This window comes from Neovison vison, chromosome 2 (genome assembly GCF_020171115.1).
Source record: "Neovison vison isolate M4711 chromosome 2, ASM_NN_V1, whole genome shotgun sequence".
Classification (NCBI taxonomy): domain Eukaryota; kingdom Metazoa; phylum Chordata; class Mammalia; order Carnivora; family Mustelidae; genus Neogale; species Neogale vison.
In genome coordinates this window covers 66,208,361-66,280,449 of record NC_058092.1, presented here as the reverse complement: position 1 = coordinate 66,280,449, position 72,089 = coordinate 66,208,361, and the positions used below count along the sequence as shown (strand labels likewise).

The 72,089-nt window shown below is 38.0% G+C and overlaps 2 protein-coding genes across 2 annotated transcripts; both read right to left on the bottom strand.

Annotated features, from left to right (window-relative positions):
- Positions 1–18,771: 18,771 nt before the first annotated feature.
- LOC122900120 (interferon-induced protein 44-like) lies at positions 18,772–35,216 on the bottom strand. The gene is made up of 9 exons (XM_044238531.1): positions 33,466–35,216; positions 32,759–33,225; positions 28,498–28,534; positions 27,504–27,699; positions 25,663–25,812; positions 23,097–23,268; positions 21,951–22,051; positions 19,872–20,046; positions 18,772–18,809 (listed from the first exon to the last, which is right to left on the bottom strand). The coding sequence occupies exons 1-9, from the start codon at positions 33,564–33,566 to the stop codon at positions 18,778–18,780; spliced, it is 1,431 nt and encodes a 476-aa protein (XP_044094466.1). The 5' UTR covers positions 33,567–35,216; the 3' UTR covers positions 18,772–18,777.
- A 1,673-nt stretch (positions 35,217–36,889) lies between these two features.
- IFI44L (interferon induced protein 44 like) lies at positions 36,890–59,117 on the bottom strand. The gene is made up of 10 exons (XM_044238530.1): positions 58,782–59,117; positions 54,046–54,235; positions 50,472–50,959; positions 49,701–49,749; positions 48,770–48,965; positions 48,017–48,169; positions 45,701–45,872; positions 38,209–38,309; positions 37,743–37,915; positions 36,890–37,018 (listed from the first exon to the last, which is right to left on the bottom strand). The coding sequence occupies exons 3-9, from the start codon at positions 50,947–50,949 to the stop codon at positions 37,751–37,753; spliced, it is 1,314 nt and encodes a 437-aa protein (XP_044094465.1). The 5' UTR covers positions 50,950–50,959; positions 54,046–54,235; positions 58,782–59,117; the 3' UTR covers positions 36,890–37,018; positions 37,743–37,750.
- Between the last annotated feature and the right edge of the window lie 12,972 nt (positions 59,118–72,089).

Below are 72,089 nucleotides of genomic sequence, written 5' to 3'. Positions count from 1 at the left end.
GAGGTAAATGTTCTTCCTACTTTCCCAGAGGCTTCTTCTTGGTGCCCTTTGATGAGTCCTTCTCCTTGCTCAGCCTCTAAATATCCCAAGGCTCAGTCCTGAGCCCCCTCTTCTCTTTTCCCTGCTCAGTCACACCTGGGAGCTTTCGTTCAGTCCCGTGGCTTTTCTTCCATCTCTATGCTGAAGACAACACACCAACCCCCCTTCTCAACTTAGATGTGGATTTGTGCATAACTACCTACTCAAAATTCTATGCATTTCTAATAACATCCTATATGCAACATGCCCAAAATAAACTCTTGCCTTCCTCTCTTTAGGAAAAGATTATTCTTTTGCTATTTTTTCCATCTTAGCAAATTGCAGCATCCTTCTTGGAGTTGTTGAAACCAAAACACGGTGTGTCATCCTGTCTTTCTGTTGCTTTCCATTTGTAACCCATCCAGAAATCTTGATGATTCCACACGGAAATAAAACCTGAAATCTACCCACTCTTTCCAGCACCAATGTTACATGTTTACAAATGACTCCCAACTGGGCACCCACGTTCTATTTCATTTAAAAGCCAAAGTAATTTTGAAAAATTAAAAAAAAAAAAAAACATAAATCAGATCAAGTTACTCCCAGGCTTTAAAGTGTCCAAAAGAAATACAGAGTTAAACACAGAACACACGTGCACATACTTAAAATCTTCCCACAACCCTTATGAGAAAATCCAAATTTCTTTCCATCTTCTCACTGTGACTTTACCCTTCTCGTTTTCTTTCTTTTTTCCACACGTCTCATACTTTCACACTCTAGGCCAGACACACTGGGTCCATTGTTGCCCTGAGCATACCTTGGCTCCCCACCAGCTGGATACCACCTCCATCACCTTGAGAACTTCTCACCTACTGTTTGCTCTGCCAGGAACACCTTGAATTTTCTATAATATCCTGCTCATGACTGATTTCTCAGCCAACTGTCACCATCTCAGAAAGGCATTCCAAAATAAGTTTTGTTATGCTGGTCCTGGGGCACAGCCTAAAATATTTATCTGGGCTTTTGCATTAGTCAGCTGGGGCTGCCATAACAAAATACCATAGGATGGGTGGGAGGCTGGAAGGCTGAGATCAGGGTGGCAGCAGGTCAGGTTTCCGTGAGAACCTAAACCTGGCTGGCAGAAGATGGGCTTCCTGCCATGTCCTCACATGGTTGAGAGAGAGTCTAGTGTCACCTCCTCTTCTTACAAAAGCGCCAATTCTGGTGAATCCGGGCTCTATTCTTATGACCTCATTTAACAACAACCTTCTTAAGTACCACATCTTTAATATAGTCACATGGGGAATTAGGGCTTCAATACAGAGTCTAAGGAGACACAATTTATCCATAGTAGCCTTTATGTGTAGACACTCCTGGTCTACACCAAAAAATACTGTCTTTCTACTCTACCAGATTGCCCATCCATGTGGCATAAATATTTTACTGGTGTTTAACGTTGCAGAGCACATATGCATTTTCCATAAAAAGTATTATGTATGTAGAGAGGAGTCAGGTGAGAAATAGCTGCGATGTTGGTTATAAAACACTAACCAGTTATTTTAATTTTAGAACATTCTTGCTTTTGTTCTCTCTTCAGATTCCACTGTTAGAATGAGAGGAAATAAATTTAAGAATGGAATGAGCATAAATATCTCCTTGATTTTCCTCCTTATGCTTAGTAAAACAATGTAAAAGTTAGGAATAATGAGAATCAGAAATTCTTTCTAGCAGTAGCATTAGAGGAGCAGAGCAGATCTGTGCCGGACTCAGAATGCTTTTCTAAAACACACAGCTTGTCTTCTCAGTCTGATTCACTGTTTATCACATTTTTAGAAGCCGTTTGACAACATGTAGTTTTTTCCTTAAATCTGACGATGTGCTAAGGAAAGATACAAATGAAAGATAACCCCTAAAAAATCCGGGCCTAGCTTTGTCCATCACTAAAAGACTAGCCAGTTAAAATGTTGTAGGTCCACACTGTGGAATAATCACAGATAGCAATTAGAAGTAGCAGCAACTTGAACATTTCTCAGAAACCAAACATTCAGTGAAAAAAAAGAAAGTGAAACAAATCAACAAAATAATGCCATTTGTGAACACTAAGAATATACATATGTACAAAACACTACATATGTCACCCCTGTACATATACTTTCAAGAGTAGGTCTCCAATACATGCACGTGAATGCGTATGGGGAACACCTATTTGGAACTCCAAGAAGAAGAGGGGGAAAGTTTAAAAATAGAGGGTTTGGGCGCCTGGGTGGCTTGGTGGGTTAAGCCGCTGACTTCGGCTCAGGTCATGATCTCAGGGTCCTGGGATCGAGTCCCGCATCGGGCTCTCTGCTCGGCAGGGAGCCTGCTTCCTCCTCTCTCTCTGCCTGCCTCTCTGTCTGCTTGTGATTTCTCTCTGTCAAATAAATAAATAAATTCTTTTAAAAAAATTTTTAAAAATAGAGGGTTTGACGACTGGGGATGATGCTGAGCAGAGCATAAGGGGCTCACCTATTTGCACCTGAGGCATAAAGGCAGGGAGGGAGGGACAGAGGAAGAAGAAAAAGAAGGGGTTAGAAAGGAAAAAGAACATGGAAGTATAGGAAAATCATGCTGGTAAATATAATTCTCTTGATCTCGTCATTGCATTGAGTTTTCGGTCCTAAGACCCTCCGGACATTTTTGTGGGATGGTTCTTGAATGTGAACTAAAGTCACAATAGTTCAGAGAGCTAGGATCCAAGAGGCAAGTAGTGCCAGCTCAGACAGAAGCGTTAGACATGTGCGTAAGGAGCTGCAGAATGTCCTTTTCCTTTCCTGGAGCCTCTGAGTCTATCCTGACTTATTTATGCCATCTACTGGTCCTTTCAGTTAATGGCCTTTGCACAACTCTCTCTTGCTGCTGGACTAGGACAAGTCTACCATCATCTGACGGACAGTACTGAGAGTCTTTTCACTCAAATACTCCGTTTCTTGCCAAAGATACCCTCCCTGAAGCAGCCTCTCGCTGTTGTCTTGGTCTGTCCCACTAACCTTTCTCTATGTCAGCGAAATTTCTCAGGCTCCGGGCCTCTGTTGGAAGTACTCTCGGGGGAAAAACAGGAGCCATTTTGATAAAGGAGAGGAAACCATTTCCCAAATTTGCTGTAAACATCAGGTTTGATTTTCTTTTCCAAAACTGGAAACTTGCCTTGGAATGGGATATCCTTATGTCCACCTAAAATTCATTTCTAACATTTTCCCATTTGCATTAAAAAAGATTTGCATAAACACTATTATACTCTACAGGATAGACTTCTGTGTTGTTGTTTTTTTTTTTTTTCACTTTAGTATAAATCTCTGAACTACAACAATCTTACAGCTGGATGCGTACTGTCATATGTCCTTAATATCTTACTGCCATTTGGTCTTTCTTTTTTAATTCTCACATTTATCAGGCTGTTCTCCGGTTCAACTCATAAAAAAAAAGATACATGTCAGTATTTTTACTGTGGTTTCAGCCAGATAGCCCAGTTGCTCAGTTCCCTACTGAGGGTCCCCGGCCCCGCCACCTGAATGTGTGCAGGAATCTAGTGGTCTTACACCTGTTCATAAATAGAAGCCATTCATTAACAAATGTAAGATTTCAACAACAACAAAAACAAAAATCACGTCTCACTCCACAATGCCTTCAGGACAGTACAGCGCAACACTCCGAATGATTTCTCATTCATGTTTCGAGCCTGTTACTCTGAAGAAGGAGAAAAATCAAGCAAGTAATTTCCGGAGCCATCACTGAGAATAACCATGAAACTAACAAGCCATCTTCTCTTCCTTGATGCGGCTATTAAGCAGCTGAACTCAACTCCAGGAACAGACTATCCTGAGTATTTCCCCCGAAATTCCATATGACGGTAATGCCTTCATTACAGAGAAAGAGTATCTCCCAGGATCCTGAATATCAGGGAGGACTTGAGACCCTAAGACGGAGGTCAGAACACTATAGCCATTGGTCAAAGCACCCACCACCTGTGTCTGTACAGCCTGTGAAGAATGGGGATTTTTAAAAATATTTTGTTTATTTTTTTAAGTTTTTATTTAAATTCCAGTTAGTTAATGTACAGTGTAATATCAGTTACAAGTGTACGATCTAGTGATTCAACAGTTTCACACAACACCCGGTGCTCATTGCCGCAAGTGTTCTCCTTAATCCCCATCAACTTTTTTTTTTTAACTTTAAATGGTGTGAAAAAAGAAAGATATCAAAAGGAAGTAGTAACTTTTGAATCAAGAAGATGAGATGAAATTTATTTAAATATCAGTGTCCGTAAATAAAATTGTATTGGAACACAGCCATTCTCATTATTTACTTTTCGTCTCTAGCTATGTTCCTGTGACAACAGCAGAGTGGGCTAGCTGCGTCAGAGACTGGGTGACAGAAAAAACTGAAAATATTGACTAAACCAGCCTCTACGGAAAAAGTTTGCTAACTACTGCCCTAAAGTCACTTTGGTGAGAGGGTGGGGTGCTCTGACGCCTTTGGTGGTTTCTATAGCCTGAGAAACCCAGGTACCCGTTTCCAGAAGGAAAAAAAAAACAAAAAAGAAACATGAGAACCAATGCAGCCAGCCCCTCACGTCTCAAAATTCATTGTTCTTTCATCTTCATACATTTAATCCTTTCTTCATCGGACGCTGGTCTCAAGATTCTTGGGTTTCTTTTATTGTTTCCGTGGTGGGTTAATTCTCCTTGAACTAACTACACACACACAAAAGGGAAGGGCTTGTACTGGAAATTTCCCCCTGTGGTGGTCTCTGGAGGCGAATTCTGAACAAGAGTTGGGAAGCTCCAGGTATTCCCACAGAAAACAAGCTAAGGTTGTTCAGAGGAGGATCCTTACTCATTTTATAACATAAAAGGGCAAAAGCCAACTGGAAAGATGGCCTCACTTCTCCATGGTTCCCTTTTCTTCAGAACCTTGCCAGTGAAGTCAGGAGTCCCTGCGTATCTGTAAACTCCTATTTCACATCATTAGCTTGGTGAGATTACAACAAGCTTTAAGTCTCTTGTATTTAGATTTTGACCTTGGAACTGTTCATCAGCAAGTGCCTCAAGGGACAAAAGTTGCAGAGCAAAACGAGCTTACCACAGCGTTCTTTTTCTTTTTTTTTATTTCTGGTTGCCTTGGTTCCCTTCCAGTGCTCTTATTTTTTTTTTCCAGTGCTTTTAAATAGCCATTTTTATTTATTGACTTTTTATTGTATCCAATGTTTATTGTTTATTTCAAGACAGGAAGTGTGCTCTGATGCAAGCTACTCCCTTAAAACTAGAAGAGGCACTTTTTTTTTTTTAAGTAAATAATAGTCTCAAAACTTCTGCTACTAGGTTTACCAAATGATAAAGCTGTTTCATTCCAAGAAAAAAAAAAAAATGACCTTAGGCTGGAAATCCTGAGAGATGTCTTTACAATATAAAGTATATTTTCACTGAGTGGCAAAGGGATTCACTTTGTGATAGTAGAGATAATACAATTATGTGACACAGAAGACTCCAAACTATGACCTACATGAGAATGGAATTTGGTCCCAAGGAGATCTTTGGCAGGTGAAATGCCACTGAGAGAGGATGAAGCTGTGATGACTACTGTTGTCTGAAATGCCATTGGATACCTTTTTTTGTCCCTTTTATTGTATTTCCATGCAGATACCGAGCTCTATGACAAAGTACTCAGAACCCAATTCTATCTCTCTTCACTATTGCTTGCTGCTTCTCAGTAACCATAGAATCTTTATTTTCCCAAATTATGGAAGTAGAAGTCTTCAGTGTAATGTTAATTTCTTTTTTTTTTCCCCAATTTATTTATTTTCAGAAAAACAGTATTCATTATTTTTTCACCACACCCAGTGCTCCATGCAAGCTGTGCCCTCTATAATACCCCCCACCTGGTACCCCAACCTCCCACCCCCCCGCCACTTCAAACCCCTCAGACTGTTTTTCAGAGTCCATAGTCTCTCATGGTTCACCTCCCCTTCCAATTTACCCAAATTTCTTAAAAGCAGGCCTTACTGTATGATAAGTCACAGGCAATGCAGTGTTTTTTATTGCATTTCCCTGATGACTGCCGGTGTTGTTCATCCTTTGTGATGTCATTGGCCACTTTCGTGAAGTATCTCTTCAAATCCTTTGCCCATTTAAAATTCTTTTATGTTTGTGTAAGAGTTCTTTATATGCTCTGGATGAGGTCTTAGCTTACTTTTTGGCTCTCAGCTCCTTGAGGACATAAATATTTCAAACAGAAAAGGTTTTTAATTTTTCTAGTCCACTTTTGTTTTAATTTTTTTAAAGCTTTTATTTATTAGAGAAAGCACAAGCAGGGGAGCAGCAGCAGAAGAGGGAGAAGCAGGCTCCCCTGTAAGCAGGGAACCCAAGGTGGGACTCAATCCCAGGACCCTGGGATCATGACCTGAACCGAAGACAGACTCTTAACCCGCTTGTGAAGTTTTGCAAGCGCGTTAACACAACACCGGGTGGGGTAGGCGCAAGGCAAGATTTATTAAAGGCACTCTCCAGTGAAGTTTCAGGGCTCAGGAGAAGGGGAACCTGGAAAGTCGCACAGGAAGGAGGCGGGCACCCTCGGGCGAGGTTCCGTGACTCTGGAAAGTGGAGTCGGGAAGTCGCACTGGGAGGGGGTTGGCAGGGGTCTTTTATGGGGCCAAGGTAGGACATGGGTTCACATCCATATATGGTAGGGTATTTGGTGATAGGAGGGTATGGGGTGGGGAGTCCTGATACTTCTGTTTCCTGCATAGGTATTGGGTTACCTATGGAGACGTGACCTGGGCATACATCCTTTTGGCGGGAGAGTCAAGGGTTAAGGAAAGGCGGGCGGGGAGGAGGCTGGAAGACGGTGGCCTGGGCAGTCATTTCTACTGTTCCTCCTGCACTCCCAGAGCCCACCAATCCAACACCGCTGAGCCACCCAGGCGCCCCTGATCTAATCCATTTTTTCCATTTTTCTTTTAGAAATGCGGGTTCTGTGACCTGTTTAGAAAATCTGTGTCTAATCCAGTATCATAAATATTTTCGTTTAAGCTTTCATAAATATTTTTAGCTCTTACATTTAACCTTATGGCCCATTTGGGGTTAACCTTCATACGTGGGGTGGGATAGGATTGGAGTTTCTTTCTTCCCTCTGCATTTATTTATCTATTTGTTCCAGCACTATTTTTGAAAAGGTGATCTTTTCCTGTTGAATGACCTTGGAACTTGGACTGAAAATCCACTGAACATTAAGCGTGAGTGCGTTTTCTGATGCGGTGCTCCAGCTCCAGCCAGGAAGCACCACATTAGAACAGCAGGTCGCCCATTTGAGCCCAGATGGAGCCCTTCATCATGGGTCAGTTTCAGGAAGAACGCTCAGAAATGTCATGGCAGGTGTCACGGGTGACTTATAGAGCCAAGAAGCTACCTGATTCTCCACCTGTTTGCAGGCTCCTGGGAAGAAGAAAGTAAACAACCTTATTTCTTTAGATATTTTAAGCATAGTCTGGCTGTCCTTAATCTTTGATTTCGGTGAGGGGATTGGATCACTCTGGAGCATCCTATAAATTAATAAATGATGACTGAAAAGAGTGCACGGGTTACAATCAGCCCTTGTGAGTCTTTGTCTTATAATACTGCATATTATTCTAAATTTTTGCAATGTATTTATAATAACTGGCATTAAGGGAAAACAACAATAATAAATGTTATGCAGGGAAAATAACAGTTAATGACTTGTCATTTTATGACTGATACTGGCTCTGAATGCAACTGATTCATTCTGTGACTAATGGTAAAAAAGAGAAAGCATGAAATCAGCCACTGAGCAGAGCCTCCTAGCCATCATCCTGATCAGCAACCACCGTTGAAGCTCCCAGGGCCTGCATTCCTGTGATTCTTTCCCAGTGCTAATGTGTTCCCGACCTCTCGGGTCCTTACTCCCGGGATCTGCCTGTTCCTTCCTATCTGCTAAGTCTGTCCCTCTCCTGCCCTCCCCACTGCCCAGGCCTCACTGTGGATTATGAGCTTGTCTCTTCCTGTCTGTGCAGAATTCACCTGCCTGGAGTTATGAAATGATATTCTCGCTTCTCTAGGCAGTCTCGTCATCTGAGCCCACAAATGACACACCGGGACCAATTACAGATCCTTGGCACATCGTTTGGTAGTTTTAAATGATCTATGAAAACAGAATAAACATGAATTGATTTTTATGTCCTACTTTGATTCTACTCAGATGCAAATTGTGATAAAACTGGTTTTGAATAGAAAACTAGGAAAAGGGGAGATAAAAGTCACAGAAAGATGGTCTGTAACCTACAGTTGCCAATGTCTTCCTGTATTTCTCCCACCAATCACTCACCAAAGATACTTGCAAAATCGGGTTGTATCTCTTAGGACCCCATGTGTCAGAGGTGTGTACTTCATAGAGTTTTAGCTGCCTGCCCCATATATGCAAATATTTAAATCATGATATCATAGAATTTCAGAGCTGGAAAAGGGCCTAGAATTAATCTTGTGAAGTCCAAGCTCTTAATTCTACAAATAAACTAAATCGTATAGAAGTTAAGAAATTAACCTCAAATCACAGAACTACTTAATGATAGAGCCAAATGTTGACTCCCTGCTTCCAAAGTCCCATTTTAATGTTACCTCCTCAGAATCTAGAATCTGGAACAGTACTCTGCACTGTAAAGAATCTCATGAATAATAATCTTGAAGGATGGAAGGAATCAATTTACTTGGATACAAATGAGTCCATTCTTGTAACTTACGGTTTACATGATTTTCAGGATAAGCATATTTTCCATGCATAAAAATGTGGCATGCATAGAAAATGTAGCCCAGATGAGTGCTCAATGTTTTAAAAACAAAACATGCCTGGAAAAGAAGCAAAATTAGAACAGTATAGGAGGGAGTCTCAAAGATCCGTAGTCTGAGACTTTGAAGAATATCTCAAGTCTGTGGAGATCACAAAATAGTTGCAAGTTTCTAGAAACTGAGATGTTGGAACAACTAACTAAGCCTTATCTGTTGATATGCATGCCCTTGGCATTGCTATGATTCAGGTAGATGGTATCATTTTAATCCAGACTGGTCCCTGGATAGCCTCAATCCACACCCTGAAAGGAACCACCTCACCATGCCAGGGATTGCCATAACATTGGAAAATACATAGTTTGAAGGTATGTCTGCAGATAGCGACCAATTCTAATACTGGTGTTGATAAATCAGCCCCCATGTCACTTGTGAAGGAAAAACATATGGACCACAACTTTCTTACCCTCTGGGGCCTTGTCTTGAGAAAAGATAGAAATCTTTGTCTTTGGAGAAGAAAGACAGTCTTAACAAAAAATTCAATGTACTAGGGCACCTCGGTGGTTCAGATGCTTGAGCATCTGCCTTCTCCTCAGGTCATAAACTCTGGTTTCTGGGATCGAGCCCCACATTGGGTCCCTGGCTGGCTCAGCGGGGAGTCTGCTTCTCCTTCTCCCTCTCCTCCTGCTTGTGTGCTATCTTTCTCTCAAATCAATAAATAAAATCTTTTTTAAAAGTTCAATGGACTTATTTTTCTAACTACATTATGTCCATGCCAGCAATGGATTCTCTGAAAAAGAGAGCAAAATCTTGACATCCGTTGCCGCTTCAACCTCCCCACACCTCAGGAAGAAAGTTCTTTTCCTGTCGTCTTGAACTAATACTAATAGAAGTTCACCCTGGAGCTGTAGTCCCTGGGCAGTGGATGGAGGTAAACTACCTCAGGTAATGCCCTATGGACACAACTCGCAGTGCACACACTTTGGCATCAAAGAGAGTATTGAATCGGGGGCTTTTTGGTCAAGTGTTAGCCAAAAATATTTTTAATATATGAGGAGAGGAGGATACATATACAGGTCATCATACTGTAAAGCAAAAAATTTTGTTACAGAAGAAATATAACTGAAGTACTATAAAGTACCAGTGGGATATTCCATGTAACTGATAACATGAGAAAGGTTATAAAATGTGGTCCAGTTGAGCTTTGAACAATTTGTTAAATTCCAACAGGAAGAAACATAGAGATGGCACGCCATGCTGCAGTGAAGGCACGAATATTCATCCTGTGTTTAGGAATGGAGAGAAGACCAGAGGCCACAATGTAAGTTGTAGGGACGATAAGAGGTTATGGGATGGCCCGCTTCACATTTGCCTCCAGGTTATGGGATGGCCCGCTTCACATTTGCCTTCCTCAGACAGGCACCTGATTTTACCCACTGTCACAGAAAAGCCCACTTCTGGGCATCTGGCTGTAGTCGGTGAAGTGTCTCCCTTTGGCTCAGGTCGTGGTCTCAGGGTCCTCGGATCAATTCCCCCAGCAGGCTCTCTGCTCAGTGGGGGTCTGCTTTTCCCTCTCACTCTCCCTTTGTGCTCTCTCATTCAAATAAATAAATAAATACTCAAGAAAGAAACAAAGAGAAAGAAAGAAAGGAAAAGAAAAGAAAAGAAAAGAAAAGAAAAGAAAAAAGAAAAGAAAAAAGCCTACTTCCGGGGTGCCTGGGTGGCTCAGTGGGTTAAAGCCTCTGCCTTCGGCTTGGGTCGTGATCCCAGGGTCCTGGCATTGAGCCCCCGCTTCTGGCTTTCTATTCAACAGAGAGCCTGCTTCCTCCTCCTCCTCCTCCTCCTCTCTCTCTCGCTCTCTCTCTGCCTGCCTCTTTGCTTACTTGTGATCTCTGTCAAATAAATAAATAAAAATCTTTAAAAAAAATAAATTAAAAAAAATGCCCACTTTTGCAGGCTGCTTTCTCTCCGCTCCCACCTGAGCAGGTTTGTGTCTGGGTCTGGCCCGTGGGTGGTACCTGCTGGAGATGGGAGGGCAGATGTGCGAGATGTTGGGCTCCTCTCTTGCTCTTGGGCATGACCTCTGGCAGCAAAAGCGTCCTCTTCTGGCTCTAGCTTCCATAGCATAGCTCTACCCAGAGCAGCGTCACTTGTCACAAGGAAGCTTCCACTTCCGTTACCTTCCTCTAAAGAGCTTTGGCCTTTTGGTCCTGGGAACTCTATCTTGTCACATCGTGCTTTCCGCCCTGAGGGTGATAGCAGCTTCCTGCTTTAGCAGAAGGAAATTAGAATACATCACCCCCAAAATATGCCTCTTGGACATAAAAATTATTTTGAGCTAAAAGCAATTAAAAGTGGGAAATGTGAGAAAAGCTTCCCTTATCCTCCCCCTTTTTGCCTGAAGGTAAGCTATAAATGCTCCCTTCACTGGAGACAGACTCCTATTATCCTATTATCCCCGAGATGGCACCAGAGCAATGCGCAGAGGAACCTTGCTCAGTGAGTGCCCTCCCGTATATTTACATCCCACAGCCTGCCATCCTTGGAAGCCTGAAAACTGCTCTCCTTGTCCTGTCATTTCCCTACAAATGTATTGTTCTTCCTTGAAGATGTTACATGAGCTGGAGCTGTAAGCTACAACTTTGGGTGGTGTTTTTGTTTTTCGTGATTTTTTGTTTGGTTGCTTTTGGGGAGTGTTTTGCAGTTGACATACAATGTTATATACATTTCAGGTGTACATCATAGCAATTCAGTATTTCTGTACATTACACAATACTCACCTCAAGTGTAGTCAGCATGTATCACCATGCAATGTGCCTACAGTGTTACTCACTCTATTCCCTCTGCCCTACTTTTCTTTCGTTCTTTTTTTCTTAATGTTTTATTTATTTATTTGACAGAGAAACACAGCAAGAGAGGGAACACAAGCAGGGGGAGTGGGAGAGGGAGAAGCAGGTTTCCCACTGAGCCTAATGCAGGGCTTGATTCCAGGACTCTGGGATCATGACTTGAGCCAAAGACAGACCCTTCACCCACTGAGCCTCCCAGGCGCTCCCTAGGCTATGATTTTCATCTCCACAATCTATCTTTTAACTGGAAGTATTTACCACTTAATCCCCTTTACATATTTTCCCACCCCCTACCCCCAACCCTTCCGACCACTAGTTTGTTCTCTATATTTGAGTCTGATTCTGATTGTTTGGTCATTTGTTTTGTTTATATTTTTTAATTAAAGATTTTTATTTATTTACTTGTCAGAGAGAGAGAGAGAGAGAGAGAGAGAGAGGAGAGAGAGAGAGCATGAACAATCAGGGGAAAGGCAGATAGAGGGAGAAGCAGGCTCCCTGCCAAGCAAGGAGACCCATGTGGGACTCCATCCCAAGTCCCTGGGATCGTGACCTGAGCCGAAGGCAGCTGTTTGACCAATTGAGCCACTCAGGCATCCCTTGTTTATATATTTTTTAAAGATTTATTTATTTATTCCAGAGGTGGAGCAGAGGGAGAGGGAGAAAGAGAATCCTGGAGCAGACTCCATGCTGAGCGTGGAGTTCGAAGACATGGAGCTCAATCCCAGGACCCTAAGAGCATGACTTGAGCCAAAATCAATAGTTGGATGCTTAACCAATTGAGCTACCCAGGCACCCTTGTTTTGTTTTTAGATTCCACGTATAAGTAAAATCATAGGGCATCTGTCTTTCTCTGTATGACTTATTTCAGTTAGCAATACCCTCTAGGTCTCACCACATTGTTGTAAATAGCAAAATTTCATTCTTTTTGTGGTTAAGTAATATTATGTTGTATCTATTTTTTTCCTCCATTTATCCACTGATGGATAATTAGGTTCCTGCCGTATCTTGGCTATTGTAAATAAAGCTGCAATGAATATAGGGGTGTGTATATCTTTTTCTAAGCCACAACTCTGAGTTACTCACTGAGGTTTCTCCCTCATGATGTACACAGTGCAAGTGCTAATAAATGGTTTTTCTCTTGCCAGTCTGACTTCTGTTAAAGAGCCCCAGCTAAAACCACTTCAGATGGGAAGAGGTAAAGTTTCGTCTCCCATACTTGGCTGACCTATTTTGCTTCTCAGTCCTTCATTTGACCTCTCGCCTTTCCATCACTTGCATAGCAAAATTTCTACATTAAATTACATTGCTTAAATGACCTGGAGTTCTTTCTATTTTCTGCTGGAGTCTCATGAATGCAGATAGCCATTAAGACTGACTATTAAAAGGAGTAATGGCTTCAGCTCCGCCCTTCTTTGCCTTTTCCTACTTTAGTTTCCTATACTTCAAAATAGTTTTTTGTTATTGTTCTCAATTGGTATTAAGTGAATTGGGTTCACAACCCATCTACCTTCATGTTTGCTGATCACTTCATTTAGTCTCCCAAAATTTTCTTGGGCATCTATTCTGCTCAGAAACTACACTATTTGGACTCCTGCCCACAAGAAGCTCTGTGCCAAGTAGGCAGTCTTGCAGGGAGATAATTCACATAGTGTCATGATGCTTGAGTGGTATCAACAAAGAGTCAGCGGAATGCCAATGGCAGAGAAAATTCTTTATCGGTAGGTGGTAGATGGGAATGGAGGAGGAATATTGGAGAAGGTCAGGGGAAAATGGATAATGGTTAATGGCAGTTATTTAGTGCCTACTGTGTTTTAGGTGCTTTTCAAAAAAGTACTTTACCTATGCTTTCTCATTTAATCTTCAAAATAATCAGTGTAAGTAAAGTATCCCCATTTACCAGATGAGAAGACAAAGCAAATAGAAATTAAGTAACTTCCCCAAAGTATGAACAAAGCCATGGAGACAAGAAGATGCACAAAACAGTGAAGAAGAGGAAGTCACTCAATTGAGCGCTTGTTTTAGGGCTTCAGATCAAATATGTCCAGATTAGGAAAACCATTCTAAAAAAGGGTTGGACTCAATACTATGTAGCTGAAAGGAATCCACTGTAAATCTCTCTGAAGGCACCATTGGCACAGAAATGGAACATATTTTCATTCTTTTGTAGCAATTTGCTATAGTAACTGGTTTGCAAACTCTCAGTTCATATGCAATAATCCTAAATCAAATAGAAATTAAAATTGAGAGAACATGGCACTTGAGGTATAATGTTTCTCCTGGTCCCCACAACTGTGATTTATCTATACAAATTAATTCCTGTATAAGTGGGCTCAAGACTTCATTATCCAAAAGTAATGTAATTGGGGATCCCGTTTAGGAAAAGCAAAAGGCAAAAGTACCCATTTTGTGTGTTCATTAATCACCATAAGCCTTAAGTATTATATATTCAAATTTCTGTCCTGCAGGTTAGCAAAAATGCTAAAATACAACACATTAATGTTAGCTTAAAATGTAAAGATGTATAAATAATAAGTCTAATATAATGCCAAAAACATTAGAGAATGCAGACCACAGCATTTCCAAAGGACTACCACATCTTCAACACCAGGAGAAAATTATCTTCTATTTAAATGTTGTATACCTTTAAAAAAATCACACACTTGAAAATTTGTTGTGTCAGATTTTTTAAGAATTAGAAACCTTAGCAGTTTTAATTCAAGCTTCCAAATTCAACCTTCAGCCTCCTTTCCACTTTGTAAATTGGCCGGTAGGGGGCAGACGTGACCAAGCCATTTAATATGTTTCTATTTGCTTTTATAAATTTTGAATTTGAGTTACAGTGCACTCTTTGAAGGCAAAGGTATATTAAAACAAACAAACAAACAAACAACAACAAAAATAGACCGCATATCAAACAACCAAAAGCAAAAACTCTGATAATTTGGCTTTTGGTATCTTTCATTTTTCTTATGAGCTTTCAAAGTCCAAGTCTTATCTTTGTTTTCAACTATACTAAAGTTAAATTTACAATACGGAAACATAGTAACTTATCAGTTTGTTGTTATACAAGATTGGCAGTGTCCATCAGCACCTGAGTTTCTGTTACTAAGTGCCTGCACTGATAACCGAGCTGTATATATTATCTAATTTAGCTCTTACATAATATCTATGAATAAACTGTTATCATCATCTGTAAGATAGGGAAATGAGAGAGTTCTTAAAGATCACATAATATGCAGCAAGACCCAGTTTTGTCTAATTCTAATGTTTGTATATGATATCACTTCTCATTTTTCCTGCTTTAATTATGAAATATATAATACATGCAGAAAAGTACATAAAATACAAATGTACAACCTAAAAATAATTATAAAGCAAATATCCATTTCACAACCACCCTGTTCAAAACAAAGGAAACTTTTAATTTCTGCAGAATCTCTAGGTAACCCCTGACTCCTCACAACCCCAAACCCTTGAAAGGTAATTATCATCTTCACTTTTACGATCATCATTTCCTCTCTCTTATTTAGAACTTTTGTGAGATTTATATAAACCTATACATAATGCATAGATTCATTCATGTCTTTATCCTCTTGGCCAATATTATATTTGTAATATTTACACTGATATACATAGTTATAGTTCTTTAATTTTCTTTGTTATATGAAATGAAGTACTCTATATAATATACCACAATTTATTATCTTTTCTACTATTGATGGGCATGTGGGTTGCTTCCAACTGGGCCTATTATGAACAAGGCTAATGCAAAAATTCTTATATGTGTATTTTGATGCACCCTACGAGTATCCTTAAGATATGTAACTGAGAGTCAAAATGCTAGCTCATGGGGTCTCTCTGCATATCGTGAACTTTACTGGAAACAATCCAAAAGTCTGTTTACAGGTGAATGGATAAAGAAATGTAGTATATTCACACAATGAAATACTACTCAGCAATAAAAAGAAAAAACTATTGTTACATACAACCATATGGTTGAATCTCAAAACAACTGAATAAAAGAAGCCAGACACGGAAGAGTATATTCTGCACGACTTCATGTATACAAATTCTAAAAAAGGGAAAAGTAACTTAGAGTGTCAGAGTATAGACCAGTGGTTACCCTAAGGAACAGAACAAGAGATGGAATAAAGAGAATGGATTACAATTTGGGGGGGGAGGGGAATAGAAATATTTGTTATCTTGACTGTCAAGACTATTTTAAGGTGCATTCATATGTCAAAACTCACTGAATGTTACACTTTAAATATATGTACTTTATATGTCGATTAAATCCCAATAAATGTAAAAAAAGAACCAAATTAGAAAATGTAAAAAAAGAACCAAATTATTTTAGTTTGGATCTTTTTCTATTACAAATTATGTAGAACATGTTTCTTATGTACTGGATATTTGAATTCCCTTTTTCTTTAGAGCTCCCTTTTCAAGTCTTCGGTTCATTTTCTTTTATATTTTAGTTTTCTTCTAGACCTATAGGATTTCTTTGTACATCCTTTTATTAGTTCTTCGCTAGTTATATGTTCTCCCAATATTGCTGTATCTTCTTACTACCTTAATGGGATTTGTTGAATATAAAACTTACAGATTTAAAAAAATAAAAATTAAAATTAAAAAAGTTACTGATTTCAATATAGTTGAATTTTCGATCTCTTTTGGTATTAAGCTTTTTTGTATCTTGTTTAAGAAATATGACTTAAAAGTTATATTTACCCCCAAGTTATAGAAGTACCCTTCTATTTTATCTTCCAAAATTCTTTTAGCATTTAGGTGCTTAGTCCACCTAAAGTAGACTTCTGCGTACGATGTGAAGGATTCACTTTTATTTTTCCCCATATGATGGCCAATTGACTAGACCATTTATGAATTGTCTGTTGTTTCTCCATTCATCTACCCTTACCATAGAACAAATGTCCAGACATGCTCGAGTCTGTTTCTGGACTCTCCATTCTGTTCCATTAATTTATTAACCCATCACAGTTAATTTATATTTCTTAATAGATCTCTTTATACCTGCTTTCCCCCTTCGTTTATCAAGAACATCTTGACTGTGTTTGATACTTTACACTGCTCTGTAAATTTTAGGATCATGTCAAGTCCTTCATGATGCTACTTCTCATTTTCAAGCTACATTTACAAATTGAAATACAGTAAGTTCCCACTATGGAATCTTTATTATTATACAAAATTGGAAAGACCCAAAATCAAATGGTTTATTTTTATGTAGCTTTAATTAGAAAAAATTTTAATGCAACAGATATGGAATATATTCTTGACCTATAAGAAAGTATTAGAACAATAACAAGATATATAAGAACAAATTATCTTCACCTATGTACAATAACACAAATCAAACAAATAAACCATCTCAGGAAAGAAGTTAGACCCAAAAGAGTAAATAGTGCATAATGTTATGTTAGGGATAAAAAAGAAAAAGACTAATCTATACAATTAGAAGTCAGAATAGTGGATATCCTATGTAGCTAGAATGGAGCTTAAAGGGAACTTCTAAAACGTTCTGTTTCTTACCTGAGTTCTAGTTTCATGGCTTGAGTCTATCAAAATGTATTGAGCCATACAATTATGAACTGTACACTTTTTATGTGTAGATACTACTTTAATAAAAAGCTTTTTAAAATTGTTAATGATTTTTAGACTTATTAATAAGACTTTATGTTCTTATAAAGAATATATTTATTCTTATATTCTAAGTTAGAAACTAGATAGAAAACTTCCTGAATTCACAAGATACATATTAAGGTGCCTCTCCAGCTCAGTTAATCCACAGTGGCCATGTCCATGATTAAATCCCTCCTTCTAATAACAAATCACTCTTCTTGGGCAAATATTATTTAAGATGGGATGATTATATTTCTCTCTCTTCTGCAGAGAAAGTGATTGTTCTTGGGGAGTAGGCATATGATTTGAACTAAATCAACAGTCCTTTTTTGGATTATTTCACAATGAAACTGGAAAAGAAAAGCCCTCTTCCTTTTTGGGTCACAAGACTGAATGAATGTCAGCTTGGATTCAGATGGCTTAAGATTTATCAAGAATGCTAGCCTGAGAGAATGACAGCAAGAGAAACAAAGAAGGAACCAGAGTGTGTGTGTGTGTGTGCGCGCGCGTGCGTGCACACACATGTGCACATGTGTGAGAAAGAGAATAGCTTTTGAATCTCTAGATTCAATCATTTCTGAGGCAGTTCAGCTCAACCCCGGCCTTTTATATGGTTTGATTATTTTTTTTAATCATGTAATTCAGGTTGAGTTTTATCACTTGTAACTAAAATAGTCATACTTGACAGAAAAATCAGACTATAGTTCTTGTCAGCTTTAATCCCCTCAAACGCTTACCAGTACTGTCACATCTTAAAAGAGGGTTTCAGATACGAAGCAAACCAAAAAATGGCCTTAGTGTAAAGAGTACACCATTAACTGGAGACCCAAAGAGAAGATCAAATAATTTGGAAATAAAAAGGCAAAATTAAGATGATGTGGGTGAAGACCAAATGATGCTGACAAAATAAAGTTTTCCAAAATCACACACCCACACTTAAGTTAAATTCAGACTTTGTAAGAAGAAACTTTGATTTTTCACAGATACAGAACATAAATCCAAAAGAAATTATGTTCATTTTTCCCACCATTAATGGTTTTAAAGATTTTATTTATTTATTTGACAGAGAGAGATCACAAGTAGATGGAGAGGCAGGCAGAGAGAGAGAGAGAGAGAGGGAAGCAGGCTCCCTGCTGAGCAAAGAGCCCAATGCAGGACTCCATCCCAAGACCCTGAGATCATGACCTGAGCCGAAGGCAGCGGCTTAACCCACTGAGCCACCCAGGCACCCTCCACCATTAATGGTTTTAAAGCCCACTGCTTCTAGTTATTTGCAGGCATTGTGATTTTCCATATGTATCTTCAACACAGACATAAATAAAACATTCCCCTTCTGTTTCAGCTACTTCTCTTTTTCCTGTGTTTTCTTATTTTTCAATTTTCAATCTTCTATGATGAGATAAAAATTATTAGTATGTGAAGGGTTCATGTATTTTTTCCTTCTTTTACACACTTGGTGATTCCTCTTCTTTGATCTCTGAGAAAAGAGAAACAAAATATTCTTACTGGATTATTTAGGGAAAAGCAACCAGAAGGAGGAAGAACATTGGCCTACTGGGGGGGTCTAAGCCAACCATCCCTGACTTTGGGAGTGCATGCTCCATGAAGAAGAGAAGACATGAAGAAACCAAGATGGTAGAGTCTGTAGTAGCACGAGAGTTTCTTAGCAGTTTGCAAGTGAGAGAGAATAAAGAAGATATGATATTCTAATTTTATTTCTCACAAACTAAAATAAAATTTGAGTATAAATTGAAACTTCTGTCTTATTTTTTTTTAAAGATTTTATTTATTTATTTGACAGACAGAGACCACAAGTAGGCAGAGAGGCAGGCAGAGAGAGAAGGAGGAAGCAAGCTCCCCGCCGAGCAGAGAGCCCAATGTGGGGCTCAATCCCAGGACCCTGGGATCATGACCATAGCCAAAGGCAGAGGCTTTAACCCACTGAGCCATCGAGGTGCCCCTCTGTCTGATCTTTGACTGAAACCGTGCAGCATGTATTCCTGAGAGAATATGAAAGAGAATACATGTAACGCTAAAATCTGAAGCCATAAATATGAAAGGCACATATGTCTACCTAGCACTCACTACATGGCATTAAGAGAAACTCTGAGGCGGAAGACACATCAAAAAAGTCAAATCAAAAAAGGCAAAAAGCAAAGATCATATCTGATCAGGAACAACGCTGATCCAATCCATTTCTGGGTCCCAAGCAAAGAAGCACATTTTGAGAGAAGAGGGCAAGGATACAACTTGGAGTGTTCACACAGTAGAAATGACAGAAGTGTATCATTTCGAAGTTTCTATCTTTAGACATGGGGGGAAAGAGAAGTAGTGCAAATTCCTAGGATGTACCCTAAGGGTGGGGACATCAGGAAATGTGAGGGAGGAGAAAACACACCCAGCCAGTGAGCTACAGGGTAGGACTCCTCACAAGACGGTGACCTACAGTGACACAGTGAACTTCCACGTACCCAGTAAATCCAAGCAGGAGTAGTCATACAGCTGACACCTTCAAATGTCAATACCATCAAATATCTACCTGTTTCCTCAGGAGGCAAATCCTCTAAGAAGTCATCTGCAGCCCACAGCATCTGTCCCAGTGCAGAGAGGATCAGAACGTCCTTTACAGGGTCCAGCTCCCACTCTGAGGTATAATTACTAACCACCAAGATGTCAGAAAGAGCAAATCCAAGTTCTCTGTGGACTGTCTCTAACTGCAATAGAGAAACAGTGACCAAGACTATTTTAGGTCAATATATACCATGAAAGCAGTAACAAATAGCAGGAGCTTGGCAGTAGTATTCCTTCGGGGAAAATAAAGATAGAGATCTGGTCCCATAAATACTTTCTTAAAGAGCTTCACAAGTCAATCTCCAGTGTCACTACCAACTTTCATCGAGAATACATGTAATAGATTTCATATGAGTTAGAAATGAAAGGTAACTAATAGTTCCATGTAGATTACATGTAGAACTATTACTAATAGTTCCATGTAGATTACTGAAGCATTTTTAATGCTTTATGCAACTTCCCTGTTTCTTATTCAAAGTTATTCTCATGATTAGCCAATTTTACTAGATTAGCTTAGTATGCTATTTTAATTCTTGCTTAGACAAATTTATCTGGGGATTGACACTGCTTGGATTTAAAACAGGGCTCTGTTATTTCTCGTCACTGTCAAAAACACTAGCAAATACTTTACTCTCTGTGTGTTTGTTTCCTCATCTATAAAATGTGGTAATGTCAGTCCTCATCTCACAGGGCTATTGTAAATATTGAATAAGAAAATTTATCACATATTTAGTGCTCAACAAATACTAGCTATCATTACATGTTCCCAACTGGTATTCCCAAATCCAGGTTCCTTTCGACTACAATCCATTCTACATGTAGTGGTAGATTAATTTTTGTGATGAGTCAGTTTGGCTATATCACTACTTTTTATAGCTGCATTATCTACAATAGCCAAATTATGGAAAGAGCCTAAGTGTCCACTGACTGATGAATGGATAAAGAAGATGTGATTCTCATATATATATATATGTGTGTGTATATGAAAAATCTTGCCATTTACAAGATTGCAATTAGAGAGTATTATGCTAAGTGAAATAATTTGGAGAAAGACAAACACCATACAATTTCACTCATATGTGGAATTTAAGAAGCAAAACAAATGAGCAAAGGGTAAAAAGAGAGAGAGAGAAACTAAGAACAGAGAGAACAAACTGAAGGTTACGGGGGATGGGGGGGACAGGCTAAATCCGTGATGGGGATTAAGGAGGGCATGTGCTGTCATGAGCACTGGTGATGCATGGAAATGCTGAATCACTACATTGTACATTTGAAACTAATATTATACCGTATGTTAACTCACTGGAATTTAAATAAAAACTTAAGAGAAAAAAATTGCTATGATTCCCCATAATGTGCCCAATGACGTAAAGTCACCTCATGCAAATATAACTTCTTTATCTCCCCCTACAAGGATTCGGCTCTCCACTAACCTGAATGACTCCATGCTTCCCACTCATACTGCCTCTTCCTACACTACGGTATTGACTTGGGCTACATTCATAGCCTGATTTTTTTTTGTCCCCTTTTGTCTCTTCACCTCCCCAAATCCTCCTCCTCTTCGAAACCTATTTTCCAGGGACCTCCTTCACACAATATTTTCCTCCTCTAAACTTTCGATTTTATTTTGAATCCCTTCATAAGATTTATCATACTCATACTCTGTCAATTTTTTCTATCCCTCTCCCCCACCCTCTCACCTCCACCGATAAAATTATAACCTTTTGAGTGCAGAGAAATTGTTTTAATTACTGTGTATCTAGTTAGCGACTATCACACTGACTCAATTATGAAAAGCAATCAATAAATATTTGTTGAATTGAAGCTATTTGGGTTAAATTATAATGAATGGAATGATCTGTGTCCATGTAAAGATGAATATATATTTAATTTTTAAATTTGAGACGTAAGTCTGAATTACCCAAGAAATTATTCTAAATCTTAAGTTCAATAGGTGACCATTTTTATTTTTATTCACAGCAATATGATGTGATTATAGTGACATATCTCAGAAAATGTGTCTGCAAAGAGGAACATCATTTATTACCTTAGGCTTCACAAGCATACATTTGTATATGTCTCCAAGGTCACCTCTGCTAATCAGGTCCATGCTATCCACATGAGTGAGCAAAACCACATGTGCTACACCTAGGCCAAACAGATACTTGTCACTTTGATCATTAAAGACAGCATCAGTATGTTTCAGTTAACCAGGGATCAATTATGCAACAGGCTATCTGTGGAGCAAGTTCAGAGATTTGGGAAGACTCACCATCCCTTAAAAATGCACCGCTCAAGTACTCATTAATATCATAGGAAATTCCCTTCATTGCTTTTCATGGTAAGAAAGGTGGCTTCAAATGAAACCACCTTTTGGAAGAGATAACTGAAGAGGTAACTAGTGATACTACAATATTGTTGATTGGTCTCCTATCCCGTCCAAACGGTTGTTTTTATGGAGACTACAGAAAAGAGATCTCACAAGCAAGATGGGGGAGAATCCTCCAGAAGTCAAAAGCAAGTGTGAAAGCATCACAAGTAAATTGTTCTATGACAATGCTAGCAAGAACCTCCCTGCACACCTCACTGGCAAGGTTTCAAATTACAGTGAGCAAGTAAATCACTCCATGCTTCTAACTTAATCAAAGCTGTGACAAACTGGCTCTTTTCCCGACAGAATGGGTAATAAAGCCAAGAAAAGCCAGTATGGGGCACCTTAATTCCCCGATCCTGTCTACCTTCCCCTAAGCCTTTATGCTACCCAGCCCTACCTAACATCTTATTTCCCTGCCTTTTTTCTTACTGATATACTGTTTTCCATTTCTAATCATTTAAGGCCCAAGAGGAAATCTAGAACTTTTGGTAAATGAATCTATGTTAGGATACAGTAGTAACAGGTAGTGAAGACTGTGTTAAATTCTTCAAATATATTGATTTGTTTAATCCTTATAATAAATCTCTGAGATAGGTGCTACCCTTTTACTAATTTTCTAGATTAGGAAATCGAGACATAGAGAATTTAGGTTATGGCACAAAGTCATACAGCTGTCGAGTGCTTGATTTGTTTGAACCACACTGATGGGCCACAGAAGATTCACATTTGCAATTTCTCAAATTTTTCATCCTGTTCTAAAACCATTCTACAATATAGTCTAATTAACTGCCCTCAATAGCAGAGTGGAACAAGACTCACCACACTTTATCAACTCCCTTCGAATTTTTTTGATCTTTGCCATCATGTCACGAGAGAGGTGTTCAACAGAGTTGATGTCAAACACAAGTGCCACACAATGGATTCTGTCCTTCAGCAATGGGTTGTCAATATAGTTACTATGAACCGGTGTGATTGGTTTTGTGGAATTAAACTGCAAGGTAAACATAACGCAACATTTTAATTCCATGGATATATTCATGAGCGCGTATTATATATCAGGCAGTGTGCAAGTCTCTGATATTATGAGGCTAACAATCCAGTAGAGAAGACAGTCTGTGCAAGTAGCCAGCACCCCATTCCCTCAGTCACATAAAGTTTCCAAAGAAGTGGACACGTAATCTGGGAGCTGAAAAGTAGGGGAAGTTAGTCTGATAAAAGGAATGAGCACATGGCCAAAAGCATTCTAGATAGAACCAATGTGGGCAAGGTGGAGGTGAGAGCCTTCAGAAAGAAATGTGGTTTCACCACACAGAATGCAAGGGCTGAAAGTGGTTCAAAATGAGATGCATTTACTCTTGAACTAGCAATCCTTCTGCTGGGAATCTGTCACAGGTATGGCAGTAAAAATACTAAATGATGCATGCACAAGTCTATTAACTTCAGGACTACGTGTAGTGGCAGGATTCTAAAGTACCAATAACACAGAGTAGTTGATGACTTCTCTAAAAAGAGGAGAACCACAGACCTGTATTTTCTTATATTGTAAAAAAGGAAAGTACACCATAAATTTTTATATATTTTTTAAGATTTTATTTATTTATTTGACAGACAGAGATCACAAATAGGCAGAGAGGCAGATGGGGGCTGGGAGGAGAAGGATCCCTGCTGCTGAGCAGAGAGCCCGATGTGGGGCTCGATCTCAGGATGCTGGGATCATGACCTGAGCCAAAGGCAGAGGCTTTAACCCACTGAGCCACCCAGGCGCCCCTTATATGGTTATTTATAAGAAAAAGGAAGAAATGTATTTGAAGGGCCAGAGAAAGGAAATAGATTGACTACATCCTATTTTGTAAAGCTGACTTTAGACTATATTTCAGTACACCAAACCTAACTGTATGTGGTTTGAGTAAATGTTAGTTGACTAGGAAGGGTGGGTTAGATGTCTGTCATCAGAGTATTGGTGTACTTGCTATGATCTATGGATTAAATGTTAAGATGTACTAAATTTGATTCCAAGGAATACAGGGAAGGGGAAAGTGGATAGACACAGGTGATGAGCCATGAGTCAAAAATTGATGAAGCTGAGTAAATGGGAATTCATTAAATTGTTTGTCTACTTTTGCATCGTTTAAAATCCCCTAGGGAATTCATTAAATTGTTTGTCTACTTTTGCATCGTTTAAAATCCCCTATAATAAAGCTGTTTTTTTTTAAAAAAAATGAATATTGAAAAATAAACTTTCCCTCTACAAGACAATGCTGTACTAAAGAATGAAAGCCCTTGTATGAGTAGAAAAATAAAACATTTTGTGTTTCTGGATAAGAACACTGGATATGTAAAGATGTAAATCAAATTTTGATATAAAATTTTAATGTAATTCTAATCAAAACAACAACAAATCAAACACAAACAGGCTCACTTAGAAAAGTATATTGTGAAAATAGTGAGAAAATCAAATGCAAGAAATAAATAATGAATATGACTTGTCCAGTGAGGTATCAAGACACAGTAGATTGCTATCGTAGTTACAACAATTAAACGATGTGGTAATAGAAAGAGTATCATAGGGGCACCTGGGTGGCTCAGTGCGGTAAGCTGCTGCCTTCGGCTCGGTTCATGATCTTAGGGTCCTGGGATCGAGTCCTGCATCGGGCTCTCTGCTGAGCGGGGAGCCTGCTTCCCTCTCTCTCTCTCTCTGCCTGCCTCTCTGCCTACTTGTGATCTCTCTCTGTCAAATAAATAAATAAAATCTTAAAAAAAAAGAGTATCATAAAGGAATTGATAAATACATCAACAGAACAAACCAATCCCTGTATTTGGTAGGGAAGAGATGCAAAGGCATTCAAGGAAAGATGCTGGCACGACTGTTCATTTGGAAAAAGGTAAAGTAATGATTAATTAAAAATCTAAATGTCTATACAAAGGACTAGAAAGTTTTTAAAAAATGACAGACTAAAGTAGTTTTCTCTTTAATCCCCCCTTCTCCTGTCTAGAACACAGACAGGGCTCAGTATGAACATCTGGAGAGCATTAAAGATGAAAGCCACACGTCTTAGTCAGCTTGGGCTGCCATAATAAATTACCATATTTGGTGCCATGAAGAACAAAAATTATTTCTAACAGTCCTGGGACTAGAAAGTCCAAGATCAAGGTGCTAGCAGATTTGGCCTCTGATGAGAGCCCTCTTCCTGGTTGGTAGATAGCTACCTTCTCATTGTGTCTTCATGTGGCAGAGAGAAAGATCATCTCTCTTTTTATCTCTTCTTGTAGGACACTAATCCCATTCATGAGAGATTTACCCTCATGACCTAATCACCTCTCAAAGGCCCCACCTCCTAATACCATGACCCATATACCAATATCTAAGTGATTAGCCCAATCATACCTGGTATCTGTCCGAAATGTGGCCTTTTAGGATGTAGACTATGTCATCCATGCACAGTCCTTCTTCCTTCTCACCCAGCCCCATTGAGTCACACAGAATAAATGGCAGGGCATTGCCAGATCCCTGATCCTTAATGGAATACGTCCTGTACTACAGAGGAGAAAAAAAGCAATTTTAAGAGTACATTTTTTTGGGCAGCTGCCTTCGGCTCGGGTCATGATCCCGGCATCCTGGGATCGAGTCCCACATCGGGCTCCTTGCTCAGCAGGGAGCCTGCTTCTCCCTCTGCCTCTGCCTGCCACTCTGTCTGCTTGTGCTCACTCTCGCTCCTCTCTCTCTGACAAATAAATAAATAAAATCTTTAAAAAAAAAAAAAAGAGTACATTTTTTAGTTGCAAATGGAGATAAAGTCTACATGGAATGAAGTCAAATAAACTTTGACAAAGCAGGAAAAAATATACAGTGGAAAAAAAGACAGTCTTTTCAATAAATGGTGCTGGGAAAATTGGACAGCTATATGTAGAAAAATGAACTCAACCATTCTCTTACACCATACAAAAAGATAAACTCAAAATGGATAAAAGACCTCAACGTGAGACAGGAATCCATCAGAATCCTAGAGGAGAACACAGGCAGTAAACTCTTTGATATCAGCCACAGCAACTTCTTTCAAGATATGTCTCCAAAGGCAAAGGAAACAAAAGGGAAAATGAAGTTTTGGGACTTCGTCAAGATCAAAAGCTTCTGCACAAGCAAAGGAAACAGTCAACAAAACAAAAAGGCAACCAATGGAATGGGAGAAGATATTTTCAAATGATAATACAGACAAAAGGCTGATATCCAGGATCTATAAAGAACTTCTCAAACTCAACACACACAAAACAGATAATCATGTCGAAAAATGGGCAGAAGACATGAACAGACACTTCTCCAATCAAGACATACAAATGGCTATCAGACACATGAAAAAATGATCATCATCACTAGTCATCAGGGAGATTCAAATCAAAACCACATTGAGATATCACCTTACACAAGTTAGAATGGCCAAAATTAACAAGACAGTAAACAACACGTGTTGGAGAGGATGTAGAGAAAGGGGAACCCTCTTACATTGTTGGTGGGAATGCAAGTTGGTGCAGCCACTTTGGAAGACAGTGTGGAGATTCTTTAAGAAATTAAAAATAGAGCTTCCCTATGACCCTGCAATTGCACTACTGGGTATTTACCCCAAAGATACAGATGTAGGGAAAAGAAGGGCCATCTGTACCCCAATGTTCATAGCAGCAATGGCCACGGTCACCAAATGGTGGAAAGAACCAAGATGCCCTTCAATGGACAAATGGATAAGGAAGATGTGGTCCATATAAACTATGGAGTATTATGCCTCCATCAGAAAGGATGAATACCCAACTTTTGTATCAACATGGACAGGACTGAAGGAGATTATGCTGAGTGAAATAAGTCAAGCAGAGAAGGTCAACTATCCTATGGTTTCACTTATTTGTGGAGCATAAGAAATAACACGGAGGACATGGGGAGATGGAGAGGAGAAGGTAGTTGAGGGAAATTGGAGGGGGAGATGAACCATGAGAGACTATGGGCTCCGAAAAACAATCTGAGGGTTTTGAAGGGGCAGGGGGTGGGAAGCTGGGTCAGCCTGGTGGTGGGTACTATGGAGGGCATGTATTGCATGGAGTACCGGGTGTGGTGCATAAACAATGAATTCTGGTACACTGAAAAGAAATTTTAAAAATATAAAATTAAAAAAAAAAAAGAATTTTCAAAACTACTTAACTTGAACAAAGAAGCAAAGGCTGAGTGACTTTGAATGGACATACCTTGTCAGATACCCCAGTTGTATCAGAGCCCACCAGAGCCTGGTGTGTTACGTGGCCTCGGAAAACAGACTTTACTGAGTTGAAGAAGCTAGACTTCCCAGCCCCAGTGGGACCCAGGAGTAGAATCCGTATTTGGTGAACGAGGCCTCCATAAGGACTGTAGGTTTTCATGTCATGCAATAATCTCTCATGGAGTCTGTTCACAGAGAGTACATCACAAGAACTTACCATAAGTTTTCCTAGAATTCCTTTTCTTTTCTTATATATTATTTTTTCTTTTTGATTAGCAACTTGCTTTCCTGTTGAAAGGACAAGCAGCTATCCTACTTCAAATCCTACTATAAAAGAAGAAAAAAGCAAAAATAACACAACTAAAGCCAACCAGACATAAAACCTTTCAGATTTAAGCAACCAGTTCATATAAACCTAATAATAAATATGAACTGTGTTATGAAGATAACTTATCAATAATATTATCAATAATAAATTTCAAATAATAAATTTCAAATAATAAATTTCAAAAAGCACAACATAACGTGTGACTTTTGAAGTTTATGTAAGTAGATAATTTCTAACATGTTCTTGAAGTTCATTTAAGTATCCTCTACCTACCAGCCAGCCTTTCCAACGCAATTCCCTCAAGTAGTTGAAACTGTAACTTCAAAAGTCTAAGCAAAAATGTAGACATGCAGCCAAATAATTATTTTCCTTCAAGTATATAAAAACATTAGGTGTGCTTTCCCTTTACCCGGCATTCTTTCTATTTTAACACTGGTATTATCAAATAGTTTTATGATTATAAATATAATTATAGTTTATTCTTGATGATCCAAAAGTTACGTTATAATCTATGTTACCAATTTGACAGAACTTATTATTAAAAAAAAAGTCTAAGATAATAAACAGAATAACAGAACATTATTTTAATTGACTTATTTTATAACATACAATATATAATATTTAAACTAAAAACATGATTTTGACATTGACTTACTGAGTAATCCCTTTCATGGTTCTTTTATCCAATAAATCTAGGGAAATAAAGAAAAATGAAAAGCACAAGTTGTTGAATGATGGTCTAAATGAATGTCAATGCATTCACTAGGGTAAATTACAGAAATAGCTTTTCCATGACAGCAGCACAGTACAACGAAAGCAAGAGGAGAAAATTCTGCAAATCCCCTTAATATCTCTTTCGAAGAATCTAGTGCTAGAGGGAAGGTGGGCACTGTAAGACTAGTTGCCCACAGATCTCTTCTCACCCAATTACTCAGCAGTAGGATGTGGCTTGCCCCAACATGGGAAATGAGAACTGGGGTCCTTTCTGAATCAAAGAAGCAAGGCGTAAAGGCAGGGGAACAGGCCAAGAAAAGACTGGGAATACTTTAAAATAGTTCCTCTCCATAATCCAAGAGGTCTGAAAGGGATAATGTACAGAGATACAAACAAAAAAACCACAGACACCAAATCTTCTCTAAAACCTACTGTCTACGGCTGGAGTTCCTGGAACTTCCAGTCCAATTGATTTTCTTTGTGGCTCCAAAGAGAGTGCAGGACGCCTCCCTCACCCAATCAGAGCACAGCGAGTGGTTCAAGGGAGAGCGGAGGACTTTATGTGAACCAGTGAGACTCAGACCCAGAATTTCACTTCCTGTGAAGAGATACTCTTCAGTGGTAGATTTAAAACTGGACGGACCAGGGGCACCTGGGTGGCTCAGTGGGTTAAGCCTCTGCCTTCGGCTCAGGTCATGATCTCAGGGTCCTGGGATCAAGCCCCACATCGGGCTCTCTGCTCAGCAGGGAGCCTGCTTCCCCGACCCCCACCTCTCTCTGCCTGCCTCACTGCCTACTTGCGATCTCATTCTCTCTCTCTCTCTCTCTCTCTGTCAAATAAATAAAAATAAAATCTTAAAAAAAAAAAAAAAAAGCTGGAGGAATCAGCTGCAGGGTGTCTGGATGGCATAGTGGGTTCCGTGACTGACTGGGTTTCCGCTCAGGTCATGATCTCCCAGTAGTGGGACCGAGCCTGGGTCAGGATCCATGCCCCACGTTGGGCTCCATGCTCCGCATAGCAGCTGCAGTGGATTCTCCCTCTCCTTCCCTCACTCACTCAGCCTCCCTGTCTCTAAAATAAATAAATGATAAATAAAATCTTTAAAAAAAAAAAAACAACTGAAAGGATCAGGTGTAGCGACGCTGGCAATTCTCTACACTACAAAAAAATACTGTGTGAAACATTTAAAAATATGGCTACACATATGGACTGAAAACCTCTTTAAATGACCAAAAGTAAAAATAGTGAAGACTGGGGCACCTGGGTGGCTCAGTGGGTTAAGCCGCTGCCTTCGGCTCAGGTCATGATCTCGGGGTCCTGGGATCGAGTCCCACATCGGGCTCTGTGCTCGGCAGGGCGTCTGCTTCCTCCTTCTCTCTCTGCCTGCCTCTCTGCCTACGTGTAATCTCTCTCTGTCAAATAAATAAATAAAATCTTTAAAAAAAAAATAGTGAAGACTACATACAATGACTATAATAAAACGAGAGAAGAGTTAAGTGTACACAGTTAAGAGACAAAAGCCACTTCTTGGGACTTTTACAAAGCACCTCTTAACTTTAACATCCAAAAGGAAATTCAAAATCAAAACTGTAAATATATAGAAGTTAACCAGAATATAAACATTTTGTATCAACCTTGTGACAAAAGTACACTTTGTTAATAACAAGAAAGAAGGAAAGTTTTGAAAATCGAAAATAGAAACAGAAAAGACTACAGAAACAAACCTTAGAAATATTAGAAGGAATTAACCAAAATACAAGGCAAACTTTATAAGTTAAAAAAGGATAAATTAATATAGTAATTGGCTTAAACTGTAAAATATATTACTAACTAGTTTAATCAAAGTAAACCAGATTCACAAAATATTATGCCACAGTTCACGTGCCAAAATGATTACATATTGTAACAAAAAGTGTTGGGAAAAATTTAGAAGTGACAAAAACTCTCATATACTGCTGTGGTGAGGGCAATTGGTATTGGAAAGCTTTGTCAGTATCCACTGAACCTGAGCACACACCAATCCAATGACCCAGAAATTCTGTATACGTATTCTTTAAACAATACGAATGTGTGAACCAAAACACATATACACGAAGGCCTAGAGATTCTATGGATTTATGAGGCATGTCTTCATGGGAATGTCACGTAAGCTGATTGTCTTGATCTGCTCAGGCTGCCATACAAAATACCATAAACTAGGACAACACAAAATTTACTTCTCACAGTTCTGGAAGCTCAGGAGACCACTGTGAAGCAAGGTAGATTTCATCCTGAGGCCTCTTCCCTTGCCTTGTAGGTGGCCGCCATTTCATTGTGTTCTCTTATGACCTCTTCTTACATATTCAAGGGGAGAAAGTAAGCTCTCAGGTGTCCCTTCTTAAACGAATGTGTCCTATTGAATTAAGACCCCACTCTTAGGACCTCATTTAACCTTAATTACTTCCGTAGAGGTCCCGTCTCCAAGTATAGTCACACTGGGAGTTAAGGCTTCAACATATGAGTCTTGGTTGGGGGCAACATTCAGTCCATAGCACTGACATACAAACGTTCCATAATATAACCACTCTTCAGTACTTAAGGTGACCCACAAAGTTCAAAAAAACAACAGGCAGGTTGTTTTACAACGCTGCCTATTGTTTTATCCAGAAAGCATATGTCTAAAATGCAAAGGAAGACCCTATGAGCCATGCAGAATATTCTTATACCTTTTCTGCCTTCTCCAAGATTTCTGACTGCTTTTAACCTTATCCATGAAATGATTAGTCAAGCCTGATACTGGGAAAGATATCCGAATTGTAGAGGTCTGATTTTATAATCCACTCCCTTGTTTATAGCTCAATCCCTCAAACATAATGTTGAATGTAAGAGGCCAGACACACAAGAGTGCACATTGTGAAAGGATTCCACTTATATAGAATTCAAAAAGAAGAAGTAATTAGTGTCAATGAGCCAAAGTAATAGTTATCTTTGGTTGGTAATAACCACGAAGAATCAGCAAGGAGCTTTTTGAAATGATGATAATAATCTTATGTCTTCATCCTAGTAGTAGCGACATTAGTGTGTCTAGTTTATAAAAGTTTGTCAATTGGTACATTTATCAATTGTGCATTTCTCTGTTTATGTGTTATACCTCAATAAAAGTTTCCTTAACTGATCCAGGATTGTCAACATCATGACATATCCAAGTAAACTGACCAGACATCAACAAAATTTTTTAGATGTTTGAGGCAGCCATGAAGTAAGATCAATCATTCAAAGGGAAACGATAAAAACAAATAAGTAAGTCTGGCCCTAGGTTTTCCACAGCAATATCAGTACTGTGAAAACATTACAAATCCCCAAAGAATTATGTACTCTGGTGATCATTCAAGTATAAAGACCACAGACAACTAGTTTGGAACATGCAAATACTCAAGAGATATTATTTCCAGGGCCCCTTCTTTTAAATGGATAGACATAAATAACTGTTTCAGAGATAAAATGTAAATGGCCAATACACATAAACTTGCTAATAATAGGGAATAAGCAAAGAAGAAAATGGGAAACCATCTTTTGACCATCAAATTGCAAATATTCCAAAGTCTGATAATATCAAATATTGGCAAGTAGATAGGGAAATAGGCATTTCTATAACACTCTTGGGCAAAGTATAAAAGCCTTTGAGATGTGTCTATCAACGTGCAAATGTAAATCTTTCTTAAACAACAAACCCACTTCCAGGAAGTTACTATAAAGAGTATTTTTGTGTACAGTTATATTCACAAATACATTACAAAAGCATTGCTTCTAACAGCAAATATTGGAAACAATGTCCTTTAGCAGAAAAATAAGTATATTCATTTTGGTCTTTTAATATAATGGATACAGTAGGGAATTGCAAGATCTAGTACCAGTCAAGAGAAGGTTGAGGTTTGGTTTCATTCCGAAAGAATCTCAGTCTTTAAGTTTGCTGCCTCTCCCCTATTCCTTCTCCTTCTACCTTCCCTCCCTCTCCCTACCCCATCCCCCACACAAACACACTCCAGAAAATTCTGTATATGCTACTTTTGACCAGGGTTGGGTCTCAGCAAAAGAGGTATGGCCGGGTTTCAGTCTGGGTCACCCAGAGATAAGGACATTCTTTCCTTAAAGAGATGGGTTGCCTCAAATCCTCCAAACATTCAGGAGAGAACTCTATAAGAGCCTATCTGATTAAACCTACCTTCACAACGAAAAACTTCACATTCCTCAAGGGAAATAGGTTGATCTTGAGGCAGTCCAAGTTTTTTAGCTGTATCTAAGCTTACAGTCGCTTTTTTTTCCCTCAGATTTAGGAGGAACCATAAACTATTACTACAGCTTACACTATATTCATAAAGAAAAAAAGATGGTGAGTGTGCTCCTACATCACATTCTGAAATTTCATTCTCTTGAAAGGCAAAAAGGACAACGGGAACTGTGTCATCTCTCTTGTAATTCTCTCTTATATAGGCCCCCCAAACATAACATCCACCATAAATCACCATCAGAGTAGGCCCTTGGCCACAGCATCTCTTAAGACAATTAGATCCAGAGAATTCATGGACACTAGCTTTATAAAGAAGGGTAAACCGTTTTCCTCCAAAGTAATTCTGCAGCTTCTTTTCTTGCATCGCCGTCAAACGAGTCGCCACTGCCATGCTTCTCAATCTGGCAGAAAATCAAACATACTTTCCATTAAATATTGAAAACCAGGTAACACATCCCGGCATGAAGCTTGTATATATATGCCTCTTACGTACTCTACGTTACACTTAAGGTGAGTAATAAGAAGATGAGCAGATAACAGAAAAATTACTCGCTTTTCATTCTAAAAAAAAATTTTTTTTAATTAAAAAAGACTATTATTGGCAAGTGGCTAGGAAAAGTAGAAAGCAGCACGTCATTTACCTGTTTGTAGAACCTCTACACGGACTGAGGCTGAGTGTGGCTGCTCTGTTTGGACGGCTAAGCCGACTCAGAAATCCACACAGAACATTCTTCAGCAGCATCCGGGGCTCAGGCACTCGGAGGAGAGGAAAATGAAACTTAGTAAGGCCCAGCCCACTGGGCAGAGTGCCAGCTTCCTCCCGCCCAGGAGCGGGGAGGGGAGACGGGAACTGCTCCGGTTAATTTTACACACTCGGGTCAAATAAAAACATTAGGAGAATCAAAGAATTGAAGTCAGAGAGACGAAAACCTAACAGCCCACTAGATTTTTAAGCGACTTCTTTAAAGGAAAATTCAATCCGTTTATGTATGTTGAAATACAAAAAAAAAAAAAAAAAAAAAGTGCTGTTAATTCCTACGCCAGGGCGCATGCCTCAAATTCATCCACTTCTCTGTTATCAACTGACTTCCTCTCCGCGGGTCCACTGTTTTCTGCATTGCTTGCGGGCAGGAGGAGTTGGGGGAGACAGATTTCAGAAAAAAAAAAAAAAGAAAGAAAGAAAGAAAAAAGCAAAACACAGATTGCTGACAAGCTGTGCCAGAGGAGCCACGATCCCAAACAGAGAACACTGAGCAAATACAGAACGCTTTTGGAGATCAGCCAGTGTTAAGGGCCATGTCACCACCCTCTGAAAACCTCCCCACGGTCGGGTCCCGCTTCTCCCTGATTCAAACAAGCAAGAGATTCTTTTTCATTTTGCAGACCGTCTCAAGAACTTAGAACGAAGCGGGAGGATCTAACATCGCTTGGCAAACAGCTTTCAGTTCACTAAGGAAGCCAGGAATCTTCATGTTTGACAAATTACTTGTAACATCAGTGGAATAGAAATTTTATTAAAAAAATGGCTTAGCGCCTTAATGATAAGGAAATGAGACATGGAGAAGATCACTTGTTAGTCTCTAGTTAGCTCATATTCTTCTAAGATAGAATTGGCATTTAAGGCAGAGTTTCAAACCAGCCTCCAACCCCCCCTACACACACAAATAATCCATAATTCAGGTAGCCCTTGCTCATAAATTACATCATTTGAATGAACAATCACCTTCCAAAAATTAATATTCCCAGCTCTCTTTTCCTTGAGCTTTTGGAAGACACCAACCCCCAACATGAGCTCAGAGGTGTGACAGGTCCCCTCTAAAGACCTGTGTTGGAGGGCAACTGGGTGGTTGGGTTGGTTACACGTCCAAGTCTTGGTTTCAGCTTGGGTCATGATCTCAGAGTGGTGAGATCAAGCCCCACATAGGACTCCACACCAGGCATGGATCACACTTAAGATTCCCTCTTTTGCCCTCTCCTTCTTCCCCAGTCCCTTCTCCCTGCTTGTGCATGCGTCTTCTCCCTCTCTCAAAAAGAAATTGTTTTAAAACTTCGACCATTATATTTACACACCATTATTTAACATAGCTTGTTCTTCTTCTTTGCCATCTTCACCCCAATTCCTACAATCTCTATCTGCAGTTTTGCTGACACTGTTATTCCTGTCCCGGAGTCTGGAACCAGCTCAAATCCATTGTGTGAGCTGTGTTGGGAAAGCATGTGGGGGACAAGCAGCTGGATATTGGCCATAATCCTAATTCTATTGTCTGGCTGCCCCCAGTGGTCTGCATTTTCTCCAACATCACAAGATTTTGCAAAGACCTACAGGTAGTATGCCAGCTTCCACCTTGCTCAGATTGATATAATTGATTTAAACAGACTCCTGACTATCCAGAACTGATGGTTGCTAGAGAGGAAGTGGGCAGGGGATGTATTAAATGGGTGATGGGGACTAGAAGTGCAGTCGTTGTGATGTGCACTGGTTGTTATATGGAAGTGATCAATCACTAAATCCTACTCTTAAAACTCATAGTACACTATGTGTTAACTGGAATTTAAATGAAAACTTGAAATTACTAAACAAATTAAATTTAAATTTAAATAAATAAATAAGACTCAAGAAATTTGTTTCCAGATTTCATGGGTTACTCAAGAACCAGTAGATTTTAATACCAAATAAATAAAAATCCCCAGAAAAAACAAACAGAAAGATATATAAAATTAGGTAAGTTATTTAATGCAATGATTTGATACATGTATATATTATAAAATAGTTGCCACCATAAGGTTAGTTAACATCCATCATCCATTACCTCAGATAATTACCTTTTCTGTATATGTGATGAGAACATTGAGGGTCTACTCCCCTAGCAATTTTCAAGTACATAATGCTGCATTGTTAGTCACAGTCACCATGTTCTACATTAAATTCCCAGAATATTTTCATCTTGTAACTGGGTATTTTTACCCTTCAACCAACATCACCCCATTCCCCTCATTCCTCAGCCCCTGACAACCACCATTCTACTCTGTTTCTATGAGTTAGGCTTTCCAGGATTTCACATATACGTGAGATTATGGTCTCAAATAGCAAAATTTCCTTCTTTTTATGGCTGAATAATATTCCAGGGTGTGTGTGTATCTGTGTGTGTGTGTGTGTGTGTGTGTGTGTGTGTCTGTGTATATATACACCAAATTTTCTTTTTTTTACGATTTTATTTATTTATTTGACAGAGAGATACAGCAAACAGCGAGAGAGAGAGAACATAAGCAGGGTAAGTGGGAAAGGGAGAGAAGCAGGCTTCCCACTGAGCAAGGAGTCCAATACAGGGCTCAGTCCCAGGACCCTGGGATCATGACCTGAGCCAAAGGCAGACACTTAATGGCTGATCCCAGACGCGCCAGCATACCAAATTTTCTTTCTCCATTCTTCTGCCAATAGACACACTTAAGTTCAAACAGTCACTTTTTAATGCCACAGCCCACCCCACCCACCCACCACACAAAATCTCTAGTATTCTTAGTTTCCCAAAGAAGACAATAATTCTGACTAAAAGTACATTAGATGGCTTTAATATAGATAACTATTGAGCCAAAGCATATTCACTTGAAAAATACTAAGAAATTTGGAAAAGAGAGTTAGGGTTTTAGGCAGAAAACCAAAAACTTATCTTCTGAAATCTTTTTTTCTTTACTAATAGTGCTAATTTCTACAGCTACCCAGAGGAATTTAAAACCATTTGGGGGCATGTGTATAAGATAAACTTCTTTTTTTTAAAAAAAAAAAAAAAAAAAGATTTTATTTATTTATTTGACAGCCAGAGATCACAAGTAGGCAGAGAGGCAGGCATAGAGAGAAGGAAGCAGGCTCCCTGCTGAGCAGAGAGGATCATGACCCAAGCCAAAGGCAGAGGCTTTAACCCACTGAGCCACCCAGGCGCCCCAGATAACCTTCTTCTTGACTTGCACTAGTAACCTTATTTGATCACTCTACTTGGGAGACATGGAAGGATATTTTGAAATTGATTAATGAAAACTTTGGTTTTTTTTACAGAAATAACATGTAAGTCCTTAAGAAATATCTGTTCTTTTTAATTAGCTTAAATTCATATCTTCAGCCAAAGATAAGTAAAACATTCTCCCTCCTTCATGTCCATTTCTTCTCTCCAGCATTTCATTCTTTTCCAGTCTTCCCTTCTACAAGAAGAAAAATGTTCAGTACATGTTATCACCCTGGGAGAGAGGCATAATGGCAGGCATGCTTGCTCACTATAAGACACTGTGCTAAGTTCTGTGAATACAAAGGTATGTAAAATCCAAACACTGCTTCCTAAAGAATTCACAATTTATTTAGGGAAGTGAATATCCAAGTAACCGTTTTTAAATGGTTATTCAATGTATTAGTACTCACATAGAGTTCTAACTAAAGTGCTATAGACAAATAAGTAAGGGGATAGTTCATTTTGCTGGGGAGGTTGAGGAAAGTGTCACAGAAATTAAAATCCCAAATGGCGGTTTGCCTTTCTTGGCCCACCGATGCTCAGGGTTGACCTTTGAGCTTGAAGAAGGACAGATTCTAGAAGAAACCATCAGTTAGACGCTCTCAGGTACTTAAGGCAAAACGTGAATGAAAGCAGAAGTCATAAGGAGGCTGTCACCAGACAATGACTCTCATTGGTCCTGCCAGTCCAGGGTTTGGGCAAGCAACAGAACCAAGACAAATGATGTCACATGCAGAGCTGGAACATTCCTACAATTTTATCTGAGAGCAAAATAAAAAGAATAGAAGCAAAGCACATATCCTGACATAGCTATCAGGTCTAGAGCAAGCTAATGGACATCAGTCATCCAATGAGGTAGAACCGTGGGATTTTCAAAAAGCACCATGCTTTATGAGAGGGACAGAAAGGAGTCAGATCACCTGTTTCCTCAAGGCAAGTCCTCAAAGAAGTCCTCTGCTACCCGTAACATCTGCCTCAGCACAAAGAGGATCTGAGTGTCCTTTATAGGGTCCAGCTCCCACTCTGATGTGTAATTTTCAACCACGAATGTATTATAAATAGGAATATTTAACATTTTGCTGGCATCCATTATCTGTGGAAAAATTAATAAGTATAACTCATATCTGAAAATTGACTGAATTCAAATATAAATCAAGAAAGAAACTGAAAAAGCAAAAAAAAAGTACTCTTTTGAATATAATCATAGTACAAATAATTATTGTTTTAAAGTGGGACATAAACTTGAATTAACAAGGCAATCAATCCATGTCTTCATTTACCTATGAATACATAGTATGAGCGCGTGCACGCACACACAGACACACACACACATGCACACAATATAACAGCATCACAATAATGTCTGGCTAGAAATGTATTTTTTACCCGGCTCTGGAAAGTCATAGGTTTATCCATGTTTGAAAAATTGCCTTGAAGAAATTCACCGCAATTAGTTGCTTTAGTAAGCAAGAGTACACAGGCTGTATCTATATCAAAGAGATAAATCAGTTATTTTGAATCATAAATAGCAATGTTTCAACAAAGAAATTAAGTATGAGTAAAAGCAGCTCTCCTAAAAAAATGAAATATCTTTAGTAAATGTCAATATGAAACCTGAAGTTCTTCTTATTAGAAATGATCTTTTTCTTCCAGCAGAGAGATCTTTTCTAAATGCAACTGAATTCACACTGCATTGCAATCATCTATTATTCCAAATAGTATGTTTTAAGGTGATCAGGGGTGTAGGGGGGAGTGGTTGCTGGACACTGAGGACTGAAAAAGAACCCTAGAAAGTGAGGAAGGTTATATGTGAGGATTGGAAATCTACTAAGGACCTCTTTTCCTCTCCCAGTTGGCTACTAATCAAATCAAAGTTCTGCTTTACTAAGGAATGCTTCTCCAAGAGATAAAATAAACCTGAAATTTCCAAATGCCATTCAAGGATACCCCTGAGAGGCTTCTTTACCAGAGCTCTTAGTATTTTCCCCTTACATGAATCTAGTGTTTGTGATCCCTATTCCTACGTGATTGTTTTACCCTCTTCCTTTTATCCAAGTCCCAGAGGAATAACTAACAATGTTGGCCAATTAAATAAAACCTGGTTTGTGTAGAAGGCAGTTCTCAATTGACAAATATAATTTCTTTTCAACTTCTGCTAAAATGCAATTCTTCTCTTTCAGAATCAATGCAATGTCTTCTTAGAGGCTCTAAATCAGCCCAGTTAGATGAACAAAGCCATGCTGCCCAGCATGGGGTGTGGCCAGATGTCCTTGAGAAAAAGCATTCCAGACCTCAGCACTTTGTAAATCAGCCTTAGCCCAAATCCACCATCGTTTTAGAGCTGTTACATGCTTATACAGACAGTCCCTGACTTCAGATGGTTCAACTTAAGATTTTTTGACCTAACGATGGTGCAAAAGCATTATGAATTTGGAATAAACCATACTTCCAAATTTGGAATTTTGACCTTATCTGGGGCTAGAGATACAGAGTGTGGTACCTCTCAGTCAGCATGTGACCACAGGGTAAACAACTTATAAACTTACAACCATTCTCTTTCTCATTTTCACTACAGCACTCAATAAATGACATGAGATACTCAACACTTTATTATAAAACAGCTTTGCATTACATGATTTTGCCCAGCTACAGGCTAACGTAAGTGTTCCCAGCATGCTTTAGACAGGCTACACTAAGCTGCAATGTTGGTAGGTTAGGCACATTGAATGCCTTTCCAGGGGGTGTCTGGGTGGCTCAGTCAGTTGGGTGTCTGCCTTTGGCTCAGGTCATGAGCCCAGGGTCCTGGGATCAAGCCCCGCATTGGGCTCCTTGCTCCATGGCAAGCCTGCTTCTCCCTATCCCACTGCCCCCTGCTTGTGTTCCCTCTCTCTCTCTCTCTCTGTCTCTCTCTGTCAAATAAATAAATAAAATCTCTAATAAATAAATAAATAAATGCATTCTCAAGTTACACTAAGCCCATTGTAAACTGAAATAGATCTGTGTATGTTTATATACTTACACTGAGTACATCTAATGTACTTACTACAATATTTAGATTATAATATTTAAATACTACAATCTTATAATATTTAGATTCAAAACTTATTCCCATTACACAGAAAACTAAAGTTCAGTGCCCTGAAGTTAACTTTCACAAGATTAAGTTATGACTATTAAAAAATCTAGATTTACTTCGTCATTAAGACAATCCTCTGTACATTACACTGTGGCTTTCTATGTTAAGTGGTATTTCTACTGCTATACTAAAGAAGAGGCTCTAGAGTATAAATGATCAAACAATTCTCTTTTTTAAAAGTCTTTTTACCTTTTGACCACCTTCACCCATCACCTATTTTTCCCACCTCCATTTCCCCACGTCTGGTAACCACTGATCTCTACTCATCTCTATGAGCCTTTTTTTTTTCTTTTAAACATTTCATATACAGGAGAGCTTATATAGGTGTTCATCTTTCTCTGTCTGACTTACTGCACTTATCATAGTGCCCTTGAGGTCCACCAAGGTTGTTGCAAAGGGCAAGATTTCATTCTTTTTTATGACTGAATAATATTCCTGTGTGTGAGAGCATATGTGTGTGTGTGTGTGTGTGTACACCCCATTTTCTTTATCCACTGATCCACTGATGAACAGTTAGGTTGTTCTATATCTTGGCCATTGTAAATAGTGCTGCAATGAACATGGTGGGGGAGTGCATATATTTTTTTGAGTTAGTGTTTTCATTTTCTTCAGATAAGTACCCATATTGTATGGTAGTTTTATTTTTAATTTTTTAAGGAACCTCTGTACTATTTTCATAATGGCCACACCAATTTATGTGCCCACTAATGGTGTGCACGCATTCCCTTTTTCCCATATCTTCACCAGTACTGCTATTTCTCATCTTCTTTTGATAACAGCTGTTCTAGCAGGTGTGATATGATACCTCACTGTGGTTTTATTATGTGTTTCCTCGATGATTAATGATGTTGAGCATCTTTTCAGGTACTTGATGGCCTTCTGTACGTCTTCTTTGGAAAGCTGTTTACTCATTTTCTGCCCATTTTTAATTAGATTGCTTTTATGTTTTGTTTTGTTTTTGATGGTATGGATTCTTACATATTTTATTTTTTTTAAGATTTATTTATTTATTACAGAGAGAGAAAGAGATATGGGGAAGGGGCAAAGAATGGAGGGAGAGAGAATCCCTGAGTATACTCCTTGCTGAGCGCAGAGCCCAACGTGAAGCTCTCTCCCAGGACCCTGAGATCATGACCTGAGCCAAAATCATCAGACGCTCAACTGACTGAGCCACCCAAGCACCCCTTTAAATATTTTAGATACCTATATCTTATCAGTTATATGATCCGCAAATATTTTTTTTCCAATCAGTAGGCTGCCTTTCTGTTTTGTTGATGGTTTCCCTGGCTGCGCAGAAGCTTTTCAGGTTGCTGCAGTTTCATTTGTTTATTTTTGCTTTTGTTGCTTTTACTTTTAATGTGAGATTCAGTGAATCATCCCCAAGGTCTACGGTGAAGCGCTTACCACGTATGTTTTCTTCTATGATTACAGGCCTAACATTCAAGAATTTAATGCATTTTGATTTCATTTTTGTTTCTGGTGTAAGACAGTGGTTGGGTTTTATTCTTTTGCATGTGGCTGTCTAGTTTTCTCAACACCATTTATTGAAGAGACTATCTTTCCGCACTGTGTATTACTGGTCCCTTTGTCATAACTTAATTGACCAAAATGTGTGGATTTATTTCTGGGCTCTCTATTCTGTCCTCTTGATCTATGTGTCCATTTTTATGTTAATACCATACTTTTAAAATCACTATGATTTTGTAATAAATTTAAAATCAGGGAGCATGATGCTTCCAGCTTTGTTCTTCTTTCTCAAGATTGCTTTGGCTATTTGGGGTCTTTTGTGGTTCCATACAAATTTTAGGATTATTTGTTCTATTTCTGTAAAAAATGTTATTGGAATTTTGATAAGGATAGCATTGAATATGTACATTGCTTTGGAGAGTAGGCACACCTTAATATGAATTCTTCTGATACCTAAGTATAGAATATCTTTCTATTTATTTGTGTCTTCTTCAATTTCTTGAATTAATGTCTTACAGTTTTCAGTATGCAGGTCTTTCACTTCCTTGGTTAAATTTATTCTTAGATACTCTATTCTTTTTTATGTAATTGTAAAAGACTATTTTCTTAATTTCTCTTTTTGCTATACATTATTACAATCATAATATGGTGGTGAGTTCTCTAGCTTTTCTTTTTACTTCATAAATCCTATATTGGCAGCTAGAGAAGTACACCTCTAGGGAAAGCGAACTGGAGCTAGTAAAAGGAAAAGGAAGACTGTTGTCTTTTGCTAACTCAGTTGAGCATCTGACTCTTGATTTTGGCTTGGGTCACGGACTCAGGGTCTTCAGATGGAGCCCCGAGTTTGTCTCTGTACTTGGTGTGGCGTCTGCTTGTCCCGCTCCCTCCCCCAACTTGTGCTTTCTCTTTCTCTCTCTCTCAAATAAATAAAATCTTTTTTAAAAAAGAAAAATAAATAAATAAATAAGATCCAGGGTCTCACAGTATAATATCCCAAATATTAAAGTTATAATCAAGAATCACTTGTCATACCAAAACCAAGAAAACCTATATAATCAACACTTGTAGAACATACACATAATTTTCAAGTACCATGGAGCATTTACCAAAATATACTATAGACTAAGCCATAATTTAACTTTAAAACCTTTTTAAAGAATTTAAATCAGAATGTATCCTTTGACCATAATGGATCAAACTGTAAGTCAATAACAGAATGGTAACAAGAAAAACTCCATGCACTTAAAAACTAAACAATACATTCTAAATAATCCATGTGTCCTAAAGGAAGTTTCAAGGGAAATAAAAGATACATTAAACTGGAAGATAATAAAGATATAACCTATCAAAACTTGTGTACATAACTAAACAAGTGTTTACAGAAAAACATGTAACATTCAATGTTTATAATAGAAAAGAGAAGAAGAATAAAATCAACAATCTAAGTTCCTCCCCTCAAAAACCTAGAAAAAAGAAAGCAAAGTATATCCACACCAAGAAGATGAAAGAAATTAAACAGCAGAAATCAATGAACAAATTGAAAACAGGAAAACAACTTACAGTATCAATAAAACAAAAACAGAGATCCTTGAAAAGATCAATAAAATTGACAAACCTTTAGAAATAGTGACAGAGAAACAAAAGAAAAGACATAAATCACCAACATGATGAAGGACACAGGGGATATCCTTACAGACCCCACAGACAGAAAAGAAATAATGAGGAAATGATACGAACAATTTTACACACAGAAATTTGACAACTTAGGTGGAAAAGACTGAACTAAAAATTACAAAACTATCCCAACTCACCTAATATGAAACAAATTATTTTAATAGCTTGCTAACTACTTTGGGCTGTAGTTTTTTGTCGCTACAAAAAAATAAATTCTGGGCACTAAAAATCCTGAAAAGGGGCATCTGGTTGGATAAGTCGGTTAATCGACTACCTTTGGCTCTGGTCGTGGTCCTACAATCCCAGGATCAAGTCTTGCATCCTGCTCACTGTTCAGCAGGGATTCTGCTTCTCCCTCTGACCTTCTCCCTCTCATGCTCTCTCTCTCTCTCATTCTCTCTCTCTCAAATACATAAAAAAAAAAATCTTAAAAAAAAAACCCTGAAAAATACATCTCCACTAGATGATTTCATTGAAAGACTATAACAAAGATTTTAAGAGAAATAACACCAATTCTTCACAATCCCTTCAAGAAAATGGAAGAGGAACATTTCCTAACTCATTTTATGAAGCCAGTGTTACTCTAACACCAAAACCTGACAACACCTAGAAAAATAAAAACAAAAACAAAAACAAAAAACTACAGCCCAAGATCCCTCATAAATATAGATACACACATTATCAATAACACAGCAAATGTGAATAGAATTATATATCATGATTACATGGGTTTTATTCTAAAGAGACAAGGCTGGTTCAAGATTCAAAAATTAATGTAATCCTCCATATTAAGAAGACAAAGATCAACTTCATGATTATGTCAAACTGTGGGGAAAAACTATTTGATAAAATTCAACATCCATTCATGAACAAAAACTCCCAGAGAACTAAGAATAGAGAACTTCCTCAAACTAATAAAGAATTGTAAAAAAAAATTTAAAAAAATAAAAACTCATAACTATCTTCATAATGGTGAAACACTGAATAGTCTCCCTCTAAGATCAGAAACACCACAAGGGTATGTGGTATCACCACTATTATTCAACATAGTACTGGAACTTCTAGCCAGAACAATATGACAGGAAAAGGAAATAAAAGGCATGCAGATTAAAAAGAAGGAGAAAATTATCCCAGTTTAAAATGGCATGGGGAAAAAAAAAAAAACACCTTTCCTAGAACTAATAAGTGAGTTCAGCAAGATCACAAGAGACAAGATCTGCATACAAAATTCTATTGTAAATTATGTACCAGCAAGAAGCACCTGGAAACCAAAATTACAAATATGATACCATTTTTAAAAATTAAACACCAAGGTATAAATCTAGTAAAATATGAACAGGACTTGAAAGTTTAAAACTATGGAGCACTGTTGAAAGAAATCAAAGACCTAAATAAATGGGTAGCTATATTATGTTCATGGATTGGAAGAACTCAACAGAGTAAAGATGTCAATTCTCTCAAAACTTAAATGTATTTAATGTAATTACTATCAATATCCAATCAAATATTGTTTTGTGAAAATAGACAAAGTAATTCTAAAATGCCCGTAGAGGAGGAATTGAAGATGGCAGCATAAGAAAACTGTGAACTCACCTCCACCTACAGACACAGCTAATTTACAACTACATATAGAATAATTTTCCTCTGAAAAGGACCTGACAACTAGATGAACAGCACCTTCGCACACAAAAACAAGAACTGCATCCAGAAAGGTATGAGAGGCAGAGACACTGCCTTGCTCAGCACCCCACTCCAGATGCAGTGACCCCAAATTCAGGTGGGACCCCAAAAAATATGAACTCTTTCTCAAGGGATGAAGAGATTGTGCCTTACATCAGGCATCCCAACCCTGGGGGTTGGCACCAAAAAGATAAGCCCCAAAATGTCTGGTCTTGAAAATCAGTGGGGATTAAGACCAAGAGAATCACAGACCTATGAAGAACAGAGATCCCAATCTTTTTTTTTTTTTTTTAAAGATTTTATTTATTTATTTATTTGACAGAGAGAGATTAGAAGTAGGCAGAGAGGCAGGTAGAGAGAGAAGGAGGAGGAAGCAGGCTCCCTGCTGAGCAGAGAGCCTGATGCGGGACTCGATCCCAGGACCCCGAGATCATGACCTGAGCCGAAGGCAGCGGCTTAACCCACTGAGCCACCCAGGCGCCCCAGAGATCCCAATCTTAAAGGGCTCCCACGCAAACCCAGACGCTGAGATCCAGTGAGAAAGCCACAGACTGAAAAGCAGCTAGACTGTAAGTGAGAGAGACCCACTCACTACTTTTGAATCTACACATGTGATTCAACAATACAGAGGCGCACTCTTGCATTGTAACAGTGTCATTTTTCTGCGTTTGATCTTCCTGGTCAGGTCACATAACCTGGGGAGATGACCACCCTATCAAACCACTGGAAAAGCACATGTGACCAAAACAACAACAACAACAAAAAATGAATGACCTCTGTCTGCTATTGCCACCAACCAACCCGGGATTCAGGAAACTGGGTGAAAGGTCCATAGGATCTCTCTGAACTCTCCTCGCAACATTCTGTGAATCTGTAATTATTTCAAAATAGAAGTTTTTTGATAAGGACAATGAGACTCACCATAGCTCAAGACTTCTTTCTGAATTTGTTGGAACTTTGCCACCATCTTAGAGGAGAGATCATTGATAGAGTTGATATCTAGGACATAAGCCACACAGTGAATCCTGTCCTTCAGTGACGGAGAGGCAATGAAGTTAGGATGACTGAGTGTAATTGGTCTACTGGGGTTCAACTGTTATAGAAACATAAGATAACATTTAGAGAATGTATGCTGAGTTTTTTAAGACACATTCATGCTTCAAATGTGACTACCACTAACCTCCAAACTGAAACTTTCCTCCCTCCACCCACTCTGCCCCCAGGTTAATTAGTAGTGTCCTTCCATACTTCCTCTCCACTATGAGTGTAATATTATATCTTGCTTATAGAAAAACCACATCATTGCACTGGTGAAAATGAGAATTACACACACTTTACATTATCCATAGTGGAAATATCTCAGGAAAGTACAATGTTTAAAAAGCTAATCTCAAATCCCAGAGTCAAGAAAGAAAGAAAGAAAGAAAACTACCATTGCAACTGGTTATACTTCATTTAAGACTTCTCTCTAAACATTTTCTTTTTTTTTTTTAAAGATTTTATTTATTTATTTGACAGACAAATCACAAGTGGGCAGAGAGGCAGGTAGAGAGAGAGGAAGGGAAGCAGGCTCCTCGCTGAGCAGAGAGCCCCATGTGGGGCTCGATCCCAGGACCCTGGGATCATGACCTTAGCTGAAGGAAGAGGACTTAACCTACTGAGTCACCCAGGCACCCCTCTCTAAACATTTTCTGTACTTAAATGGATTAATGGATAGAGAAAAAAAGGAAAGAGAAAAATACATTGAAAATGCATTTTTAAATACTATAGTTTCCTTAATTTCACAGAAGAAAAATAAATAAAAATGAAATAGAAGAAATATCAAATTTTAAGTTAGTATCCCCTTACCACAGAACAATAATTTTTCTAGGATTAAGAAAACAGATAAATACAGCAAAGCGGGGGAGGGGGCAAGGGGTGGCGCCTAACTGGCTCAGTCGGTTAAGCGGTTAAGCGGCTGCCTTGGGTCATGCTCCCATTGTCTTGGAATGGAGCTCCCTGCTCAGTGGGGAGCCTGCTTCTCCCTCTGCCTGCTGCTTTCTCCCCTTTTCAAATAAATAAATAAAATCTTAAAAAATAAATAAATAGATAGATAGGTAAGAAATATAAGAATAAATAAATAAAAATATAGTAAAGGGCTACATTCGTTATTTTTTCCCCATATTTTTCCATGTTGGACTGAACTGATTCCTCTTTGTTGTAAAAAATGAAGGTTTTCATAGGCTCACAATATCTCCCATTTCTTGGCTCTGTTCCACCTCCTGTATCTTATGTCTCCTTAGATTGTGAGGATAAAAATTATGTTCTTAGTCAACCCTGTGTTTCCAGTAAGCAGCAGCATAGCACCTGGCACAAATTAGGTTTTTAATCACGGGTTTTTTTTTTTAATGTATGAGTACATAGTTAAGGTTTCCAATCAAGCACAACAGAAGTCACTGTTCAGAGATTGTATTATACCCAATGCCTAAAAGAAAAGTGATGATAATGGTTGACCTTTTGAGAATAAAAAGTATATGATCTGATTTATCTTCTCAGGCACCCTATGAAATGGGCATTATGATCACCTACAGTTCACACATAAAAAAGTAAGACTTATAAAGACAAGTATGTAACTTGCTTATGGGTACACATCCAACTAGTGGCAGAGCCAACCTTTGGACATAGGTAATTAGGTAGCATTTAAGTAGTGAACTCTAAGTACTTACAGTATAATAATAGTACATTTCAACAAAAAGTGGTTAATTGTTCCAAGATTTTGTCTAATTGATCAAAAAAAGTGCATGAGATTAAAATATAACATTCCTATCTATTTTACAGTAAAGAATGATATAAACAAAATCTCCTCCTGTCCTTTTCCTGGAATCTGTATGAGTAATTTGGCTGCATTTCTTTTATGTTCTTTCTCTCTCTCTTTTTTTTTCTTTTGAGATCACTTTTTTTTTTTTATTTTTTAAGTTATCACCACACCCAGTGTGGTTCGAACTCATGGCCCAGACTCAAGAGTCACGAGTTCTACAGACAGAGCCCAGCCATGCACCCCAGGCTTTCTTTCTTAATGCTCTAGAAAATAAGTTACTCTATTTTACTTATTTGAGTACTTATTCATTTAAAGTAGAGTAGTGTTGGTTGATGTTGAAAATACCTTATGACAGTTGAAACCGCCTTATGGGGTAAAAATTTAACAAAAACAATTGATGAAACTGATTTTAAATGTTTTAGAGGTTGGAGAGCTCTTACCTGATACCTGTCTGGCATGCAGCCTTTTAAGATGTAGGGTATATCTTCCATGCACAATCCAACTCCTTCTTTCTCATGTAGGCCCATGGAGTCACACAACCTAAATGGCAGGTATTTGCCATGTCTCCCATCTTTAATAGGATATATCCTATACTATAAAACAAAGTATATCAAAGGTAAAAATTCATTCTTCCACTAGCATTCAGGACATGACAATAGGAAGAACAGAGAGTGGTTAATATTTTGACACTGTGGTCTTCAAACATTTGGTCTCAGGATCACCTGACACTTAAAAATTACTGAGAATCTCAAAGGTATTTTATTTATGTAGGTTATAGCTATTGACATTTAACATAAAAATTTTAGACAGAAGACAATTAAATATTTTTTAATAATTTTAAAATACAATTATGAATCTATATTACAATGTTAAGTTAAAGGACATTTTTATGAAAAAAAAATTATTTTCCCCCAAAATTATCAATTGCAATTCTTTTTTTTTAACAAGTGCCAAAAAGCATTCTTCGAATTACTGCTTCTTGCATGCATAAAAATGGAAAGCCTCTCAGTGAAACACAACTCAATGGAGGGAATTCTGAATCAACTTTTGCTCCTTTTTTATATTTGACTTAGCATTTAATTGCTTGGATCAGGAGGAGGTTAATGTTCTAAGAGAAAATGGTGAAGAAATGAACAAACCTGAAAATTATAATCAATAAAACAAAATCCTCAGAAAATTCTTAAATCACTTACCTGTTCAGTAATGCTGGTGACATCAGACCCCACTCTGGCTTGGCGAGTCAGACGGCCTTGGAAAACAGACTTCACTGAATTGATAAAACTAGACTTTCCAGACCCAATTGGACCCAGCAAGAGAATACGAATTTCTGAAACAAAGTCTACACAGGGCTTGTAGGTTCCGAGTTCGACTAGAAGTGAATCTCTGTGCCTGTCAAATGACACGCAATACTTAAAGATAAAAGCCAAACTTTCACAGGAACAGTACAGTTCTGCTGCTTCTTTCCTTCCCTTTACAAGTATGTTTTCATTACTTATTATCTTCGCATTAACATCTATCATATGATTTGAAATGGTCTAAAGCTAATGCATTTTGTGCATGAAGACAATGCTTTTATCTATATCCAAATAAAGAAACATTAACCAGCAACCAAATCACTGTTAAAAACTATGAGCGTTAGACCACATAGATCTAACAAATTCCAACAACCCTGAAGATAAGCATTATTTCAGTAATAATACTATATTAAGGAGAAATGAAATATATGCAATGCAGATATTTATCTATAGATTGGCAAAGAAGATTTTGTTTTTAAAACTTACTGAAACTCCCCCAAAACCTTTATATCCAGGGAAAGCCTTCACAGGAATTACCTGAAATAGTCCTCTAGACTTTTCTGCCTGGAAGACTTTGAATCTAGCAAGTCCAATGTGAAACATAAAGCCAAACTATCACCAGGTAGATTATTTTAAAGGTTCGCAGTTGGTAGTGATTTTGTCCCTGTTGTTGCTGTAAATTGCCTTGAACATACTATAAAATAACATTGTAACTCATTTTTTATCACTCCAAGTTATATGATCTTTATTTTACTCATTCATTTCCAACGCCATTTATAGATGTGTCCTAAATAAAATAAGTAACAGATAGTCCAAGAACCTAACTTACTTGGTGGCTCCTGTTATCTTGCTTATGTAGTTTATATCATCCTCAATTCCTGTAGGAAAGAAACAGCATAATAACCTTTTTAATTTGCCCAACTAAATATGCCCCAGTGTGCCTTCTGAATGGGGCAGAGAGTCTGCTTATACAAACCAGGGCTGGGCTGTCCAGCTAGGAGCTAGAGTTGGCAACATCACGCAAAGAGAAGGGAAAATTAACCTCCCTGCACAGTAACTGGTTCTGGAAACTCTCACCTAACTACACCTAGAGATCTTACAGCTGACCCAAAAGCCATCATCGCGCCAACATAAACCCCGCCCTCGCTGGCTCTCCCTCTCCAATTCTCCACTCCTACTTCTCAGCTTGCTTTGCTCAAAGCTGCCTGTACATTCTAAGCAATACCTCACAACCTTCATGCTCCCTAGGTTTCATTTTGAAGTTTATGAATGAGAAAGCTGATAGCATGAAAACTGACTTTCCTCTCATTTGTCCTTGTTCTTGCAGCTCAATTATGACCCATGAACACAAAGAGAAACTAGAATCAGAATGTAGGATTCTCGGGCGCCTGGGTGGCTCAGTATCTTAAAGCCTCTGCCTTCAGCTCGGGTCATGATCCCAGAGTCCTGGGATTGAGCCCCACATCGGGCTCTCTGCTCAGTGGGGAGCCTGCTTCCCCTTCTCTCTCTGCCTGCCTCTCTGCCTACATGTGATCTCTGTCTGTCAAATAAATAAATAAAATCTTTTTAAAAGAATGTAGGATTATCTAATTTAGCATACCGTCAACGTGAAAAACTTCACATTCCGAATACTTGCTGCCAGAACGCAAATATGTGCCTAAAGTATTCCTTAATGAATCATCCACAGAAAAGCTGCTTTCACCTGGATGTACAGAAAACACCTCTTGGCCAGAAGAATAACATACCAGTTGTCCAGAATTAATTTTTGTTTCTGTTTCTAAAACTGCAGTTTTCATTGCAGTTATAGCATTCTTTTGAAACGAAAAATAGAAGGAGGGATTGACCGTTTTAAAATTGTTATGCTCTTCAGGATGATCCCCAAGCATAAAGACCCCCAAAACAAAGTTACCAACATAAATTATTGTTACAGTAGGTCCCTGACGAGTGCACTTTTCATTCATACTACGAATGTCCCTCTCATGGACACTAGACTTATAAAGAAGTCTCAAGGACACATTCCCAAGCATCTTCTCCAGACTCTTCTGCTCACTCCATGTCAATCTGGTTGCCACTGCCATTGTTCTGTATCTGATAGAAAAACAATAATAAGTTGAGAGGCTAGTTAGTATATCACAATGGTTTAAAGCATAGATTTCTGCTTCTAGCTCCAACGCGTTATTTTTTTTCCCTCTGGCCCAATTAAAATATGTTATTTGGACCACAAGGCAAAAAAAAAATGTGTATGTGTATGTATATACATATATATATATAGATATATATAGATTATCCTATATATATCCTACCGTTTTCCATTCCTTCTCTATGTGCATGCATGTGTATAGACATAGATATATGCATGTATGTATACATATATAGATATATGTATGCACATGTACATATACATATATGTATATGGATATGTGTACATATATGTACATAGATATATGTATACATATATGCATACATAGATCTATGTATGTATACATAGATCTATGTATGTATATTTCTCTCTATGTGTGTATGCGTGCGTATGTACCTAGATATACGTATACATAGTATATCTATGTAGTAGATAGCATATATAGTATATGTATACGTATATCTAGGTACATACGCACGCATACACACATAGAGAGAGAGAAAGAGAAAGAGAAATGCAAAACAGTAGGTACCTATGGAAAAAATAGGTAATTTAGAAATAAAAAATCATTATATTTTTTAAAGTCAGTAGACAAATGAAAGCTTAGATAAAGGACATAGTAAAATTAATAAATTAGAACAGCGATCAGCAAAATTTTTTCTTAATGACAGAGAGTAAATATTTTAGGCTTTGTGGGCCACGTGGTCTCTGCCGTAATTACTCAACTTTGCCAATGTGACACAAAAATGGAGACAATGTGTAAACAAATGGGTATGACTGTGTTCCAATAGAGTCTTTTTTATCAAAACAGATGGGCGTCACACAGGTTATAGTGGGCCAACCCATGAAGTAGAAGGCAGGAGAAAGGAATTTTTACAAAAAACAGTTCCGAAAGAAAGAAACTGACATATGAAAGGAGTTAACAGACATCAAGGTCCTACAGCAGCAGAATAAACCAAGGGCCATCATGCCAATTCTTTCAACGAGAAAAATGAGAACACAGGGTAAACTGTAAATACATATATTTGAAAGCACTGGAGGGCTAAGATTGGGAAAAGAAGTGAACACAGAGAGGTAAGCCTGGCATTGGGGAGCGCATTTCCATGAGGACTATCTGTTAGCTTTAGACGAGGTGCCAGAGATGCTGAGATTTTGGGCAAAACTGCTGCTAGACTCCCAGAGCCACGTCAATAGAGCGCAACGAAGAGGATGCCTTGGCAACCCTCCTCTCAGGCCATGGGCAAGGATTTTTGTTTGTTTTTTGTTTATAGAAGACAGGGAGAGTGAGCAAGCCCAAGAAAGTACAGGAGCCAGGAGAGAGGAGGAGCAAGGGGCGGGGGAGCAGGGAGCAGGGAGCCTGATGACTTGGGGCCCTGGTGAGAGGGCTTGATCCCAGGACACCAGAATCATGAGCTGAGGTGAAGGCAGTCACTTAACTGACTGAGACACCCAGGCGCCCCCGTGTGCAAGGATTCTGAAGAGCTACAGGGAAGAAGGAAGGGTGGACTGGAAATGGACAGACTCAACCGCATCTCCTAAGTAATTTCAGTCTATGGTTGGATTAGTATAAATGAAGGTTTCTTATGCCCCCAACAGCATGGCGGATGCAAAAACAGATCTTGTCTAGATTAAGAGAACATCTTCGTAGCCTCCATTTTTTTATATTCAGTGATTCACATTCATTATAAACACAAGAGAGGAAATGGAATAACAGGATAGAAAAACCAAGAGAAAAAGCAGAACACAGAAATGAACCCATACTGTTTATTAATTAGTTTTGTTTTTTAGATTCCACAGGTAAGAGAAATCAGAAGGCATTTTTCTTTCTGACTTATTTCACTTATCATAATTCCCTCTAGATCTATCCATGTCCCAAATGACAAGATCTCATCCTTTTGTATGGCTGACTGATGTGTGTGTGTGTGTGTGTGTGTGTGTGTATCTCACATCTAGTGGAAAATCTGTCTCTAATGAAAAAGCAGTCAAAATATATGAAGAAGACATTCACAGACAAGGTAACTCAAGCTGCAAACATACAAAAGTGTTCAATCATTTTACAAACGAAGAAGTGTAAATGAGATATTATTTCACATCAAACAAAAGTCCAACAATACCAAGTTGATCCAGACAGAGATAATATTCACATTATTTTTTTTCAAAGATTTTATTTATTTACTTGACAGACAGAGATCACCAGGAGGCAGAGAGGCAGGCAGAGTGAGAGGAAGGGAAGCAGGCTCCCCGCCGAGCAGAGAGCCCGATGTGGGGCTCGATCCCAGGACCCTGGGATCATGACCTGAGCCGAAGGCAGAGGCTCCAACCCACTAAGCCACCAGGCACCCCTAATATTCACATTATTTTGAGAGACACACATCACTTTGGGGAGCAAGTACGCTCATAGCGGCATTGTTTAGGGTGACATTAGAAGATTGCAGGGACAGATTTTGTCAGATTCACACAATGAAATACTAGAGAGCACTGAAGTGACTAAACTAGACCTATTTGTATCAACATTGTTAAAGCTCAAAACATCAATCTTGAGTGGAAAAAAGCAATTGAGAATCATACACTTATGATATTTAAATAAACTGTTAACACAAAAGGATACTAGAGCTTGTGTTTAGATACATATGTCCATATATCAAAGGCACCAAAAACCAGCAAAACAACAATTGATCCCAAAGTCTGGATGATATTTCCCTCAGGGAAGGAAAGGAAGAGAAAGGAATGGAGGAGAGATTCAAAGGTAACTTCAACATTGTTTGTAAGGCTTTTATTTTTCCGAGGTAAAAAACTATTCTAATTTGATAAAGCAAGTCATTTTTAAAAATCTGAGAACCGCGTGAGATTACACTGGAGCTTACTTAACATTCTGGAGTCCCCTGTGTTTGAAATGTTCATTAAAAACAAAACAAATTCAAGAGGAAGTTATGATCATTAGCAGCAATTTCCTCTGAAGTTCTTTTTCCAAAAAAAGGCAGTCAATTTTCTTCATACACAGCTGGAAAACATCCAATGGCAAAAAGCCACTTACCTGTGTTTTAAGAGTTGGAGGGAGCTTACAGGTAGTGGTAGGTGCTCTGTTCCCTGTATCCAGCAGCCCGTTTGGAGACTGAAAGGTTCTGCTGAGACCGGTATCTTCTGGTTTGAGAAAAACGAAAGTGAAACTCAAAGCAGCAGTCAGCAGGCAGCTTGTGGCTCGTTCTTAAGTTTCTTTTTCCTTGCTAGAAACAAAGAACAGAGAAAAACGAAAAGGCAAAAGAAAAAGAAAATGATTTCTGCCAAACACCTGAAAAAGATCTTGGTCCCCTCTGTAGCCCACATGGAGGCTTGTAAGAAATGGTGATTAATAAAGAACTGCCCTAAAACCAATAGTTAACATTCTGCACATTTAACTGTGGACTAGACACTGTGCCACTGCATTCATTTTCCTAGTTTCTTCTTGAAACAATCTCATACACTAATCACTCATAGTATCTTTATTTGTCAAAGTATGCAAACAAAACTTAAGGACGTGAGGTGACTTTGCCCAAATTAATTCCACGAGCAGAGTGGTAGCCCTGGCCGGTATTTGAAACCAGGTCTTCCTGCACGGGAACAAACAGATGAGGATCGGACTTTTCCTGAATTCATTCCTAAGGCAGTGCACAGCCTTGTTTCCCATTTACACATTCAGTCATTCAGCACTGGTTTCGAACCTGGGGATGGATAGTGCTGAGTAAGATGAAAACACTGCCCTCACATCGCATGCCATGTGCTCAGGGAGGCGGTCAGGTACATAGACAGTTATATCCGAGCCCTACGAGCTACAAAAGAAGTAAAAACCAGATCCCCTGGGGACCAGGATAACAGTGGACTCACCCAGTCTTAAGGCACTAGTAAAAGCTAGCAAATTAAAATTTAGACTAAGGCATGAATTGTAGGGCAGGAAGAAATTTCCTTCTGCCCTCCAAGGATTTTCCAGCAGGTCTAGGAATTCAACGGGCCCGAGACGTATTAACAAAAGGAAAAAACAAAGTTTTAGGATATGTGCATGGAGGCCCAATAATGAAATTGAGACCTGATGAAATGACAAAGGCAGGCAGTTTTTATACAATATAGACAAAGAAACCATAAATTTGTGAGAACTCGGCAGGATAAAAAGAAAAGAGAGGCTTGGGAACTTTCATTAGTAAGGAATTCTAAGTGGAATCTGCGCTGAGCTAGCTATAGATTTGTACACACACACACACACACACACACACACACACACACACTGAGGTTTATTGTTACTGCTTTCTTGGCTTTTAAGTTCCCTCTCTTTGGTGATAAGGATATCTTTTTACTTCTAGTACAGGGAAGATACTTTTCATGTAACAGATTTATGTCCTCCTTTCTGGAGGTCAGAGAAGGTTCTAAATGTCTTTACACCGACTGTTTCCCAAGTAGCCTCAATTCAAAATAATCAGTATGTCATTGTGGTACATTTGGGGGCAGCCCACCTTGGGACCCTACAAAGTGCAAGGAAGACATGATGCAAGAGAGAGCACAGGGTCATCAGGGACCTCCAAGGATTTTAGCCTGCTGGCACGGATTGACAGCATCAAACTGGCAGTAATGACCCTAGGAAAGGGATTCGGCAATACCGAAGACTCTAAAAGCAGGAGAATGGCATCATCAAAATTCAAAGTCTTAGGAAGAAGAGCTAGTTTTTTCCTGCTTTGTAACAAATATCATGAATCTAGAGGCTTTAAAACAACTCACATTTATTACAACATAGTTTCCGAGGATCAAGAAACCCAACATGGTTCAAAAGAATTTTTTGCTCAGGGTGCGTCCCTCAAGGCATTGGCCAACAGTGATCCGATCTTTCTCTGGGAAGGGATCTAATACAAAGCTCAGGTTGTTGGCAGAATTTCATTCTTAGCAAGGGTAAGACTGAGGTCCTGTTTTCTTTGCTGATTGCCAACCTGAAGCTACTCTCAGCTCCTGGAGGTTGCTCCCAGTTTCTTGACAATGGCCTTTGCACTCATCTTATACACATGGCAGCAACAGAATCCTCCAAAGTCAGCAGCAGAATCTTCTCTGTGTCAGTCTCCTTCATGCCTTGAGTCTCTGCCTTCAGAAAGCATCCCTTTCTTTTAAGGGCTTGTCCAATTTTTTCAAGACCACTGAAGACAATCACTTTCTTAAAGACAATAAATGAATTATGGAACTGATACCCCATCATTTTTAGATCTCTGCCACACTCCAGGGGAAGGAGTTGTACAAGGAGGTAGGCCATTGGGAGGCCGTGGTAGATTTCTGACTATAACAAAGGACAAGACTAGAATCCAAGCGATTCATTTTTAGCCTTTTGCATTTACTCATTAATTCATTCATCCATTCATCCATCCATTCTTTCTTCTCTTAATAAAAAATATATTGAGCACCAATATGCCACACTCTGTGCTAAACTCTAGGGACATAAACATAGATTCTACCCTCATAAAACCAACCCAGAATGAAATTAGGTGAGGCACTGCATGAATCTAAGAATAAGATTAGGTACAATAAAGAATTTAAGGGAAACACATAATAATCTTCCGGTTCTTTTTAAAGTATTTTTAGTTATTAGACCATGGGCAACAGAAAATGAAAAAGCTACCTTCACAGAAAAATCACAGGATGAACGGATGTCATCTTTGCTGGATTAGGAGGTAACATGGCCATCTTTTTTGAGGTACTAGAGTACGTACAAGAGCTGCCGTGTATACCTTTTATCAGTTAAAAAATATATTTTTAAAAAACCACATAATATAAAAATAATTGATATTTTCATTAAGTTTTGAGGATGCTATTTATTTATAAGGAAACAAATCTTCTTAAGAAGTATATAAAGGCTGTTTAAAGAGAAAGAAATGGAAGGTGGAGAACTATGAAGAGAGGATATTCCCATCTCTCAAGTCTGAGGTTGGTGGGATTAATGAGTAGTTGAAATCATTCCAGGGCCTCCCTGGAGTAAAGCCCTAAATCCTACACTCCAGCCCTCAAAAACTGAATGGCTAACATTTTTTTGTCACTTGAGATAATCCTGGAGCTGAATAAGGGAACCACCTCTCAAAGCAGTGAGCATCACCCACATTGTGTGGCGAGTCCGGAAGACCAGGGAGCCAGAGCTACCTCGCCTGAGAGACATCAAAACGAGGCTCTACTCTCTCTCTCTTTCTTCAGTCTCCCCGTTCTTCTTCTGCAGCCTCTTCCCGGTACAAACCTGGGGTCATTTACTTCCCAGTGCTGTCTTGCCTCGAAGATTTCATTTTCCTTCCATCCACTTGGTTTCCCATCTCATAGTTCCTTCTTTTTTTATTTCTGCCCTCTCAATATTTTTCCTTCCTTGGCCTTCTCCGTCCTCCTCTGTAGTTTCCCCCACCTCTGCTTGCCGTACCCTCGCTGCTTGATTTACGACAAAAATGAATTAAACGAAATAGATGAGTGACAACTTAGGAGTCCTGAAGATTAAAGAGGAGCCTGGTAATAGCCATTGCGACACAATCTACTTTTCTGAAAGGAGATAGAGCATATTTAAAGAAAAGTGTCGCTTTGAGAAAATAAAAATAATAAAAATGAACATTTTTCTTATGGTTAAATCATTCCCTTTCCTTATGACTAAACATTTACTTTGTCATTTATTGATTACATATTATTCTGTATTAGACCTCGAAAGTGAACTGATTTAAACTCAGACTCAGTCTCAGGAAGAACAGCCAACAACAATGACAGGTTCATTGTCATAACACAGGGTGTTTTTACATTGAAAAAGCACTGTAATTTGGCATATTAATAAACAAAAAAGATAAAAATAATATGATAATATCGATTCAGGTGATAAACACTTAAACTCTGACACCCACTCATTATATTAAAAAAGAGCCTTAGGGGCAACCAGGTGGCTCAGTTGATTGACCACTGGACTCTCAATTTCTGCAGGGGTCATGATCTCAGGGTTGTGAGACTGAGTGAACCCTGCCCCCCCATCAGGCTCTGCACTGAGTGTGGAGCCTGCTCAGGATTCTCTCTCGTGCTCCCTCCCTCTCTAAAAATAAAAAGTTTTTTTTTTTTTTTAAATTTTTAAAAACCTTAACTTTGAATAGAATGGATGTTCCTTAATCCAATAGAGTGTCTGGTAATAAGGAAACAAATATAGCATGCACCATATTTAATGGTGTAATACTGAACCATTTTTCCAAAAGCAAGGCTTTATTACCAGCTCTAATCAATATTGTACTGAAAGTTAGACATGCAGTAAGTTAAGATACAGAAATAAAAAGTATAAGGGTTAGAAAGGAAAATATAAACCCAGTTATTAGCATAAGCATGACTTTATATGTGAAAAACAAGGAAGATTATATACACTATAAGCATTCCTATGTAAATTTAGCAAGCTCAGTGGATAAAAGGTACATTGAAATCTATTAAATTCCTATTATAAGAACAACAGGAAAATTAATAATAAAATAGATGAAATAAAAGATACATGAAAATTTTAGGAATAAATGCATCATGTGACTTACAAGAATAGAACTAACGGAAAAACATACCATGTTCACATATTGGAAGACATTATTATAAAGATATTATATCAGCCTGAATACAATCAGGAGAAAGAAACCACACAGTAGGATCTGAGAAAGTTTAATTTAAAGAACTATTTACAATAACAGCATATGGTAGTGATGAGGGATTAGCTAGAGGTAAAAAACCAAAAACTACAGTAAAGAGCAGATGTCAGGATCTCAGAAATGATCTTACCCTTAGGGTGAAATAAGATACAGAGGAAGATGTCCCAGCAGGTGTAGGCGCAAGACCTGGTTATGGCCTTGTCTCACTAAATGGCAAAGAAGTGCCTGTGGTGCAGAAGGGAAAATGGCTGGGAATTCACCCCCTCGGGTGCTAGGGAAAGCCACAGCGAGAGGTGTCTCACTGGAGTCACCCGGCGGCAAAACCGCTCAAGGGGGGATCCTGGGGAACGCGGCGGGCTGCTTGTGCTGCTGCCCCCATACCCCAGAGGGGCCCGTCATTGAAATGGCTGTGCGTGCTTCAGGAGTTGGACACTGAAGAAGCCCCACGTTTCACAACCTGCAGAACCAGGAAGCAGAACCCTTCTCTTGCAACGACTCTCCAGAGCCCTCTACTGACAGAACTGAACTTGGAGCCCACAGGCAAGGGCGGGGCATTTAAAGGGACAGCTTCCATCTCAGAGACTCCACAACAAAGGATAAATTTGGAACTAAGAGTCAATAAACAGATAACTGGAACAGAAGAACAGCAAAATTAACTATTACAAACGATTGTAAAACCATCATAAACATGACAATGGGTAATTGATGAAAGAGAGACAAACTGACCAATTGCACGAAATAGAGTCCAGAGACAGACTCACACATACATAGTCACGCGACGGGGTATACATATATATGTATACCTCTCATATATACATATATATATAACTAGCACCCAGAGTACTCCCCTTGTCCCTGCTTCTAACCATAACATAACATATATATATACACATATATATGTATATGTGTGTGTATGTCTGTTTTGTGCATATATATATATATATATATATATATATATATATATACCAGTACAGATCAAGAAATGATGGTTTATTCAATACATGGTCCTGAATTAACCAGATAGCCTTACAGAAAAGAAATTAATTTCTATCCATACTCAAAAACTTCCAGATGGATTGCAAATCTGCATGTGAAAGGTAAAACAATCAATCTTTTAGAAGAAAATTATAAGAGAACATTTCCAGACTTCAGAGTAGACAAAACATTCTTAGATAATATGCATAAACTGTTAACCATAAAATCTGACAAAGTGAAAAATATTCAAGTGAAGGATTTCTTATCAAATGACACAATTCTGGGAATGAAAATGCATCCCATAAATTTGGAAAGGAGAGTTCCAATTCTTACATTCAACAGAGAACTCATCTCCAGAATATTTCAATACCCACAGCATATACACAGTGATTTTTGATGGAATTCTGCACCGCTCCAGATGCAAAGATAACTCGACTTCATGGGTCACTAAGAAAATGAAAAATAAAGCCACACTGAGCTACTACTATTCACCTAAAACAAAAAAGACCAACCACGTGCTAGCTAGAATGTGGCACAATGGCAATTCTTTTTTTTTTTTTTTTTAAAGATTTATTTGACATAGAGAGAGAAAGATCACAGGTAGGCAGAGAGGCAGGCACAGAGAGAGAGGGAAGAAGGCTCCCCGCTGAGCAGAGCCCGACATGGGGCTCAATCTCAGGACCCTGAGATCACGACCTGAGCCGAAGGCAGAGGCTTAACCCACTGAGCCACCCAGGCGCCCCCACAATGGCAATTCTGTTGCGGAGTTAGAAGTGGGTGTGATGACTTCGACCGTCCGCCCATGCCCCACCCGCCTGCAGCATCAGTGAAAGCTGAGCCTTGGCACTGTTTATGACCCAGCAGTTCTAGCATCTCTGCGTTCTCCTCAGCATACTCATCGGACGGAGGACGAGCACAAGAGTGTTCCTAGCAGCCCTGTTGATAATTTCCCAGACTGAAAACTACTCAAATGCCCATTAACAATAGAACAAGTAGATTAGAGTAAATGCACAAAATGGAATTCTGCACCGCTCCAGAAAAAAATTACATCCATGAATCCCACAGACACGTTAAGTGAAAGAAGTCAGATGGAAAAAGAATACATACTGTGAGATTTACCCAAGTTCAAGCATAATCAAAACCTACTTGGGGTGCTAAGTATCAGAATAATGGCTGCCCTTGCAGGGTCATGGTTAGAAGCAGGGACAAGGAGAGTACTCTGGGTGCCAGTAATATTCTTATTCTGGATCTGGGTGTGGTTACATAGTTGTGTTCAATTTGTGATAATTCATTGAACTATATACACTGGTGATTTATATATTTTTTTGTATGTGTTATGTGTCAAATATTTTTTAAAAGAGGAAAGAAAAGCAAACAAAAATAGAAAAACATGACATCAAGTTAGTGAATGGGGTACAATGAACCCACGATTTAAGTGTGCTGGGTCTATGATCAGACAAATCTAACCAGCTCTAATTACAGTCTTCATTTGGTATAAATATTCTCTGGCCACAAGGGGGTTCTCTTGCTACACTCCTTTGTTTATGGTAGTACATATTTTCTAGTCTGTTGGTGTTCTAATGCGTTTTACCTATTTATCCTTGAAGGGCTCAACATGGCACACACTTTACTGAAAATCTGTAAATGTACAGAATACAGTAAACAGCATGAAGTTTCTCTACAATTACTCTGAAAATAGTCACCCAACAAGTCCTAGAACATGTTTCTCCAAAAACTGTTATCTGATCACTAGAAAAATGCATCCGAATTTAATATTTAACCTAGTCCTCGTCATGTCTAGCCTCTGTTCTTGCTCTGTTTCTTACAACCAAAATTCTCTGGTTTTGGACAGTGTGTAAACTTCTACGAAGGCAGCTGAGGTTATTTTTATCGGCTTCATCCTGTCTCTAACTGTGCTTAAGCTAACGGCTAGGTAACACTCACAGATGGCTTTTATTCTGAGTGTTGTCATGTTTAAACCATTTGTACAACCCACACTGTAGGACTTTGCTAATTCCTTTGTGAATCCTTATAGGCTTTGTTAAGTTTAGACAATTATTTCAGCCTATTACAATATATTTTCATTCTGATTCAGTTATCAAACTAGATTTCACAAATCTTATGTTAGACACAAATCCTTGAATGTCTCAGATCTCATAATGTGTCTAACATAAAGTAGTAACTCAGGAATATTCATCAATTTGTGAAATAATATACTTAAGAACAGAGCAATTGGGGGGCACCTGGGTGGCTCTGTGGTTAAAGCCTCTGCCTTTGGCTCAGGTCATGATCCCAGGATCCTGGGATCCAAGGGCATTGGACTTTCTGCTCAGCAGGGAACCTGCCTCCCTCTGTCTCTCTGCCTGCCTTTCTACCTGCTTGTGATCTCTTGCTTTCTCTCTGTGTCAAATAAATAAATAAATAAGATCTTTTAAAAAAAAAAAAAAAGAACAAAGCAATTAGAATCCAAATAACTGTAAAGTGGATTTACATTTCTCTATCTTGTCAACATATATTTTAAAAAATTTATCCTTTTTCTTTTATTTTTTCAGAAATCCATATATCCCACGTCTACAGCATGACGCAAGTCTTTAGATCCAGAAACCTACTTCACAACGAGGATTAAAACCTGTTTTTGGCTAATGTATGATGGTACCTGAGGATAACTGTGCTTCCTTGATAAGTCTGTTCATTTATTCAGGCAATCATTCATTCACCAAACATATATGGAGTGTCTACAAGGTGCTAGGCACTTTTTAGAAGCTGCGGATGGGGACCTTGAATATGACAAACATAGTTCCTACCTTCAAGGAGCCTTACTTTTAGTGGCATAAAAATGGAAAATAAATAAGCAAACAAATAAATCAGTAAGTTAGAATCACATTGCAATATGTTCTGATTAGCTAATAAAAGCAAACTTGGGGCAGAAGAGTTAGAGGGAGAGAAAGGGTGGTCGGGGAAGATCTTTTTGAAAAAGGATCATTTGAGTTGTGACTTGACTTAGCCAGGTTGGAGAGTTTGGTGTTTAATTCCAAGTGCATTAGGGACCCACTGAAGATTTCCAGTGAAAGATATTATCTGCTTGGCGAATTAAAACAGGATTATCAATACTGGGAAGAAGAAGATGGATTGCGAGAAAAGGTGATAAAATTGGGTTATTATCCAAGTGGTTATGGTGACTTGGTATAGGGTGGTAATGATCAGGATAAAAATAAATGAAAATTTTACTTTAGAGGTAAAATCAGGAGACCTTGCTGTTGGATTGTATACAGGACTGACAGAAGAGAAACAAGGAACAAACAACTCCTAAATGTTTGGCTTAAATAATTGACTGTTTAGAGGTGTCATTTTCTGAACGAAAAGGAAACTGAGGAAAGATCAGATCTGGCACCCGGATACAAAGTTTCCATTCTGGATGTACAAGGCTAGATGGTAAAACGTCCACATGGTGTTTCATGGTTGTTGGACATGAGAGCATTAAGGGGTTCCTAAAGAGCACTCGTCACTTGATCATTTGTTCAGCCCCTTGCCTTCTCTTCCTCTCTCTCCATCTGCCAGCTGATTTTGGGGAAATTCCAGTAGAAAGCACATCCCATGTTTATTTAGATATATGTTCAATGATTCATACCTCACCCCCTACAGTCTGCAATGTCCCCAAACAAAACAGAGAGTACAGTTTAATATACATTATATACTACATATTTATCTTATTTCCCTCCCCAAAGAGTAAAAAGTTGCAGGAATTAGGAACCATTTCTTGTTATCAGGACTTTTTTTTTTTTTTAGTCCACTTGTGTATTGCTTGAACCAATGCTGATATTTATATAAAGCATATTAATTAAACAGAGATTATGTAAACAAAACACTACCATTTTAAAAATACTTTTAAGCCAGCTCAAAGACCAAAACTTTGACAATTTTTTTTATAAGCAGATAAAGTGTTGTTTGCCTGACTTAAGTTTGTTTTCTCCAGTAACCGGATAGGTCAAGTCAATCCTAGCAGCCAAACCTGTTTGGCAAAATCCCTGGAGATTTACCTAAGTGGAATTGGACACCACCTAACTAGTGGTCTCACCAAATGACTCCACCTCCTGATGTAAAGAAAACTGCTTGTGAAAATTCATTTTTTAACTTTCATCAGAATGTAGAATAATGAGAAGTAGAGGAGGGAGGAGGGAATGACAGAGACAGACGGACAGAGAAGGACAGGGAGAAAAGGAAAGAAGCAGAATACAGAGAAATATATTGGTTTGTTCACAAATATTTAGGTCTGTTGGTAATTAAAGATGATATCATAAAGGTGCTATAAATAAAATCTTTAGTTTTACAGTTCGTTCAGTATAAAAACATTAGTTAGTTGGGGCACCTGGGTGGCCCAGTCAGGTAAGCGTCTGCCTTCAGCTTAGGTCATGATCTCCCATGATCTCCAGGCCCTGGGATAGAGTCCTAAGCAGGGAATCTGCTTCTCTCTCTCTCTCTCATAAATAAATGAAATCTCTTAAAAAAATATTTAGTCAAAATAATAAAAGGATATATTAATAATGACAGTTCCATGGGCAACAAATGTATTTTCTTAGCATGAGAATTACGTACAAAATAACAAATATTAAAAGAGTTACAAACAAAACTCTCTTTTCTTTATATAAAGTGATCATAAATATATTTAGTTCTTAAAATTAAAGAAAACCATTCCAGATTCCACCAGATCGCAAACATTGCTCCCTGCAAGAATTCAAAAATTGAAAGATGGGGTGCCTGAGTGACTCAGTCGGATAAACCTATGATTCTTGATTTCTGTTTAGGTCATGATCTCGGGGTCGTGGGATCAAGCCCCGGGTCTGGCTCCTGGCTGAGTGTGGAGCCAGCTTGGGATTCTTTTTCTCCCTCTACCTCTGCCCCTCCCTCCCCTCCCACCTTCCCCAACTCCCCGGCCCATCCACTCATGCTCTTTCTCTCCCCAAAAAAACAAAAAAACAAAAATGAAAGCTGAAGAATGATAATAGAAAATATATGTATATAAGTAAAAGCTTCTCTTATCATTTGAAGTCTGATTTTCAATTCAGTGATTAAATAGTGTGTTTCAGAAAATACCATGGTATATTGAAAATAATTCATTGCAGCTGGCAGGACCTGCATTGGAATCTTTGTTTCCATTTATGTCCAATCAACAAATAATCCTATCTTGTATGTCTACTGCAGCAAATCATCAAAATTTTGGCTTACCAAATCTCTTTAAAATCTTCAAAGAAAATTGAATAAAATATTGAGAGAATTATATTGATCAAGGTTTCCTTTTGCTGTTCTAGAAAGTCAAATTTTAAAGCACCTCTTCATTTGTATTATTCATAATCCCTACTATCTTGCTTTAGATTTCAGTATATCTATCTACACTATACCAGTGAGGGTCAAGAAATAAAGAATTAATAACTGATAAACAATGGCAGGATTGGAGAATAGGACAGAGAAATTTTAAAACCATTTTCTATTATCATTAATTTACCTAATCTTTATTGACCATAGGAGGAGTGGTATGCAGAATAAATATGGTCCTTGTCCTCATAGAGCTTTCCATGTACTGCAGGACACAGACCCTAAAAAGTACTCATACAAATATCTGTAAGTTATACAGAGTAGTCCTAACAATTTAAATCTCTAACCTTTTTCCATCACCAAACAGAATTAATTTTTAAATGTTTGCATCAAGATAGTCCCACAAAAGTAGGGTTGACTACAGCTGGATGGAAAATTTACAAGCTCAGATACAATGGGATGAGATCACACATACCTATGGACAGGGAGAGATGAGAACCACATTGTTCTAATCACTGGATTTTTGGGACTTCAGACCACATACTAGCCGATGGCTTTGGAGTATAGCTTGGAAATTTGTTTTCTGGTGTTCTTTCAAATATTTGGCACTAAAAAAAATATGTGCTGTAAGAACATTGCGTCCAAGTATCTTTTGCTTTCAGTCTCTCTACGTTTCTCAAATTCTATCCACCAAGATTATTCGATTTACCATACAATCTTATATCTGTGATTGATGAAGTATAATCTGACAGAAATTATTCTGGAAAATACAATTTTTTGTGTAGGTCACATATTCAATACTGTATAAACATTATGTTTATTTTTTCCAACTAATAGATAACTTACAATTTTTGAAAGCTTAAGATCCTTTATAATTCTATTTTATAGGCAGTTATACTCTCCAGTTTCATAATATCTTTGCTAATATAATATTAAATGTGGTTGAGTATATTTGACATGACTTAATTTAAAATGTCAAAGTTTCTAGAACCTAACTTTTGTATATTCCACAGCTTTTACTATTATTTTCTTTAAAATATGTATATTATCCTTTTTTGGCCTCTTATCTAAGGTAACTAACCTTCGTGAGAATCATTCTGTTCAGTAACTTTCAGAATGGTTTCCAGGTCCTTACTTTTCTCAAATTTAGAGATATTGCTCTCAAGATTTCATAAATGTTTGGTGTCACTTTAAATCACTGGTTAGAATCTAGGAAGAATGTTTAAGGAATGTGTGTGTGTGTGTGTGTGTGTGTGTGTGTGTCCACAAGCGTGCTTTAGGCTTTTTGCAAAATACAGAGTCTTACTCAAGTTATTTCAGTTAATGAGGATCGAGTTGGTTGGCTGCACAGGGAAATAAGAGTAGGAGGAATCACGGGCACTGGTTAGTTGTCAGGAGATAAGACTAGCACCCTGACCTTAGAGGAAGAAAAGGCCACAGTGCTGTTGGACCTCACAGCATTATGGTAGCTTTGAATATTTATCTTTATCGGGCACACTTGTCACCCTACCACAGTAGTAGTCCCTGCATCCCACTCTAGTCTTCTGCCACTGATGTGCTCAGCAACTATGTCCGTTTCACCTGTAGCTACCAATCTCGGGTTTCAAGAGCTACTACAAAGGTATAGTAATCAAAACAGTATAGTACTGGCACAAAAATAGACACATAGATCAGTGGAACAAGGGAGCTAGAAATAAATCCATGCTTATATGGTCAGTTAACCTACAACAAAGGAGGCAAGAATATCCAATGAGAAAAAGAAATTCCCTTCAATAAATAATGTTGGGAAAACTGTCAGCTCCATGCAAAAGAATGAAACTAGATCACTCTCTTACACCATACACAAAAATAACCCCAAAATGGATTAAAGCTCCTAAGCCTGAAGCCATGAAACTCCTAAAAGAAAACATAGCCAGTAATCTCTTGGACATCAGCCTTAGTAATATTTTTCTAGATATGTCTTTTCAGACAAGGGAAACAAAAGCAAAAATAAACTATTAGGACTACATCAAACTAAAATTAAGCTTTTGCACAGTGAAGGAAACCATCAACCAAACAAAAGGTGACCTATTGAATGGGAGAGCACATTTGCAAATGATTTATCCAATCAGGAGTTACAACCAAAATATACAAAGAACTTATTCAACTCAACATCAAAAGTACAAATAATCTGATTAGGGCGGAGGACATGAATAGTCATTTCTCCAGAGAAGACATACAGATGACCAACAGACACATGAAATGATGCTCAACATCACTCATCATCAGGGAGATGCAAATAAAAACCATGATGATACATCACCTCACACCAGTCAATATGGTTAGTATCAAAAAGAAAGAAATAACAAATATTGGCAAGAATGTAGAGAAAAAAGAAACCTCATACACTGTTGGCAAGAATGTAAGTTATTGCAGCCACCATGGAAAACAGTATGGACATTCCTCAAAATATGAAAAATAGAAATGCCAAATGATCCAATCATTTCACTCTTGAGAATTTACCCAAAGAAAATGAAATCACCAATTTGAAAAGGTAGATGTACCCTACGTTTTACTGAAGCATTATTTACAATAGCTAAAATATGGAAGTAGCCTAAGTGTCCATCACTAGATGAACAGATATAGAAGATGTGGTATATAGGCCCAATGGAATATTACTCAGCCATAAAAAAGAATAAGTTTTTTTTTTTTTTTTTGCCATGCATGACAACATGGATGGACCTAGAGAGTATTATGCTAAGTGAAATAAGCCAGACAGAGAAAGATAAATACCGTATGATTTTACTTGTATGTGGAATCAAAAATAAAAAACAAGTGATCAAACAAACAGATACAGACTCATAAATACAAAAAACAACCTGGGAGCTGCCAGAGGGATAAAGACTAAGAAGATGAGTGAAATAGATGACGGGGATGAAGAGGTACAAACTTCCAGTTATAAAATAAGTGAGTAAGTCACAGAGATGAAAAGTACAGCATATAAAATATATTAATAATACTTAAATAACAGATGGTAACTATACCTATCATGGAGAACATTGTGTAATGTACAGATTTGTCAAATCACTAAGTTGTACACCTGGAACTAATATAACATTGTATGTCAATGCTACTTCAATAATAAGTTTTTTTTTAAAAAAAGAAACTAAGTACAAATTCTTTTGTGCTTAAAATTGCCAGGTGCTATTAAGTTAATAATACCCAATATAAGTTTCAAATCCTCATTGTGCTTTCTATTCTTATAAAAGTAATATTGGCCCCTCAGTTGCCATGAGTTTAATGATTAATATGTAATTTTAATAGAAGGCTTTTAAAATTAGGAGATATTGAAAGAGTTTAGCAAATATTTGTTTCAGGGGAAGGAAGAATCAGTACTTCCCATGAAGATGATATAATGTTTCAATTTACACAGACTTATTAGCACAGGAAAATTAAGCACCTGTTTTGAAGAACACAGGGTTCAGAGATCAGGATCCAACAGATGTTGTTTCTATTGATGTACAAAGAGCCTGCTCATTTCCTAATACTCTGTTTCACTACCATGCTTTTATGCCTGATGACATCATTGGAAATACGAAGAAGTTTGTCTTTCATTATTTATGGCCTTAGGAAAGCTGAGAAAAATGAAGCATGGACTTCACACTGAGGTCATTTATTTTAACCCAAATCTCCAGCTAAGACCACTGAGGCATAATGCTTTTAGGGGAAGCTGTAAGACCGAATAAATTTATGTTCATGCTTTGGTATCTCACCAGAACAAGTGTATATTCTGGTGTTTACAAAGACACTCCAAATGATCTCCACCTTAGGAACTAGTCAACTGCTTCAAGGAAAAAGAGTTTTGCAAACATTAGATGACTTGTATGAAAAACACTTTATGGAAAGATGAGATTAGAGACAGATGAAAAATAAATTATCATACAGGTAGAGATATAGTATGCAAAATTGTTATTCGAGAGAGTGCCTGGAGTCAAAACAGTTAAATAATAGATTAAACAATGTTTTGACCAAAGTAAGCCATAATATGGTCTAGATTCAGTCTGTGCCATTATAAAAGACCAGTTAAATACTCTTCACATTTTTAGATTTATTAAGATATAAATAATATATGAAAGTATCACACACATCTAAAGTATGCAAAGTCTTGTTGAGTTTGGACGTATCCAAAGTTTCTGTCATGCAAAACGAAAAAGGAGTAAAGATCTGCTCCACAACATAGTACTACCTGTAGTTAACAATGTGGTTTCTTGCACTGGAAAATATTCATTGTTTACAATATGTGTCGATGTAGGCAAATTGGAATGAATAGAAATAATTGACTTCATCTAGTTTATTTCATATGTAGCATGGAATTGTGTATAATATTTTCTTAAATTTAAAAAATAATTTAGACATGTGCTATTATATCTAGCTTCTCATTATTGATTTTAATAGTTTCTTCTTTAATCCAATTATGTTTGTCAGGCTTTTCAAGAAAATTGGGCTGTTGAGTTTCTCTCAGCAAGTAACAATTTTTTAAATTTTATCAGTTCTCTTGTTTTAACTATTTTCCAAGTTCTTGGTTCCTTATTTGCTCTATACTCTACTCGATACTGTTTTTGGCATTGTGCTCTTCCTCTGACTTTTAGAACGAGATTACTTTCCTACAGAATTTTCCCTTCAGTCCATATGTTTCAATAACAGTTTTGCTGTTCATGCTCAAATTTCATTGGTTAGATGTTTAATTCAACTATTTTAAAATTTCATCTGCTTGAGCTATTAAATATTTAAGGTTTTGGATTTGCTGTGGAGTAGCTTTTTGGATACATTTCATGTTTTGATATGAAACAGTCTCACTTTACTTTCTCTAAATAGTATGAGGTTGAGTTTGGATTTTATTTTGTAGTTAGTAATAATTTAGTGGTTGTTCTTAATAATTTATTTTTTTAATGTATACAAATTTTAAAATGACTGACTTTGTTATTGAAATATCTGGCCTTTGGATATAATCTGTTTCATTAGTTGTATTTTTCGTAATATTCCACAGTTGTTTTTATCAAATTCTCTGTATACTTTTAACACCTTTTTGCATGAAACATTTCAAAGATACATAGTCTGTTACAATGGTACATGACTGTTATATCGTCATTATGAACCATACTTAGTGATGTAAAATTATGCTGTTAAATAATTTGCCTTGAATTATCCTTTCTTTGAAATTTAACACTGCTTCTTTTGCTCTTTGTTTCTACTTGCCTTGTAACTTTTCATCATCCCTTCATTTTTTAATCACTTGTGTCACTACTTTAGATGAAATTTTACACAGAATTTATTGCTAAAATATCCTTTTAAATCACTATGAGAATATTGCTATGTAATAGGAGAGATTAACCAATTTGTGTCTATTGTCATAACTGAAATAACTGCTCTCTTCTTTCGTATTTCCTCTTTTAAGAAAATACACTATTAATTTTTCGTGTTTTGTTGCATAGGCTAACAATTCTTAGCTTTTATCTACTCTAGTGATTTCACAGAGATATATGCAACTTTAATATATGCTGCTAGTCACATTAAGATTAAAAAATAAAAATACTGGGGCGCTTGGGTGGCTCAGTTGGTTAAGCGGCTGCCTTCGGCTCAGATCCCAGGGTCCTGGGATCAAGCCCCACATTGGGCTCCCTGCTTAGCAGAGAACCTGATTCTCTCTCTCCCTCTGCCTGCTGCTTTGCTTACTTGTGCTCTAGCTCTCTGTCAAATAAATAAAATCTTCTAAAAAATACTGTAATTTTCTGATTACCAAAATCAGTAGTGAATTTGCCTTATCCCACCATATGTAAAATGGGAATTTACTTAGTTTTCCTTCTCTTCATTCTACAACAGTAAATATAATCTGGGGAGTTCAATATATGTTAGTCACATCAAATTTTTATTTTCAGTATTACATTACTTTTCTTTTGAGAAGAACTTTTGACACTTACAATATTTTAAAGCAATATTTAACTTAATTGCTGGTTACTTACTTTGTATTGAAATGTTCTCTATACTCATCCCATTCCTTTAATGCCACAAACTCCTCATTTTAGGATCATAAATCTTTATTTCTCTGTTGACCTGTGCATGCCTGGACATATTTCTCAAAAAGCATATTTTTGGTGTTATATTTTCTGCACATTTCTGAATTTATCTTTTCATTAGCATCATGTATGAAATATAATACATTTGAATGGATATAATTTTGAATGGATATAATTTTGTTTGATTAAAAATTTCCTCTTCCCAATTCTGTATATATTGGCCCAGACTTATGTCTGATGGATATTTGGGTTGTTTCCACCTTTTGTTAACACATTAATGTGTGAGTTTTTGTGTGACTATCTGCTTCAAGTCTTCCTTGTTCTTCTCTGTATATTGCTAGAAAGGGACTTGCTGAGTCATATGGTAATTCTATGTTTAACTTTTTGAGGAATGTCCAAACTGTTTTCCACAGCGGCCTCACCATTTTACATTCCCATCAGCAATTCACAAGGCCTCCAGTTTCTTCAAATCCTCACCAATATTTGTTACTTTCTGTTTTATTATTATTATCATTTTATTATTTTATTATTATTATTATTAATAGTGGATGTGAATGATATCTCATTGTGGTTCTATAGGGTTTCAATTACTGTAATTTTTTATTTATTTTTATTTTTTTATAAACATATAATGTATTATTAGCCCCAGGAGTACAGGTCTGTGAATCGACAGGTTTACACACTTCACAGCACTCAACATAGCACATACCCTCCCCAAGGTCCGTATACTGTAATTTTGTAATACATTTAATATCTGCTTTAGCAAGTATCTTCCAGGTTTGCTTTGGGAACTATTTTTGTTTAATTACTTTTCCAAGTAGACTTTATAATTCTTTTGGGTTCTTAAAAAAAAAGGCAATTTTCTTTAGTATTGTGCTAATTTTAACAGTTAAATTAGGGACAATTTGCAATCTTATAATTTTCAAGTGTTATTTTATATCTCTTTTTTTTATTAAATTAATTTATTTATTTTCAGAAAAACAGTATTCATTATTTTTTCACCACACCCAGTGCTCCATGCAAGCCGTGCCCTCTATAATACCCACCACCTGGTACCCCAACCTCCCACACCCCCGCCACTTCAAACCCCTCAGATTGTT

Bases quoted from the DNA above. Each gene is read 5' to 3' on its own strand.
- LOC122900120 (XM_044238531.1), bottom strand. From the start codon at position 33,566: ATGCTGCTGAAGAATGTTCTGTGTGGATTTCTGAGTCGGCTTAGCCGT. The intron at 25,813-27,503 runs GTATGTCCATTC...TCTCCTCTGTAG, and splicing joins CAACTGGGGTATCTGACAAG to TACAGGACGTATTCCATTAA. The intron at 22,052-23,096 runs GTGAGTCTTGTT...TGTTTGGCCTAG, and splicing joins AAGGGAGTTGATAAAGTGTG to GTGTAGCACATGTGGTTTTG.
- IFI44L (XM_044238530.1), bottom strand. From the start codon at position 50,949: ATGGCAGTGGCAACCAGATTGACATGGAGTGAGCAGAAGAGTCTGGAG. The intron at 45,873-48,016 runs GTAAGAGCTCTC...TTTCTATAACAG, and splicing joins GCATGCCAGACAGGTATCAG to TTGAACCCCAGTAGACCAAT. The intron at 38,310-45,700 runs GTGAGTCTCATT...TCTTTGATATAG, and splicing joins GAAAGAAGTCTTGAGCTATG to ATACAGCCTGTGTACTCTTG.